Raw genomic sequence first — 72,089 nt, forward strand, 5'->3', positions numbered from 1 at the left:
AATTTAGATAGGGTACAGTGGGGTAATTGAGATGTGAGGTAACTTGGTACGAAACTATGTTTGAAATGTACCACCTTCGACTGAAAATTGTAATTCCCTAACAATTTTATTGCGAAAATTATGCCACCGCAGTGCTAAATGCAGATTAATGATGATTGATTGACTGATTCATTCATTGATTGATCGATCAATTGGGCCTAATTGCTGGTAATTTTACGACTGAAAAAGCCTAAGAGCTCTAATTGTTGAAGAAAGCTATTTTTAGCCATACAAGTGAGCGTCACTCCCAAGTTAAAAGGCTGAATCAGAGACAGGATTATCGTGATTGATTATTTTTCCACTTGCTATTACATCCTGTTCTGTACATGATGTCACGTGGGTTTGTCTGGCACGTGCGAACCGTACACTTCATACGCGGTTTGCCTCCATAACGCCTACTAGTGGTATTTTTAGACGTTGCGTGCATGTGCGTGTGACCGAGTCGGCTTTATGACAATGACTTCGACCTTAAACAGAATATGCAGTCACCAAGAATTCCGCGTAGCAATGCCCTTTGAGTCACGTTCTTTCACTTCCTCGCTGTTGAGTACCGTACTCTACAGTTCAGCGTGTTCATAACGTTCATGCACGCTTTTCAGCTAGATTGATATATTTCTTCTTTACGGTCAGGCCTGCATATAACAATATGTGAACTTCAATTTATCCACCCTTGTCGTTTTCTTTTTCGTTCCTTCCATTACATCATTCCACTATGCTTTATTCTTCTCTCATCGGACCACTTCGGAAAATCTCTCTTTCTCTAGTTTCCCCTTCTCGTATTTTAACCAGTACTTCTTTTCTCCTTTTTCTACCGCTTTTCCCACATCTGTGGGGGCGCTGGTGCGAAATATATAGGACATACGTATTTGTACCTATTTTACTGCAGGTTGCCCTTCATGACGCCAATCCTATATGGAGGGATGTAATCACTATTGCGTGTTTCTGTGCTGGTTGGTAGTGAAGTGTGTTGCGTGAATATGAAGAGGAAAGTGTTGGGATAAACACAAATTCCCAGTCCCCGGGCCACGAGAATTAATCAGATTCGATTAAAAATCCCCGACCCAGCCGGGAACCGAACCCGCTGACCATTCATCCAATCAGTCGGACCTCTTGTATCCAGTACGATGTTGATTTTTCTCCAAAACCTACATATCTGTATTGTCAATCTGTTATAAATTCTATCGATATGTCAAAAAGATAGCAATATCCTTTTTCTCATTGTTTATGTGACCTTTACTATGGATTGGTATATTTCCATACTACTCAATAATAATAATAATAATAATAATAATAATAATAATAATAATAATAATAATAATAATAATAATACCGGGCGAGTTGGCCGTGCGGCTATCCTGGAGATAGTGGTTTTGAATTCCACTGTTGGCAGCCCTGAAGTTGGTTTTCCGTGGTTTCCCATTTTCACACCAGGAAAATGCTGGGGCTGTACCTTAATTAAGACCACGGCCACTTCCTTGCAACTCCTAGGCCTTAGCAATCCCATGGTCGCCGTAAGACCTATCTGTGTCGGTGCGACGTAAAGCCACTAGCAAATAATATTAATAATAATAATAATAATAATAATAATAATAATAATAATCATACTTTAGATCGCAGTAACTACTATTATAGTTTTCGGAGACGCTGAGGTGCCAGAATTCTGTCTCGCAATGTACCGACGCAAGGCTGACGTATTTGAGTACCTTTAATTACCACCGGACTGAGCCAGCACCGAATCTACCAAGTTGGGGTCAGAAGGCCAGCGTTCTACCTTCCGAGCTTCTCAGCCCAGCGCTGCCATAGTTACGAACTCATGGTAGTCTATCGGTAGTTACCAGTTACGAACCGACAAGAAGTAAGAAACAGCGTATTTTGCTGAACGTTAATTATGAATACTAAATTCTAATTCTATAAAAGCTTCCGTCTTGGAGAAAGTTACCGTAAAATAAAACATATTCTGAGGTATTTTTAGCTTTAGCAGTAAAAATTACCGACAAGCACGCCACTTACTTGGATAAGCCCTCCCCTGAATAAATATCTCCTGTTGAGCAAGAAATCCATTGTTCACGTATTAAACACACCAAGAGAGCTGTTTTTTGATCATTTGATTAAAGTAATTGCCTTGGTGATCCAACAACGCAAAGACAAATGACATGGCTGTCAGTAGAACTCGCTACACACGAGCCCATTTGAACAAATTGAACGAGTGCGCAAATTCAAACAAGTAGGAAAGTCAGTAAGTATTTGCAATTTTGCTCCAATTGTCTTTAGCTTGGCTCTATGACGCTGTGTGCTCACCAGCCGCTAGATGGCACCATTGTCTACGTCTGTGATAGATGTCAGCGTTATCAGATCAGTACAGCTTGCGCTGTTGCGAAGTAACGATGGCCGCGCCACTGTCTGTTTGCACCAAGGAAGAAAAGCGTTCCATAATCCGTTTTTTTTTTTTTTTTTTTTTTTTTTTTGTGGTCTGAGAGTGTACCAGGAACGGAAATTCATAGAAGACTTTCAGCACAATACGGAGACAACGTTTTGCCCCAGCGAAGTGTGAAACGGTAGACCATATCCTTTGAAAAGCTGAGTGACTATGTTGAAAAATGATAACAATGAAACGTGTGAACTCTTTTTTGTAATTCATTATAAAATTGATTACAGATGCTTATTAACTTTCCCACGTACTTTGGCATTTGTGTCACACATTCGCTTGAGGATATGAGTGGCTCATTGGCTCATGCAAATTTTATAAAGATGTAAAACTTACTGTGTGACAAAAGCTTCAGCCAGGAGATAAAATACAAATTTGCGAAGTGCTTTATCTATTCCCCACCAACAGATGGACAAAGAAGAGCAACGCCATAAGCAGAATGGAAGTCTTCGAGATGTGAATCTTCCAAAATAATGCTCCGCATTTTGTGAACAGGTCATATCTCCAATACATTGGTACTGAAGCGCATGAAGAAGGATTGAGGTCTAGTTTGCACCCTACTGTAGGACACATGAGGACCGACAAGTATCACCACATAAAACCGATTATAGAAGGAAAAACTAATGGCCGGGACGGGCGGAGACACTCCTTTATGAGAAACGTATGAGACTGGTCAGGAATGTATTCAGAAACACTCCTGAAAACAACAGGAGAGTGAAACCCAAAGAAAAAGATAGATGTGAGGTTCCTAATATTACGAAAAATTGCAAACTTTGGTGTGAAAAGAGGTGGGAGTAAGGAGCCGAGTTGCTCGGCTAAGCGGAATGCTAAGAGCTGACATTAGAGTGTTTGCGTGGGATGATGGTAGAAAAACAAGCTTGAGTGGAGCTTTTAAAAGTAGGAAAGATCATAATATGAAGATCACGTTGGAATTCAAGAGGACAGATTGGAGAAAATATTCAGTTAGGAGTAAGGAATCGGAATAATGTATCAAGGGAAATATTCGATAAATGTCCACGCTCTTCGAAAACATTTAAAAAAGGCTAAAAAAACAATTGATAGGTGATTTACCACCTGGGCGACAGCCCTTGATGACTGAGAGGATTTAATTTAATTTCATGTGGCTATTTCTAGCCGAGTGCAGCCCTTGTAAGGATAGACCCCTCGATGAGGATGGGCGGCATCTGCCATGTGTAGGTAACTGTGTAGGTAAGTGCTATGTGTGTTATGTGAGTTGCAGGGATGTTGGACACAGCACAAACACCCAGCCCCCGGGTCAGTAGAATTAACCAATAAAGGTTAAAATCCCCGACCCTGCCGGGAATTGAACCCGGAACCCTTTGAACCAAAGGCCAGTACGCTGAACATTCAGCCAACGAGTCGGACATTGAGTTGATTCACCTGTATTAATAAGACGCGCGTCAATTAAGCAGGATGACTGGAGGTTGAAAATGTGTAAACGAAACAAAACTGAGCGGTCTCTTGTACAGAGAAACCATCGTCACATTTTCTACACCTCATCCCGCCAAAGGGTTTTTTATAACAACATATTTGTTGTCTTACTCTTAATTATTACACAATACACATACATTGGCGATAAACTCACGTATTCATATTATTTTGTGAATATCCGAATGTCATTTCCTGAGTTTAGAAACAAATGCGTCGAACATCCACGTTCCGTTTGGATTAGGTATGTATGATCGGAATTTTGTATATGAACAGTTTATCATCGCAATTCGTATTCATTCTTCTATTCAACCAGTAAGAACCATGTTTCAGGTGCCTTTTATACAATAAATTAATAAAGAAGGAAATTTAAAATTAATGCATGGCAAACTGCAATTTTTTTAAATCTCTATACGACCTCCCTTGGGGAATTCTTCCTCCCCAAAGTCCTCAAAGTTTGAGAGGCCCAGGGAATCTTACATTTTAACGCCCTTCGTGACCCTTTCCCTTCTTTTGCCGATGCCGTTATCCACGAAGTATCAACACTCTCTCGTTTTCTCATCCACTTAGTGTCCAGGATGGATTGTTCTGTAATTGTACATCACTTAATAATCACTACCACCTCCACATCGCGTTAATTCTCGTGCCTGCTCCTAAATGAAGCAACCATATCTACCCCATTTGTCTCGACAGCTTTTAAAACTTGTCGTGTGTACTTTAATTATAACTCGCAGTCGTGTCGAAAATGTCAACTTCCGTCCTATGATGATGATGATATATATCGCGTTTCATTACGTTCAGTTACGGTTTCGCTTATTTCCTTCCAATCCCAGGCATCTGACAAGGACGAACATTTTAAAAGAAGTCCTTTATATGGCTTGCTGAATGGAGAGGTCTACCTTTTAACTGCAGGTACAAACACTCGTCGAGTGGAAAAGAGAAGAACCTGCGGGCATACCTTATAATAGGACTGGCTCTGTCTTATTTCTTCGTCCATATCAATAATACAACCGAGCCAATTTTCTCTGCTATCTAAGTGCGGAGAAGATGATGTCCTGAAGCTCAATTTTATAATTACCTCCGTCTTAAAAGTCGATATAGTTTGTTCCATAATGCTTCCAGATCGAACATCACATTGCCTACGGTAATCTTACATTATTTTGAACGAAACTGGATGACGAACTTCGATTCTACTGGAATATAATGATAGGAAGAAGATTTAAAAGAAGTCCATTGTATTTATTTATAGAATAAGAATACTGTTACTGTGTAGAATGGTTACACAACATTCCAAATTTCAATAGACAGTTTTAGCCACATCGTGTCTTACCAAACAGTGTCTAGATCTGATTCAATCAAATTTGACAGTATCCGCCATTTTAATGTGAGGCCTTGGGAGAAGGAAGTTAGCCTGGGTCCAATCACGACTGAGAACACCGATTTAGGGCTCCGCTATCTCTCCACTGAAGCAATCTGTTATAGAAGATACAAGCGTGCAAGGCCAACCCTTTCTGACACCCACACTGTCGGCGGTCCGTGATGTCTTCGCAGGCCTCGTTGACGGCGCGAAAGGAACGCAAAGCTTTCTGATTCCAGATAATTCCAGGGTCTTCCTCTCTCGCGAAGCATCTGGAAGGGTCGGCCTTCCATATAAGTGAGGCCGGACGAGCTTCAGTTGTACAGTTTGTGCTCAGTTCTGCCAGTAATCAGGACAGTAGTGTGGAGTGAGTGCTGTTGTGTGTGAACTGGTGGCGAACAGCACTAATGAACGACGAGGTACAGCGAACGAAGACTGCCTTGAGTGCGAAGTTTGTACCACGTACAGACTCCAGAGAAATGCCGTAGGGTTCAAGTGACAGCTGCGTAAGTGTGTGTAGTGTAATCGTTGTAGCTTTTAAGTGTATAAGCGAATAACTTGTACGACAGAACAGAGACAGAGCTAAGTAGATTAACTGTGTAGTTGCGTAAACTGTTGGTTACTCAATCTTATACTAAACGCTACCAGTCGTATATTAATTTATTACATACTACCCGCACCCACTTTACAATATATTTGCAACATCCTCTGTCCAAACAAAAATATGTCCAAACCTAGAAGGCCTAGGAAGCTGAAAGTTGCCAAAAACGGAACCTATAACCGGTAAGACTGCAGAAATGCTTTGTTGGCGAAAATTTCCAATTGGGTACAGAGAAGGAGAGCTTCTAGACTTTCTGGATATCATTAAGAGTTCATACTTTGTATCCACTGACTACGCTTTAAGAAAAACTATCTGCACCCTTTGGAATCTAGGATTCAAAAGAGGAATAAGGTGAAATAAATTTTCTCAGAGACTAAAAGGTCTAGGAAACTACAGGCGTACAGATAGCCTCTTCCCAATTATTATGCAGGGATACTTGGTCTTCAGAAATTCACATGGGGATTCTAAATACCGAGGGTATAGAAGGAGGAAGCCCTTACCTTCCATTACTCCAAGGGCCTTCATTGATATGTCTTTGCTTTTCTTTGACTTCAAAACAGAGAGCTAGTATCAACAAGTACAGTAGTTGACTGAATAAATTATTTCTTTTCAGGTCTTTATCTAGTTATCTGGGGTCGGCACTTATGTGAATAAACCCAGTTTTAAGGCCAGTTGCCCTTCCTTATTCCAACGCTATGTGGAGGAATGTATTCATTATTGCTCGCTCTTATGTTGGTTGGTAGTGTCGTATGGTAAGCAAATTCAAGTCATCGTCCCGAGTTGGTGCTGCTCTTTTCAGACACACCCCAATGATGGTGAGCTGCACGTACCATTTTAAAAATTACCAGCCCTCCTGCCATTCTTAAACTTATGGCAGTACCGGGAATCGAATCCAGACCACCGATGACGACAGCTAATAGTACTGACTGTTACGCTACGGGAACGGGCAGTTTGGTGTGGAGTATGTAGATGAAGATTTGTATTTTTTTTTTTTTGCTATGGGCTTTACGTCGCACCGACACAGATAGGTCTTATGGCGACGATGGGATAGGAAAGGCCTAGGAGTTGGAAGGAAGCGGCCGTGGCCTTAATTAAGGTACAGCCCCAGCATTTGCCTGGTGTGAAAATGGGAAACCACGGAAAACCATTTTCAGGGCTGCCGATAGTGGGATTCGAACCTACTATCTCCCGGATGCAAGCTCACAGCCGCGCGCCTCTACACGCACGGCCAACTCGCCCGGTAAGATTTGTATTAAGACAATTACAGACACTCGCTACAGAAATTAACCAAACACAGCTAAGATCCCCAGATTGGTCCGAAATGGAAGCGGAGCCCTCTCAACCAAGATCCACGAGCCGAGCCCTAGGATGACATTAGTTATGTAGAAAATTATAGTATTCATTTCGCAGACACGTTCAAATATTCATCATCATCATCATCATCATCATCATCCTCATCATCACCATAATCGGTTCTCAGCCTATCAGTAGATTTTCGCATGTATTCTCCAAGCCGATCTGTTTTCTGCCACCATTTTAGTCTTCCAGTATATTCTATAAATTTTCACATTGTCCATCATCTGATACCTCTTTCTCCCTGCAACTTTTCCTGCCAATGCCTGTTTTAATAAACATTTCCTTCGTAAACCGTGACCTAACCAATTCTTCTTTATCTTTTGAATGGTTTCCAGTATGGTCGTCCTTTCTGCACGTACTGTTTCCAATACTACTGCATTCCTTAATTTGTCTTGCCAGTTAATCTTCCCTATTTCCCTCCATACCCACATTTCAAAAGATTCCAATCTCCTTTCTTTCTTCGTTCTCGAAGTCCAAGTCTTGGACCCATAAAGAGAAATGACTCATGCAAAGCACTTCACTAACCTCTTCTTAAGGTCCATATTCATTGGCTCACTCAACAGTACCCTTCGCTTCATGTATGCTTCCTTTGCCATTGCGATCCTGCTCTTCGCCTCATCACTTCTGATTGTGATTCCTAAATATCTGATTGCAGATATTATTAGAAACATCACAAGTAACAGGCTTTGTACCGGAAGTTCGTAGCTGAGTTAGCCTGTAGTGAAAATTAAGGATATTATTCTCTTCACCAACACATTAATATCTCATCTTCACGTTGCGAAAAACTGAGTAATAATTTACTTTACATTCTGTCAGATTATTTTATTATGAACTCCCTATTTAGAACGCCCATACTTTTTTTAAAAACTAAAATCCTTCTTTCTCCAAGCTTTTACACATCTAATCCCTCAGCGAAATTTTCATTATTTGAAAGAATGTCCAGTTTCATCAACGAATAACTGCTACTATCAAAATTATATTCTCTTCACTTCAAATTAGATTAGCGACAATTTAATCTGTTTTTTATTACGTACATTGTTCTGGAAATGTCGTCGCTTTTAAAAAAGAGTTCATTAATATATATTTAAGTTGAGGCATTGATAAAATGTATAAAGCTGCCTTGTCTTATTTTCTTTTTTCGTAGACACTGGCGTTGTATAAAGCTTTTAATTAATTTGCACAGCGGAAGGCTGGGCGACGAAGAAAGGGGAGTGGCTGTGTTAAAGCTGGAGCAGAGGATTATTGTAGACAGGACTTCCTCAGTGACATGTCGAGTTCTTCTTAAAGCGAGCTCTTTCAAAATATAGTGTATCGAGCTGTGTTCTTTGCACTACCTAAAAGAAATGGAATTGATATCTAGAAATTACGGCAAGAAGCACACTGTTTCGAGGAGTCCAGCGTAAGTTAGCTGCCATGTTTGGAGTAACGATGATAATTGTAGTCTAATAATCATTTGTAATTTCATATTGTATAACAAAGAATGCTGATTTAATTAGGATGAAAATTCTTTAGAAAGAATTAAATTAAATTTTCATTTGAAAGAATATGACAGATTTGGCGAGAGCGAATAAAATGGCCACTCACTTATTTCACAAATTAGCTGGCGGATCCAGAGTTTGCTTCGATCGTACCGGTGACCATCGCTGGACCGTGGCTCTTCATCTCTGCGTTCGGGAAACGAAGAGGGGCTCTTCACCTTTTCCGAACATCTCCTTCACCGAATCAAAGCTTCCTGGCCTGACAGACGGCTTTACCCTCTAGGAGGCCTGCTAGCCCCTTCAGCGATGGAATGAAAAATTCTGTATAGGTAGGTTCTTTTTCCGAGAGCGGAAGTTCGACGTATATTAAGGTTGGCCATGCATATTTTGTGGGAGCGTAAAATCATCTCCCGTAAACCCCCAGTCTATTCAGGGAATGAGAAATAAATTTGTCCCTAAACCTTCCCAAAGGCAGGTAGATTCTAAATATGTTTTCGACTTATAAAAACTCAAACAGACAAATCGACGAACAGACACAAAAGCAAAAGCAATATGTAGATGGTCATTATTACACCTGAAACGGAAAACTGGACGAAAATTTTGCCAAACTATTCGATGTACAGACACACGGTCGTTACGATTTTATTATGTAGATTATGTATTATGGCCGGTTCGGGAATGGAAGAGAACAAAAAGGAATACTATTGAACATTTAATGATGAGTGAAAATTTTTATATGACTGTTAGTAAATAAAAGTCTGAAGCACACTGTAGAGACTCTGTCAAAGTTTTCAAATTAAATTTGAAGATATATAATTATGTGCCATAATTTCTCATAAAAATTCCTTTTGTTTTACCATGGATATGTTTTTTGGTTGCGGGTCTATCTGGAATTGGCGTAAGCAATTTAGCGTCGGCAAAAAACAGACACTGTATCCACGCATATGGATGGGCGACGCCATTTTGGTGGACGGAAAGACAGAGATTGACGTTGCACGTAAAAAATAAAATGAAATGGCGCATGGCTTTTAATGCTAGGAGTGTCCGAGGACAAGTTCGGCTCGCTAGATGCAGGTATTTCGATTTTACTCCGGTAGGCGACCTGCACGTCTTGATGAAGATGAAATGATGATGGAGACGACACATACACCTAGCCCCCGTGTCAGTGAAATTAACCAATTATGGTTAAAATTCCCTACCCGCCGGGAATCGACCCCTGTGACCAAAGGCCAGCATACTAACCATTTAGCCATGGAGTCGGACAGACCTATGGGAATAGGCTACAAACAAACAATTAACGGGGAAATATTAATTAAAATTGTGAACACTACGGATGGAGGAGAACATTATTATTTTCGTTTCATTGGAGCTCTTTATTTCCGTTGTGGGTGGAGTGAAAGGATCGATGCATTGACTGTACCGTCCGCATGTCGTAAGAGGCTACTATGAGGGGAACAACCAAAGAATCTGTACTTGCTCTCTCGTCTTCTAAGCTCCCAAGCATATCCACGGTTCTACGTTTAGTTTTGTTTTTTGTAGCGGGGGAATTTACATAACTTATATCTTCTTTTAAGAGAACATGTATTACATGGGTAAATTTCAAGAACTCTATCATCACAAACAAATTTCATGCACACGTAACAAATCAAGCATGCGTGTGGCAAAGAAAACCCGCCAGAAGTAACAGAAATGATAATTCAATATCTGAAAATCTGCAACCTGTTTCTAGTCATTTGACCGGATCAGGAATAGAATGAATGAAGCCCCTTTCTAGCGCGAGGACGGGAATTGTGTCGGCTACGGAAGCCTGTCTCACTTCCCTGGGGCAATGATTATTAACTGATAGATGAAATGAAATGATATTGGAGAGAGTTGCTGGAATGAAAAATGGCATGGAAAACCGGAGTATCCGGAGAAAAACGTGTCCCGCCTCCGCTTTGTCCAGCACAAATCTCACATCGAGTAACCGGGATTTGAAACACGGAACCCAGCGATGAGAGGCAGGCGCGCTGCCGCCTGAGCCACGGAGGCTCTTAATTCAATATCTGAAAGAGTGAAATATATTTCAGTTGCTACAGACGATTCTAAAGTAGGAAATTAGAATAATTAGCCTAGATAAGTTTTAAAAGTCTTTAGATTTAGAATGGGCATATTATTATTATCATTATTATTATTATTATTATTATTATTATTATTATTATTATTATTATTATTATTATTATTCACCGGAATGCTGAGTTAGGACGAGCGGGATCTGCTGATGTATCACACGGTCATTTCGTAGTAACAAGGATACAGTTTATTTTTTAGAATGTGCATGAATTAGTACAGTATATTACTGTCTGAATCAAAGGAAATTCAATCTGTTCTTCGTTGTGAGGCGTTGATTTTGTGTTCTTGTTGTTATGCAAAACAAGTTGGGTAGTTTATGTTATGTGTGCATAATATCTATTGTTATTTTGTAACGATGGCTGCTCGCAGTAGGAGGCACAGAATTACGTCCTCCCGGTAATGTGTTCACTGCTGTACTATATATTTTTACATAAATATGTCTTATGGCATTTGTGTAACGTGAAGCGACAAGATGTGTGAGGGAAGTGTAACCATAGCAACCGTGCAGGTGTTGATGTAAGGTATTGTTACCTAGCAACCGTGCAGGCTGTCTTATGGCTGGTCGCCATCTGAAATTAGCAACCCTTGATGGATGGCCATGACCGGCAGACATATTTATGATCATTTGATTTTCGCAAAGGGAAAAGTGGTTTATTTTTAGCACGCGTACCGTACTGTCAGAAGAGGAAGACCAAGAAAATAATTTCCGACAGACATCGAAAATGGACGACTGTACACAACTGTAAAGAAATTAGCACTGGAGAGAACGCCTCCATCGTTAGGGTGACAACGCTGCGCACCAGCCATGTAAGGTTGAGGAGATAAAGAAACAGGTGAAGAGACACGTGATAGGTGAGATTTGTACTGCGAGGCTCATGTCTTACTGTTGGTGAGCGTTAGTTTAGTGCCGCTGTGTTTAGTGAGCGAATTTTGTTGACAAATGTATATCTTATGACTGCGGATCATCCCAAAATTTGTGTAACACGACAAAATGTGCGACGGAAGTGACGCCACATTAGTCGTCACCGTAGGCCTTGGTCACCAAAGATGCTGCGGCTGTGGATTTGTATAAATAGTGTGTGTTTAAATAGAATGCGTACCGTCAGTGACGTCACATTAGTCGTTACCGTAGGCCTTGGTCGTCAAAGATGCTGCGGCTGTGGATTTGTATAAATAGTGTGTGTTTAAATAGAATGCGTACCGTCAGTGACGTCACATTAGTCGTTACCGTAGGCCTTGGTCAGCAAAGATGCTCTGTGAAATGAAGCAAATAAATCGTCCGTTGCCAATATTTAAGTTTCATTTATTGAACGCCAAATTCATTAGCATTAGCTTTTCTCAAAGGGAAAACTTTAGATTACCTCTTGGGGTAAACGGTAGTGAGTACAATATGTCGGAAAAGTAAAGTAAATGAATTTTCATTAATGCGAAGCATTCATTTGAATCAGACTTTAGTGTACCAAGTTTCATGAGCATCCACCGATCTGTTTTACTGGTGATTTTGTAAGAGACAGACAAAAATTCAACAGAATCCTTCATAGGCCATTATTTGTCGTCTGCGGAGTTTGTAGTTGCTATTATGCTTAGGAATAATCTCTTTACTCAATATCAGAATTAAGCTCCGTTGCAAACCCAAGGCAATATTATATGCGAAAATAATTTTTTGACCACAACAAACCTTCGCGAGTGCAGCGGACACAATCTGTCACATGTTAAAGTCACCGTGCGTCACATATAACACGGCAGGTCCTGTCCGCTTGTCAGGACAATGCGGTTCATAACTGAAACAACATTAGCAGTTAAAATAACATCTTGTTTGAATTATCACGGACTTCTAAAGCTACAAATTTACGTCTGTTGCAGGTCTGATGCACTTCAAAAAAATGAATAGAGAATATTTTGAACGGCAGGAACTTCTTGCAGTGACAGGTCAGCAGTCAGTGATTACTGTTTCATGTTCTAGTTTTTCAATATATAAAGAGAGCGATACAAAACTACAGCGACAACGCTTTATAATTAGTTGTGTGGGACGGCTAATTGATAATATTACAGGCGGGGAATGATGTTCAGAAATGCATGGTTTGGGTACTGTAGCGCGTCAAAATTTGACGACTCTTTGAATATGATCGTGGGAGTGCGTTTTATGTTGTGAGAAGAAACCGCCACAAACTCACCTGGAGCATTGTCTGTCTCATGGTCATGGTCAAATACGTTTCTGTTTGGAATACTATGAACTGTGTGGTGTTCGAGACTCCCGTTTCAAGAATGTAAACGGTGACTAAAATATTGAGCACAAACCCGCACGTCTTCCGATATTAAAAGCTAAGCCTAGTCTTCATCGTGATTGTGTCCCTCTGCTGCTCTTACTGTCAAAGGCCAAGTTCTTTAGTTTAATCCTCCTCCATTCGCCTCACATCACCTCCTTGACTGAATGGCCAATGTCTTAGTCTTCAGGCCTCGAGCCCCTCGGTACCATTCTCGGCTGGGTCGTGGGATTTAATTCCCTTGAGTTAGGGACTGGGTGTACTGCCCCCAAAATCCCTGCAACACACACAGCACACAGCACAAAAACACTATCCTCCATCACAATAACACTTAGCTTCCCATCCCATCACGCCAGAGGCCGTAATAATAATAATAATAATAATAATAATAATAATAATAATAATAATAATAATAATAATAATAATAATAATAATAATAATCTCCTAACACTTTTCCCACACCAGTGTGGTCGCGAGTACGAACTGTGTAGCAAATGTGGATCTGGCCCTGTATTACGGCCGGATGCCCTTCCTGACGCAACTCTATACAGAGGAATGTATTCACTATTCCGTGTTTCCCTGGTAGTTGGTAGTGTGATGCGTTGTATGAATATGAAGAGAATAAATTTGGGACAAACACAAATCCCCAGCCCCTGAGCCAGAAGAATTAATTGCGACTAAAATCCCCGACCCGGACGGAAATTGAAACCAGCACCCTCTGAACCGAAGGCCTCAACACTGACCATTCAGGCAAGGAGAAGGATAATAATAATAATGATAATAATAATAATAATAATAATAATAATAATAATAATAATAATATACACGGCAGAAAACACATTAGATGAATTAATGCTTAATTTATGGAGCTGGGAGCTGAACAGCTGGAATCCTCTGTCTTGCTTATAACATTGTCAGGAGGATCAAAGACATCACATTCAACAAGAGAACGTGATGTGTCAATGAGATGAGATGATTTGATGTGGCGAATGCCAGCCGAACGATACATGCCACCTACTATACAGTGCACACAGTGAAATTTACTGGAACTGGGCTGACAGTATGGGAGTGTGTTTTTCTGGAAGGGCTTAGTCCTCTTGTAATACCACAGAGTATGCTAAAGCCGTTAATAAGGATATACGGCTGAATGGCCCAGACGGTTGGAGCGCCAGCTTTGCAGGTTAGATCCTGGCTCAGCCCGGTGGTATTTGAAAGTGCTGAAATACGTCAGCCTCGTGTCGGTATATTTATTGGCACGTAAAATGACACCTGTGGGACAAAATACCGGCACGTGGACGTTTCCGAAAACTGTAAAAACGGTAGTTAACTGGACGTAAAAACATTATTATTATTATTATTATTATTATTATTATTATTATTATTATTATTATTATTATTATTATTATTATTATTATTATTATTATTATTATTATTGTAATTAAGGATATAAAGGGGGAGGAGGACCGTCACCTTTAAAGACTAAAAAACTCACTTAATGACATTTTCTTTCTCAGCAGCGGAAAGGGTGACTACAATAAAATTTAGCGAACAAAATACACAATTCATTCACAACATGACCGTATATATGAATTTCACACAGTGTATTTCATTATAGGAAAACAGGTATTCAAATTGGCGGCTGTATAATGTACACACATTTGCCATTTTCCTTACAACATTTATGAATATCAATACTTTTCAATGACTTTTTAAATCGTCTTACTACTGTTTACAACCTCTAGAAGGATAATTGAATTGCTTGAAGTATTAATATTCTTTTCCTCGAGTTGTTTTTAACCACAAGAATTCTGATCATATTTCCTCTACTTTTAAAATTAAAAAATTTAAAAGACAGAGTCTCAATTCTACTCCGGCTTGCTTTGTTGTTCTCTAATCGCTGCAAGAGAGTACAAAATTTTAACTGAGTATCTTGAAAACTCCGGGAGTTATCAGGGGAAAGGATTTGAAAAACACGTTTTATAGAAAACGGGCGACAAACTTATTCAAGTGTTGGAAATCTTTTGGAATTTAAATGGCTAATCTGAGTGACGGCCCTCCACTCTTTAGGTCATAACGTGTGTCGTTTTATAGGTATCGAGAAACTTCTAGAACTGATACAAAGAGAATATTTCTTAGGTAATGAAAATGTAAACTGAAAAAACAATTTTTGGATACCCAAAGGTATTGGTCCCTCCATAAGAACGTTTTAAGACCATTTTGATCGTGATCAATAATATTATTGGTTTTTACGTCTTGCTAAATACTTTTACGGTTTTCGGAGATGCCGAGGTGCCGAAATTTAGGCCACAGGAGTTGGTTTACGTGGCAGTAAATTTTCGGACACGAGGCTGACGTATTTGGGCATCTTTATATACCACCGGCTGGGATGTTCGCTGTTTGTTTCAGTGTTAATGTCATTGCATAGAGCAGGGTACGTTCGTAGTTTGTGGGCAAATAGGTTGCACAGTATGTTCATTCTATTTCAAACGAGAGAATTTTGAAAATAGCCTTCCGTGACGGCGAGTTACTGTGCGCTTGAGTGTATTCCGTTGAAATAAAAATATTGATACTCATCAAACATCTTCAGTGATTTCATCAGAAATTACTAAACGATCCGACAGAGTTTGGAAGTGCCGTATAAAGAACCGTAGCCAGTCAATTCTCGACAGATGACAGGCATGATTTGTTCTTAAATCAACACCTGACCTGCACGGAACTTTAACCTCGAACCCAGGACACACAAAAACACTGGAAATTAAATCAATGTATTATCCTATTAAAATGAATATGAAGAGAATTGATTTTATTTTAAATACATCTTGTTGATTTTGCAGTTGTGAAATTATAATAATATAATATTATTCTTTCTACGTCCCACTATACTTTTACGGTTTTCAGAGACGCCGATTTGCCGAAATTTTGTCCCCGCAGGAGTTATTTTAGTACCAGTAAATCTACCAACACGAGGCTGACATATTTGAGCACCTTCAGATACCACCGGACTGAGCCATGGAACCTGCCATGTTGGAGTCAGAAGGCTAGCACCTCAACCGTCTGAGCCACTCAGCCCAGCTACATAAGTAACGGAAGGAAATTAAATAAAATCTAAAAATATAACTATAGAGTAACAACAATTAACAATAAAAATAAAAAAAGAATGAAAAGAGCGAAGAAAATTAAAGATTGAAAATAAACCGAAAAGAAGAACTTATAGCTAGGCAAAATAAGATAAATACAGATACCACATATAGGTAGCGGTACAGTACAGTAAAAATATTCTTTTAGGTCCCACTAACTACTTCTGATGGTTTTCGAAGATGGCGAGGTGCCTGAATTTTTCCCGCAGGAGTTCTTTTACGTGCCAGTAAATCTACCAACACGAGGCTGACATATTTGAGCACCTTCAGATACTATCGGACTGAGCCAGTATGGAACCTGCCACGTTGGAGTCAGAAGACCAGCGCCTGAGCCGTCTGAGTCACTCAGCTCGTCAGTAAAATTCCATTACATACAACAGAAGGGACAGCAATGAGAAGGAAAAAAATATATGAGGAAAGGATCTAGGTTAAGTTATGGAAGAATCGATTAAAGGAAACATACGAAGAAAAAAACGTCCAACTTCCTGTCAGAATATGAAGAGTTAAGGAGGGTTGAAATACGAATAAATGAATTTCTTTGAACAAGAGAGAGGCAGGAATACGGAATATGAAAGGGTGGATTTATCCTGGTTTTGCGAGTTCAGACATGTAGGGAAAAGAAGGATGTAGGTTCAGGGCAACGAAATAAACCGTTAATAGCGGTGTATAAGAATCTAAGGTCGGCTACTTTTCTGTGAAGGTTTAACGTACCTGGTATCTGATTGATGCTCAAGTTTCGACAATCAGATACTCTGGCTCTAGCAATGGCACAGAAGAATGACTGCATGCGGTCAATGTGATTAAGATTAGTTTGTGTTGAGGTAGATGAAATAGGAGACACGAATTCAATAACTGGTAGGTTGCAAGATGCGTAGTAGGCTCTGAGGGGTTGGTTATTCGTGTTGTCAGAAAATCTATACAGTAAACCGAGAAGTGATATTGCTCGTGAGGTTATCTTTTTCATATGGGGGACAAATAACAATTTACTGTCGAACAACACTCCTGAATCCCTTTGTTCTGTTAGAATTGGGAACGGGTTACCGAGGAGGGAATGTTTACTAGGAATAGAGGATTTACGAAGTGTGATCGAGATAGAGGTACACTTGGCCGGACTAGACTTAGACGCCCTGGTTGAACAAAAACATGATTATTCATGAGACAGTTTCCCCTGAGAATTTTTGTGTAAAATTTCAAGAAATTATGCCCACCTATTTGGACGTGACGTATTATCGGAAGACTGACATACTTCATTTTTATATAGGTACAGAGATTTGTACAGTGGACTATATTTCAAGGCTCTGGAGTGGTAGCACTGCATATACGTGTCCACTCTGCACTGATCAATGCCCTCCCCCTTCCATGAGAAAACTGCGGAACATAGTGTTTTAAAAACAAGTTTGTTAGAATGACGAAACAATAATTCATAGCTCTGTTTCAAACAGATGATCATGTCCACACACATGTTGGAACATTTAACAATTTCAGAGTACATTCATCATTGCATGTTTGTTGTTCATATCACAGTTCGGTATAAATGTTCGCCAGGATCGCAGACGTGACCATACGCGCACGGCCTAATTGTCCCGCAGAGGGCGCGCTAGCCAGTAAGTAGTAATAAATCCCCTCTTGAATATAATCCAATACAGGAGGAGAGGGGTAGACAGGATTGCCAATACCTCTTGCTGGCAACAAAATACCTGCGGCGTATAGCGATCAATTTTACAGTCGTTTGTCACGGAATTAGCAGTGGTCCAAAAAGATTTATAACGCGTATATGCGTGCTGATTGTGAAGCCACATCATAACAGAGCACCGAAAGGTTTCTGACTTATTGTTTGTTCGTTCATTCCTGCGGTCACCACCTATCGCTGTGGGCTTTTTGGAAGGGGTATCAAAATTCAATAGACAACAGGGAAACCACCGACAGTGGCATGCGATATTCAATGAGTGTAAACTGTAGTTCAAACGTGCTGGATGTGGTTCTTCACGTGGGCGCAATGCTCCAAGTAACAAAGTACGAAATATTTCGCAATACAAATGAGTTGTTCTTAAACGCTTTCCGTAAACGAAGTTCTACTCAACTAACATATCTGTTAGTCCAGCAAGAAGTAAAAGCATCTTCCACGGAAAATAGTTCACAGTATTCTAGACTGAAATACACTGACTGTCAGAGCAAATGCAACACCAAGGAGGAGTGGTTCGAAAGGGATGAAAGTTGGGGAAAAACATAGACGGCACGGACGAATAATTGATGTTTATTTCAAACCGATATGCAGGTTACACAATGCGCACGGCATCGACTCAGTAGGATGTAGGACCACCGCGAGCGGCGATGCACGCAGAAACACGTCGAGGTACAGAGTCAATAAGAGTGCGGATGGTGTCCTGAGGGATGGTTCTCCATTCTCTGTCAACCATTTGCCACAGTTGGTCGTCCGTACGAGGCTGGGGCAGAGTTTGCAAACGGCGTCCAATGAGATCCCACACGTGTTCGATTGGTGAGAGATCCGGAGAGTACGCTGGCCACGGAAGCATCTGTACACCTCGTAGAGCCAGTTGGGAGATGCGAGCAGTGTGTGGGCGGGCATTATCCTGCTGAAACAGAGCATTGGGCAGCCCCTGAAGGTACGGGAGTGCCACCGGCCGCAGCACATGCTGCACGTAGCGGTGGGCATTTAACGTGCCTTGAATACGCACTAGAGGTGACGTGGAATCATACGCAATAGCGCCCCAAACCATGATGCCGCGTTGTCTAGCGGTAGGGCGCTCCACAGTTACTGCCGGATTTGACCTTTCTCCACGCCGACGCCACACTCGTCTGCGGTGACCATCATTGACAGAACAGAAGCGTGACTCATCGGAGAACACGACGTTCCGCCATTCCCTCATCCAAGTCGCTCTAGCCCGGCACCATGCCAGGCGTGCACGTCTATGCTGTGGAGTCAATGGTAGTCTTCTGAGCGGACACCGGGAGTGCAGGCCTCCTTCAATCAATCGACGGGAAATTGTTCTGGTCGATATTGGAACAGCCAGGGTGTCTTGCACATGCTGAAGAATGGCGGTTGACGTGGCGTGCGGGGCTGCCACCGCTTGGCGGCGGATGCGCCGATCCTCGCGTGCTGACGTCACTCGGGCTGCGCCTGGATCCCTCGCACGTGCCACATGTCCCTGCGCCAACCATCTTCGCCACAGGCGCTGCACCGTGGACACATCCCTATGGGTATCGGCTGCGATTTGACGAAGCGACCAACCTGCCCTTCTCAGCCCGATCACCATACCCCTCGTAAAGTCGTCTGTCTGCTGGAAATGCCTCCGTTGACGGCGGCCTGGCATTCGTAGCTATACACGTGTCCTGTGGCACACGCCAACACGTTCTACAATGACTGTCGGCTGAGAAATCACGGTACGAAGTGGGCCATTCGCCAACGCCGTGTTCCATTTATCGTTCGCTACGTGCGCAGCACAGCGGCGCATTTCACATCATGAGCATACCTTAGTGACGTCAGTCTACCCTGCAATTGGCATAAAGTTCTGACCACTCCTTCTTGGTGTTGCATTTGCTCTGTCAGTCAGTGTATAAACAATGTAGCAGTGTGTATACGACAAAACAGCCAACCAGTATTTGGAGCCTTACTGAGTCCCCAAATTACTTCTAAACTGGTAGAAGAATGCCTCAGTGCATTTTCGAAACTTGGAAATAAAATTACTTTGAATCTGCTGTGGTCCCGGTTCAGAGACATCCGAGGGAAATTAAAAAAAAATGTGTCAAATGCCCTTTTGGGAATATCAGACGATCATGAATATGTCTTATACGTCTCCCAAGCATGGCCATTCATCATTGGTTGCTTATTTCAGATGACCGCCAGCCATTATACATAGCCTGCACCGTTGCTAGGTAACAATGCTTTACATCACAGCCTGCACGGTTGCTAGGTAACAATGCTGTACATCACAGGCTGCACGGTTGTTAGGGTATAATACCGTCACATATTTTGTTACATGACAAACTTGTCCGACGAGGATCGTAATCATATTCTACAAGGACGAGAATCAGCTCTTGTAACGCCTGAGTGTTTAATTAGGGAAGTTATCATAAGCTGGTTCAGGTACGAACACATCGAAAGGAAGAATACAACCACCAGTATAAACCATGGCGAACTATTTATTACAAAACCATGCAAGAAATTAACTGAAACACTACTTCTTAACTGCAGTAGATTTCACCTTAGATTCATAATAGCACTCTGCACAGGACACCCACCTGTGAAGAAACACTTAAATAAAATGAAAATTTTACATAATAACCTGGAATATCATAGATAATACCCATCATATAAAACAGCTATAATATATTTCGGAATATAATTATAGAACTAAAGTAATTATACACAGACTGAATACTGGGACTGTATACTTTAGTTCACAATAGGACTGACATTAATTCCAAATAAGCAAAAATATAGTTTTTCTATAGCCCTAGTATGCCTAAGCCAACCAGCGGCCTGCAGATTTCAAGGTATTGTGTGCTCAGCGCGACGGATCCTCTCGTCTGCTATTTTTGGCTTTCTCAATGATCGTTCTCACGTTGGCTGAGTGTAGCTGTTGCTTGCCCGCAGATCCAGGTAAAAATCTATGACCTGGCCTGGAATAGAACCCGGGACCACCGAATACGAGGCAGTCACGCTACTTCTGGATGGCGACTAATTCCAATCAGGGTAGCACAGTGAGCCTGTAAGCTGCAGTGCTTCCGGAGGAATGATGCAGGGCCCTTGTTGCATTAACAATAAAGAAGATAAACAGTATGTCGTTGTCATCACCATCATCATTATCATCATTCGTAAAGGATTGGAAAGATGTCATGAAGTTCCTTTACGTAAAACGGTTCATTGTAATCATCGATATTGCCGTATAGCTTCCGCTGTTATGTCATTGACAACTATTTCCTTGATGGAACTCTTGACTCGGTCGTCCAATCAGCGTTTTATCTTCAATAAAACTTCTGCTACTGTCTGCATAAACAGCACCGCCGGTACATCACATGTGCCCACTAGGGTAAGTGCTGCTTGCACATGAGTTGTCTTAAATATATCCTGTGCTTTACTATCTCAAGGAAATTGGAAATCAAAGCTTTTGTCCTTCCACGAGATTTTTCATCAACATACGGGAGCACCACATTTCAAATGTAGTCAGATGGTAGAAATACTGAACTTCAGAGCCCAAGTTTGTTTCTTCGATTGGTGTTCTCAAACCACGTTCAGATTTAGCAACACCACCACACAAAACCCAAATGAATTCTCCCGCGAAGTGATCTGATTGGCTAAGTTCACAGCTCATAAGATGACAATGGCGCAAGATATCGAATTATTTTTAAAATTATTTATCAGTATGACATTCCCTCTGACATTCATACTCTCGATTCACATTTTTTCCGAGTACTCTCTAATAGGTATTGCCAGTTCATTCCAAACATTACCACCTTGAAACATTCAATGGTCCTTATTTCGGTTATTACTGAAGAAAAACACGTCACTTTAGTTTCCGAGGGGAGGTTCCAAACCATTGCTGGTTGAATTTAGCATACCATTTCTAAACTGACTTTTCCTCAGGAAAAAACACAAAGCTAAACCAAGAACCATAAAATTTATTCAACGTAGGAAGTTGTAATAATAATAATAATAATAATAATAATAATAATAATAATAATAATAATAATAATAATAATAATAATAATAATAATAATAATGTCCATAGGAGTTCATTTACTTGCCAGTAAACCTTCCGATACGATGCTGACGTATTTGAGCACCTTCAGACACCAGCGGAATGAGCAAGGTTCGAACCAGTTAAGTTGGGCTCAGAAGGCCACCGATCTACTGTGTGATCTACTCATGCCGGCTGGGAAGATTTTAAATTACCGCACGGTATATTACATGTTGACACAATTGTAGGGTTAATTTGCTCAATTACACCGAGCGAGAAGCCTCCGTGGCTCAAGCGGCAGCGCGTCTGCCTCTCACTGCTCGGTTCCGTGGTTCAAATCCCGGTCATTCCATGTGTGATTTGTACTGAACAAAGCGGAGGCGGGACAGGTTTTTCTGCGGGTACTCCGATTTTCTCTGTCATCTTTCATTCCAACAACACTCTCCATTATCATTTCATTTCATCTGTCAGTCATTAATCATTGCCCAAGAGGAGTGCGACAGGCCCCGGCAGCCGGCACAATTACTATATTCGCCGCAAGGTGGGGCTTCATTCTTTCCATCCCTGACCCAGTCAATGACTGGAGAACAGGTAGTATGTTTTCATTTATACTGAGCGATTTTCCCGTATGGTTAGGCTCGCCCAGCTGTGAGCTTGAATTCGGGAGATAGCGAGTTCGAACCCCACTATCGGCAGCCCTGAAGATGGTTTCCATGGTTTCCCATTTTAAAGCCCGGCTGTACCTTAATTAAGGCCACGGCCCCTACCTTCTCACTCCTAGCATCTTCCTATCCCATTGTCTCCATAAGAGTTGTCTGTGTCGGAGCGACGTAAAGCAGACAGTCAAAAAATGCTCAATTATTAATAACATTGCAATGAGCCGGCACTGCTGGCGTTATCATGAGCACAGCGCCCACTTCAGAATACCGGGCGACAAGCGCTCTTATGTCGTCATAGGACACTGAATTGAGGCTGCGTGTTTTAGAGCATCCACTCTCTCCTCACTATGTACCAGCACGAGAACTACTGTCCTTCCTCTTGATGCGCCTGGTTTGGTACCAAACTACGGATATGCATGATCACAATCTTGTAATCGACGTGTCTAACACAGATGGCACGGAATTAAGGTAGTCTGTATTACCGTATTATTTACAACAATGTAGGATGCTGTGTATTAAATCCTTCCAGAACGGCTTCACCCCATAATTCTCAATGAAGATGACACAGAACTGCGTGGAGAATTTGCGTGAAATTTCATTAACAGTAGCGCTAGGAAACACATATTGCAACACACCCCACCGCAGGATCAAGACTTAGCACTCTAAGCCGGGTTCACTTTCCTTCCAGACAACCATCATCACTCGTGCGGGGATGAATTTAACACAAACACATGCAGCACCAAGATTATCTGCTTCTCGTCACTCCAAGGTATACAGAGCGTTAATTACGACCCAGCGAGATGAAATCACAACAGCAGTGCCTCCGAGCGTATTTACAGTGACGCTCTTTTGTTTCGCGTCAGCCATATTGACAAGCGACGTTATGGATGGGTGAGTTCATAAATCAAGCGTGTTGTCAAGCCAGCCTAGTTTATGACCAAGTACAATACTATTTGTTAGACCAAACAGAATGACCCCTCTGATATTAATTTTTGGCACGCTGCTGGCGATATCCAGTCAGCGAATTACCAATAAAATCTGAATGGATTAAAGATACCCATATTATAGCTGCACAATGTTTTGCATACCATCTACTGAGTGAAACTGAAACATAGTGATTTGCCGGCTATTCCCTTTCGCCTACCATGAAATATGCCAGTTAGAGTTCAATCTCGACATTTAACGCAGGCAGGACTGGAGCACGCTGCAATAGTTACCGCCCACTCAGTGCTCTGTGACGTCACCTGCAATGCTCGGTATACATGTAACAGGGCAGGTAAGAGTGAAATAATAAACACTGACGAAATCTACCAGCAAAGCGGTTGTTTATATGGGGCATTTCATATCAAATCGAGCAGCAAAACAGAAACTGAATCATCATAATTGTTCCGGGGATTCTGTGGAACGCAGAGGTGAAAGAAGGTGCGGCCATGAATGGGTGGATATAGAAGACAGAAGATTGATTTGAAAATTTAAAATTAGAACTACATTTCTCCCTTATATCGTTTTGGTTTCTTTTCATAGGTTAAACTAGCTAGCTAGTAAGCTTGGGTAACAATTGTAGAAAATCAGAACAATCAACTAATCACCAATTAACAACTTTGTAACCGTCCAGGCTTCTCCAGCCCTACTAATTTAATATAATATCATTTTACGCGATATCATTTGATATCAAGTTTTCCCGCCATCGGCAATTATTTGTAATAGCATATTTATTCAACGTCAATCATTTGTAATCATATTGTATATATGATAACATCGTTTTATTATTTAAATTATTATATTATGTAGGATAAGAATTCATTATGTTGTAAATACGGTCAATATGTTGAGACATAGTTGTTTTCATTTCATCTCATATTTGTGTATACGGAGGGTTATTCTTGAAGCTTGGGATTTTGCGTGAGTCATGGGTTTATTTTATGACCAAGGCTAGTAAACAGCGACCCGTGCGCGAGGCTTGCAAGCTGGTCAGCTATATCATCGCCACGCCTTCTGGACTTGTCGAGGAAGAAGAGTAGGGGAGTTGATGCTTCGATCTATCGAATCAGATACTTCGTTGTATATGAGTTTTGAGATTGAACTGTTACCAAGAGTGGGGGTGAGCCCGGATATATACTGATTCTCAACACGAGAACGGGACAACCTTACAACCTTACAACCTAACTATGTGAACTCCATCACTACTACTACTACTACTGTGAACATCTACTTTGAACGACGTGATTTGATTTTTTGAAACAGTGTGTGGTCGCTCCGCGACATAAGTATTTTTGTACAACGTGTTATCGCTTCGACACAGTACTCAGCTGCGGTAATGTTATCGGATCTACGTGAAACGAAACAAGCTTACGTCTTGTATTATTTTCAGTAAATATTCTGGACGAAGAACTATGTTTAGTTAAAGTCCATGGAATTTTGGTACAAGTCTGTACCGTATAAATAGTATAGCTCAGTTGGATTGAGATTTCTACTAATATGGAAAAATTCATATCTCTGAATTTTCTCCTCATACGATCAACGCTGATCAGTTTTTACAAGTATAGGGCCAATGTCTAATTTAAAGACTAGGCAAGTAGGGAGTGTTAGTCCAGATAGCCCGGACCACATCAGAGAAGGAAGGAAGGATGTCCATGGAACAAAGTCTACATCGAGAAGGAGAGAACGAGTAACCACGGAAACCAGATGACTTCAACGGAAGCTGCAATTGGTGAGCTTCAATTAGATAAAGCAAGCAATAGTAAATTCAGTAAATTCTAAATCCCTCCACGCTTTAAGGAAACTTTTCCGATTCATCTCATTTTTTTTTTGTATAATAGATTCATTTGTATTTTATATTGCGTTAATTTTCTTTCTTAAGCGATACTTAATGGTTAATTATTTAAAATACCCCTGTGATTTCAGTGTAAGTCTCTATGCTAGTAAATATAAATGTTGCTTTACAGTTTTATTTAAAACTGTAACCATGGCGCCCAAACAATACATAGAGAAATGGGGAACCATGGAATGTTGATTGTTTCTATTTGCGTGGTAATTTGCGGGCAAGCCACAAATAGTTTATTTGATATTCATGTGTCTCAAGGTAATAACTTTCATCTCCTCAAGTATTTTTGGACGAGAGGGAACAGTTACAACCTTGAGCTTGAAGCTCCTTAATTACAAATTTACATGAGTGCTGCGGCTCCTTTCAACCAACAGTCAAGGAGACGGATCTCCCAATTTTTACTTCAGAAGGAAGAGCATCTTTCCAGGCCTCTCAACGGCACAACCTACATTAAACAGTAGTAACTGTCCTATACATTCAGCAATCTGATACCTTTACCATGAAAAGAATAAACTAGAGTTTTTTTTTTTGCTAGGGGCTTTACGTCGCACCGACACAGATAGGTCTAATGGCGACGATGGGATAGGAAAGGTCTAGGAGTTGGAAGGAAGCGGCCGTGGCCTTAATTAAGGTACAGCCCCAGCATTTGCCTGGTGTGAAAATGGGAAACCACGGAAAACCATCTTCAGGGCTGCCGATAGTGGGATTCGAACCTACTATCTCCCGGATGTAAGCTCACAGCCGCGCGCCTCTACGCACACGGCCAACTCGCCCGGTAAACTAGAGTTTAACAGGGGTAACAAGTACCCATTCTACATGACTTTTGGTAAAAACAAAAGGTTAAAGCTACTGGCCGAAACGAAAATGGTAATGAGGCGAACACTTGCACTTCACTTCAAGATCAAGTTGAAAGGGAATGCAAGAGGGTACCTCACTCTCTATTTCCTGATTTCAGTTAAGTTCTTTCGACTTGTTTGAAATTTACATTTAAAGTTTGAAATTTACATTTTAGGAAACAAAGTTACATTACTAAGGATTTGAAACCTTCCCCTCGAGCTAGCTTTGAACAGGATTGGTCATTACCTTGAGCTGGCGGACCTCCCGAAGATGGACGAAGGATCCTTTCCCCCTACCTCCGTTATGAACACACACTTAGACTGGAGCTATCACAAAGACAACCTGGTCCGAAAATGCCAGCTTTTATAGCCGAGTGGAAAGTTCCAGAAACTTCTGGGCCAAGGTCCTGAGAAACCCCCAATTTTCGTTGGATAATCAAATAAACAACATTTTTATCATTGGTGAATACACAAATGTACAACATTTCTTATTGGCCAACGCCCTAAGTTGGCGGAAATATGTAGGAGTGTTGATAACTTCTGAACATCAAAAACAAACACTAAGCATTCCAGTTTAGGAAACCTTAACATACAAAATGTATCTTGAATTTGAATAGTTCATTTTCACCCCAGAGGGCACAACCTAAGTTGATAGTAGAGACATCTGTCGCAAATGTCCAAACTTCTTGTACTAGTAGTTTGAATGTCTATGTTGCAGATGGCTTTATTCAATGCGCTAGTTTTAAAATCACGGGGTAGGTGTACCTCCGATACAATCATCATCATCATCATCATCATCTAACAGTCTCCAGTTGCCCAAGTGTGGTGTAAGAGCGCTCTAAATCTCAGTTTGTGCAAGTACATTTCTTCTTCTTCTTGGACTTGGCAACATTCTACACCTCTTCTTTTCAGGTCCTTCTGTATTTGGGAAGTCCGGCTCCGTGGCTAAATGGTTAGCGTGCTGGCCTTTGGTCACAGGGGTCCCGGGTTCGATTCCCGGCAGGGTCGGGAATTTTAACCATCACTGGTTTATTTCGCTGGCACGGGGGCTGGGTGTATGTGTCGTCTTCATCATCATTTCATCCTCATCATGACGCGCAGGTCTCCTACGGGAGTCAAATCATAAGACCTGCACCTGGCGAGCCGAACATGCCCTCGGACACTCCCGGCACTAAAAGCCATACGCCATTTCATTTCATTTGTATTTGGGAAATCCATTATTTGCTCGGTCGGTTTCTGGGTATTCCAGATCTTTCCCAAACCATTCCTTTCTATATATAAGTGTTTATTAAACACATTGTGAACAAATAATATAATTACATAAAGTTCCTATCATCTGCAGAGTACGATAGTGCATTAGTCCTTGCTGCACAGAATAGTATGTGATATTGTTCACATTGCTGTGCACAGAAAGTGTAAAAGCACAGAGGATGACTAGTGATCTCTTCTTTGGCCTGGTGAAGACTTCCCGCATCGCAAAATTTAGGCTACCTTCATTCGGTTGAATTAAGGACAGGATTACGTAGAAGTACTGATCAATGCTCGCAGCTTTCTTGTCGCTGTCTCTGACGTGAGATTCATATGAGGTTGTATTTTCTAGGTCGTTGATCTGTAGTAGCTCACAAGTCGGTGGCAGCCATTCGATACATAAGCCGTGTCAACGTTGTACGAGCGACCAAAGGTCCGTTTCAAGTATGTTGCTTTAACTGCGTAACGTAGAGTAATATCTTACTGATTGCATAGCAGAACATTGGTGCTAAAGGCATAAAGCTGTCCCTAATGAGAGTTTCTCAATTTTCCTTACATCTTAGATTGATTTAACCGCAGCTGTGCAAATTTGTTCTATATGCTTGCTGAAGGGTTTCCCTGTTACTTAAGGTTGGTCCCAAGTACTTATAGGAGTTTACCAGTTCCAGTTCATTGCCCCAACAGAGGATATCTGTTTTTGATATATCCCCTCCACGCCTAAACTCGTTTAGAACTCTGTTTGGATCCACTCTCTTTGTGTGTAGAAACCATGTCAACCTTGATATGGCTGTAGGTTCACAACAGCAGCGTTGCCAACCTCCGAAAATTGAAATACCTTGAAAGAAATTCAAAATGAACCTTATGTATCGTGAAGTCGTAAAGTACTGATATTCACCCAAATACATTAAAATTCAATAGAATGCCTGCAGTAATAGCCAGTAGCAATACTATCAAATAGGAATACTTAAGTGAAACGTATTACTAGAAGTAAGAAAATGCTGGATCATGACGCAGCCACTTCCTATACTGTTTATGCTCTCCCACGACTGCCAGTACTTTTGTTTCCTTCTGGGTGTTTTAATAGAAAGTTTTAATTTTTCGTGTGGAATCAGATGTTCACGATGACTAGTGAACTCTTCTTTGGCCACAGATCCTGTAGTGGAAGCCGTGAGTCGCGGTTATGGTGAAGACGTACCGAATTGCATAATTAGGCTACTTTCATTCGCTTCAATTAAGGACAGGCTTAAGTAGAAGTGCTGATCAATTCTCGCTGCTTTCTTGCCCCTGTCTCTGATGTGAGATTTATATGGGGCTGTATTTCAAAAATTCAAAATAAAGGAAAATAATATATCGTCGTTGCCGGGACGAAACCTCCTATGTGTTAATATTTTTGGAGGTATACTGACCCGCAGCACGTACATTATGAAGAGCGAGAATGCCTTGACAACTGTCACACGATGTTGCACCTTAGATGACAGAACCTTACCGGCCAAAGTTCTAAGCTAAAATATTTCACACAGGAGGTTTCGTCCCGGCAACGACGATATACTAAACACATGTTAAGCTAACCAAACAGAACCTGAAGCACTGCACTGTCATAATATTGTTCATAAGTTTGAGGAAATCACGTTATCCATGAGATTTACAACAAGACGCTGGACTCTTACCACACTTCACACTGGTCAAGAAACGATTGACGGAGTTCGGTGTGGGCTGATTCAAGAGTGCGACCTACGACTACGAGATCCGCAGTTGATAGAGTCTGAAGAAGGGTAATACCGGCTGCAGAGTGAGGCACGCTATTCAAGCGCTTCATTTGTTGATCTGAAACCAGCTCAAAGATAAACCACAACATTCAAAGCTTGTGAGTCCGCTGGAGAAATGGAGGCCATGCCATACACGTCCAGGAAATGAGATTATGTTCAAACAGGAGGAGAAACAATTTTGCACACAAAATCCAAACATTTATAATAATAAAGTATATTCATTTAAAAATTCTACAGACATTCGAACCGTACACCGTACGTAGAGGGTTGAAAACCGTAAACGTACGATTCAAATCCTACGTTTGGCAACGCTACACAGTGGGGTTGTTTCACTCCAATCTCTTGACGGATCACTTCATTTCGTATCATCACTCCTCTTTTCCTGGAGCACTGATATAAAAGCTTCATTTCAGGTTATTGGCAGGCTTGATACAGAATTCCCTTGGTAGGGATACCGTGGATATATTCTACCGCCCCATCTATACGTAGTCCTAGCCGCAAGCTAGAGGAACTAATCAGAAGTGATGGAAATATTCGATCCGGTCGGAAATCGAACTCGGGCCCTCTGAAATGAAAGCATTACGCCGACTATTCAGCCGGACTGCTACACTTGTACGTTGTCTGGAACATTGATGGAAACTACATTGAAATCACTCGTGTAAGCTAGGCGTACTCTACATTAAATCCAATACATTATTATTATTATTATTATTATTATTATTATTATTATTATTATTATTATTATTATTATTATTATTATTATTATTATTGTTATTATTATTATTAGTTTCACTTAATTTAATTTCAAACAATAGGCTACAACTCAGGGGAAATACGCACATGGAAAGCTTTTAACCGGATAGTTTGCGAAGCCATATATTGCGCTTGTGTTAACGTTGAAGGTTGTTAAATATTTTCTTTACTCATTACACTCAAGTAATTAAGTTAAAAGTGCGGTGGAACATTATAATTTGTATACATACTTAGATAATTAACGTCAACAAACATGAGTAAATTAAATTCTTGGCATGTATTTATACATCACTCATGACACGGAAGTGACGAATGTCGGGAATTCGTTATGGCTATGGATGTGACAGTTATAACGAGTATGACTGAGATGCAGGTAGTAGTAGCAGTGTTCTGTTAGAAACAACGTTAAGATCGCGAGTGAGATACGCGCATTCTGAACTCTGGTCCTGTATTGAGTATCTCTGACGGTAAAGCCCTGGGATTCTGAGCCTAACTTAACAGGTTCAGTTCGGTGATATTTGAAGGTGCTCAATTACGTCAGCCTCGTGTCAGTAGATTTATTGGCACATTAAAGAACACCTGCATGATAAAATTCCGGCACCCTAGCGTCTCCGAAAACCATAAAAGTAATTAGTGGGACATACAATAACATTGATAAACTCTGGTGTCCCATCATCAAGACGAAGAGTTTCATCAATATTCAAACATAGACCAGAAATAAAATTCCAGTGTAAAATTTGAGGGGAGTAAAAGAAACCGATTTATTGTGCTGTGCCGTAGGTATGGCTACTTGTTTTCTGGGCGTAATTACATGAAACTGCTTGCTTAGTCGATTGCATGGCCGCCGTGCTCACAGGTTCTGTACCTGAACAACACCTTACTGAATTAGCTGTGGGGTTTTCTCTGTTGAACACGTCACTTGGAGATGTGAGCAGTAGAAAGGCCGGCAGGGCTCGTATGCGACTGAGTGGTCTCCACACATCCGGCTTTCTGGCGTACACCGTTCAGCCCCACCCATAGAGAAATTTTACCGGCTTTCTTGATCCCCTCGATTAGACTGAACACGTTTCCTCAATTTCGATTCGGGCCATTATAACACTATGTTACACTAATTTTCCAATAAAATTTGTTTACTAGTTCTGAACATGCACAGTGATATTTCCGATTAAAGATCACTATCTGTATAAGAAGAAAGAGCATTCAACAAATTAATGCAGTTTACTGCAAACCGAATTATAAGACGTATCACGCAAAACGAGCATCACATGGTTTAAGAATGTATTTATCCAGTACAAGTACGATATACGCGGTTACTGCAGGAGATACTTCGCCCCTGCTATATAGCTTAACAGCAGTACATTGCAAGGTAGTTTTTACAGTGACAAATGACAGTGCGGGAGAACAAAAAAATACATAAAAGTACAACTACAACATAATGCATGTAAATTACACGTAACATCCATCCATGAACTGGGAATTCAATGCTATGCGCAACAGGACAGCACGATAACCTACAATTGTTGATGGGAGGGGTTTGAGTAAGGGTATTGTTGGTTGGTTCCAAGAACACCGCCGCTTGCCTTGGCGAGAATTCTCAAAAATACGCGGTACATACTTTTGCTCAGGAATTGTATGTTTGCAGTTGCTTCTTTGATATTCGCCGAATGAGTCCTACATTTCCTGAGTCTAAAACACCATTTTATTGTTCACTATTTGCGTCAACCTTGAAATAATGAAGAACTAGCTCAGCTACAACGCTAGTGTGATCACCGTAGTTAAATAACAGACCAAATAATCAGACAAGATGTTAGCTCAACGTGTATCGCATTGTCTGGATCTACAACTGAAGCCTACGTATAGCTATACTAAAGAGAAAATACGTTCTATTCCCACGTTGACCTATTCCGTAATTCGCCATTTTAAGCAGACTAGTTTCACTATGCGAAATACTTTAGTTTACTACTTTGGCCGGCAAGTTTCTGTCTTCTAATGTTCAATATTGTACGACAATTATCGAGATATTCTCGCTCTTCATAATACAGGGTGACTCAAAAGTCCGTTAACATTTGACGAAACTGTACTTCACGGAATATTGGAGGTAGAGGGGTACATTGGCACTCCTGATGGGCATGACACGCAGTTTCATTGACACCAACATAAAGTAACTAAAGCTTCAGTAACAGTGCCTTTTCCAGTAACGTCAAGATGTCGGGTTTGCAGGCGCATTCCACGCCCTCTCCCACCCATAAGACATATTGTACCGACTACGGGTCTCATGCGCCATCAGTGACGTGTTGCTGTCTAGCGCCATCTGTTGGCCTGTTTGTGTACTTGTTGTTGGTGTCAATAAAATCCCATCTCATGTCAAGCATGTGTGCCCATTTGTACCTGACGTGTTGTCATCCAGCGTCATCTGTTGGCCATATTGTGTACTTTATTTTGGTGTCAAAACCCGGCGAGTTAGCCGTGCGGTTAGGGGCGCGTAGCTCCAAGCTTGCATCCGGGAGATAGTGGGTTCGAATCCCATTGTTGGCAGTCCTGAAGATGGTTTTCCGTTGTTTCCATTTTCACACCAGGAAAATGCTGGGACTGTACCTTAATTAAGGCCACGGTCGCTTGTTTGCCACTCCTGATTTTCCTATCCCATCGTTGCCATTAGACCTATCTGTGTCGGTGTGACGTAAAGCCAATTGTAAAAAAAAAAAGAAATTAAAAAATGTTAACGAAATCTTGAGTCACTCTGTATATGAGCTGCGGGTTAATATTTCTCCGAAAATATTATCACATAGCGTTTTTCGTAGGCGCAACGAAGATATCTTTGTAGGGACATTATTCACAGTGTTAAATCCGAATCCGCAGTATATCAACCTGCGTCATATCGGGCTTCTATAATTTCGTTCCTAGGTCAGAGGTATACCTTCAGCTGGTAGACTGGGAATACTGGACACCTGACGATTCAGTCAAAATATTTAAATGGTAAAGTTAATTAATGCAGCGCACATCTATTACTCTGTTTATATGCACACAATTAAAATCACGCTGCTATCAGGGCAGTACACTCGTGTGAACTGCATGTGGAGGAAGCTGACAAAAGCCCAGGAGGTGGGTCAGGTGGGTCAGGTGGCTCAGCACTACTCTGCGCCGCACATGAATACAGAGGGCCACATTACTGGAGTCATGAATCATACAAACTAACATTACCCTCATGCAGCGCACGGAATACGTGAGCTCCTCATCATATTCATAGAGCAGGTGTCTCAGTTTATACACTGCCACGCAACACTTCTTGAAACACACAGCGAAATCGTTTAAAATCAACTGTAAAATATGCAGTGGAACCATGATAATCTGAACCTCAGAAATCTAATTTTTCGGATAATCCGAACAGTGAAATATTTGAATGGCACTTACAATATAAAGAAATTATTTAATCGCAGTACTGTCTTTAAAAATTATTAATCAAGATATTTAAATGGTAAATTAAGTAATGCAGTGCGCAGTTAGTTCTCTATATATATAATTAAAAACACAAAATTTAGCAAAGTAGATTCTATAAACAGCACAGTAATTTGTTAATCGATTATAGTGTACCGTAACTCAAAAATGCAAAATTAAATACAAAAGGAAAAAGAAATCTGAATCGCTTTGCAAAGATAAATACTTCGAATGTCTCTCGGTCATGGCCATCCATCAACAGCTGCTAATTTAAGATGACCGCCAGCTATAAGACATAGGCTGCACGGTTGCTAGGCAACAGCACTTTACTGTACATCACAGTCAGCACGGTTCCTAGGTTACACTTCCGTAACGTTAACTTCCGTAACGAAAATTTTCAGATGACACCCCGCCCCCCAGCCATAAGATACATTTATGTCAAAATACAAAAAATACATAATAAATGTGAGGAAAAATCTGTAAGCCGTGTATACGACACGACCGCAAGGTTTAGGCTGAACAATGTATACGCGGTGACTGCACTAGACAAGCGAGACGTGTCACAACATGGCGACGTGGGTGGCTTCATGTCAGCGTCGGACGTACTATGATCATCTTGCTTAGTGTATATCTCTTGAATGGATGTTGGTATCTCTATAATATTTTCACCGTCAGATTTGGCCTTCGACATTTGAGCGATGTGTATTAAACAGGAATAGAGACACAGGCCATGTCGCTCACTCTTAACCACAAGATTCAAATTTCACGCGGAATTAGTTAACACAGTATTGTCACCAGTAATATGTAAGCACCGCACCTCTTGTGGAGTGTACGTCTATTCAGCTGTGAAATGATACGTGAAACAAATCAAACAAACGACACTTCAGCTAGCAACAGTGAGTCAAATAGCACTGAGCACGCCTTGGGTCTGCTCATTGCAAGGACCGTGTCATCACGCGTCTAGAGGGAGAAGAGCAAATGCACGTGTTTAAAACGTGTGAGACATCGAGTCGAAGACAGTTGCGACGTAACAACATTAGAAAATATGTTTTGTTGTTTACAGTCGCAGAGCAGTAGGCCGTTATAGTGACGTCCGTTTTCGTTGCGCGATGTATCAGCCCGCACACTCCTTCGCGTGAAGACCTTGTCACATCAAAACCGTAAACGATTTTGTTTTGTATTCTTGACTGAACATGATATGCACTGATTAAAATAATTTTCTCTGAATGTTTATCTTTCACATTTGTCTGGAACAACAAGAATTTTCAATAATATTATTTCGACACATAAAATGATCCCTGTTTGATGATGGGATATTATGCCAGCGTCGCTGCGATCTTAGTGGTCGACGTGGCACTGTTTATTAAATCATGCATGTTTCAATCACAAATACATAGTTAGTTCGGATCACTAGGCATTTACTGTACAAACAATGCATGACTCAGTAATGTGACTCCATAACTGTGGGGAAGTAATCTCACTCTCGAAGAATTTTGATACCTATTATTTGCAGATGGAAGGAAAGAAAATTTGAAGCCGAGGTGGAAGGAAATAAGATTGGTTAGCGGAGAAAGGTAGCGTCATATACAGCAATACTGATTCTTCGTCTGAATTTATAAGATAAAAATAATAAGGTAAATCCCACGTACATGGCATTTGTAAATCTGGATATGGCATTTGATAACGTTGATCCAACCAAATTACTTCAGATTCTGAAGATAATAGAAATCATATATTGAGAAAGAAGGGTAATCTACAATCAGCACAAAAACTCGCTTTCAGCGATAAAATTGAGGGCTATGAAAAAGAAACAAGTATCCGGAAATGTGTGAGGGAAGGTTGCATTTTTGCCACCTTCTTCTGTATGTTCAGACAGAACAAACCATAATAAAGGAATCATAGTTCTAGGAAAGGCAGTTAATTTACAGATAATATTTGTTGCCCAACTTGCGGTGAGGATAGGAATTGTGCCGGCTGGCGAGGACTGTCGCACTCCTCTAGGGCAATGATTAATAACTGACAGATGAAATGAAATGATACTGAAGAGTGTTGCTGGAATGAAATATGACAGGAAAAAGCGGAGTACCCAGAAGAAAACCCGTCCCGCCTCCGCTTTGTCCAGCAAAAATATCACATGAAGTGACGGGGATTTGAACCACGGTATCCAGCGGTGAGAGGCCGGCGCTTCCTCTTAGTCTACAGAATATCTGCAAAAATTCCTGAATGGTGTTAACATGTAGACGGGACATGAAAGGAAGGAAAATCCAAACTGGAGAAAACGGAATGCTGTCGTATTAAGTCAGGTGATGCAAAAAATGTTAGGTAAGGAAATTAAGTCTTAAAGGGGGATGCGTACTAGTAATAGAACTATTAGTGATGGCACAAGCAAGGGAAATATAAAATACAGACTGTAACAACCAAGGAATGACATTATTAAGAAAATAAATTTTCTCACAACAAATATGCATATTAGAAATGTATTTTTTAAATATTTTAATGTGGAATGGGATTGTATTCCAGAGAAAATGGGTAGCAAGTAATATGGAATACCGTGTTACAGAAGAATGCTAAAGTTAAGATGGATAGATCTGATCAGAAACGAAGAGAAACTGTTCGGGTTGGTTACAGGAGAACAATTAGGCGAAATCTGACCAGATTTTTTTTGGAATTTACTGAACGTCGCAAAGACACAGATAGGTCTTATGGCGACGATGGAGCAGGAAATGGTTAGGAGCGGGAAGGAATCAATCGTGGCCTTTATTAAGATACAGCCCCAGCATTTGCCTGGAGTGAAAGGGAAAACCACGGAAAACAGGGTTGTCGACACAGTGTTCGAATCCACTATCTCCCGAATGCAAGCTAACAGGTACACGACACAAACCGCGTAGCCACTCTCTCGGTCGATAAATGAACACGTAGGCTTGTATACATTCTTGTTCAGAAGAGGAGGTTTATAATCATATAGGAGTTATCGTAAATAATTGCCAGAACATCTCATGATGTGAGTTGTGACGAACAGAAGTTGTAACTTTCTGAATTACGTTCCCAATATCAAGTCCCGAACTTTCGTTATCTCTGCTCTGACATCAGTGCTGAAGAGGAAACGACACAGCGAGGGGAAAGTTGCGCGGATATCAGGTCCTGTACGTGAAACCATCAATAGGACATTAGATAAGGTAGCAAAGTGAAAATCGATTAGACAATGGCTACAGTACATCGGGTGCATGTAGGTGGAGAACTTGGCGATAATAAAGGAAAAGAGAAACCGCAGTTCGGATGATAATATTACTACTACTACTACTACTACTACTACTACTACTACTAATAATAATAATAATAATAATAATAATAATAATAATAATAATAATAATAATGTCCGCCTCTGTGGTGTAGTGGTTAGCGAGATTAGCTGCCACCCTCGGAGGCCCGGGTTCGATTCCCGGCTCTGCCACGAAATTTGAAAAGTGGTATGAGGGCTGGAACGGGGTCCACTCAGCCTCGGGATGTCAACTGAGTAGAGGTGGGTTCGATTCCCACCTCAGCCATCCTGGAAGTGGTTTTCCGTGGTTTCTCACTTCTCCTCCAGGCGAATGCCGGGATGGTACCTAACTTAAGGCCACGGCCGCTTCCTTCCCTCTTCCTTGCCTATCCCTTCCAGTCATCCCATCCCTCCACAAGGCCCCTGTTCAGCATAGCAGGTGAGGCCGCCTGGGCGAGGTACTGGTCATTCTCCCCAGTTGTATCCCCGACCAAGTGTCTGAAACTCCAGGACACTGCCCTTGAGGCGGTAGAGGTGGGATCCCTCGCTGAGTCCGAGGGAGAAGCCGAACCTGGAGGGTAAACAGATGATGATGATGATGATGATGATGATGATGATGATAATAATAATAATACAAATCAAAATAATAAAACAGTTTCTTTAGTCTGTTGAAACTAATTCAGTGTAACATATTTTAGAAATACCTGAAAGATGTACCATTATGTTTCCCCTAAATTTATGTTTTACTGAATTACAGAGCGAAGTGGCAGGGCATGTTAACGCGCTAGGTCTATTGAGCCAAACTCTGCATTCTGGAGATGTATGGGTTCGAACCGCATCGTCGGCTGTCCTGATGATGATGCTTGTTGTTTCAAGGGGCCTAACATCGAGGTCATCGGCCCGTAATGGTATGAGATGAAATGAGATGTAATAATAGTTAATATTTAAAATGTAACCACCGACTACAATTTAAAAGTGGATGAAAGAAATGATCATGAATTTAAAATAAGCAATGGATATAATTCGCAATGCCTTATTTTATTATAAAATGATAAAAAATATATTAACTTATAATAAAACATTTCATAAAAATTAAAAGTTATAAACATTAAAATACGCAGACAGGTTAAAACAGAACTAATAGAATAAAATACTAGTTCGCAAAATAATAGAAATTAAAAAGGGATAGAAAATTACATTTTAAACACGACAAATATGATCACTATCCCTCATAAAGCGTATGACGATGTCTCATGACAGCTCGTCATCTCGTAGAATGAGGGGGATGGTACTCGTAAGTTTTAGATTACGGCGCAGATCAGCCAGGTCCACGTACTCGGTAAAGATACGTACTACTGGAAGATGGCCGCCACAATTACATACCAGGGGGATTCTCCGTTCAGTAAGTGGGAGTGCGTTGCTATACCATGACCAATCCGAAGACGACACAATACCAGTGATTCCTTCCGAGAAACTCGAAGAGAAGTGTTCCATACCTTCGTAGTTCCTTTAATCGTTCTCAGATCATTTGTGAGAGGGATGACCTGCCACTCCATTTTGCAAGAGACATCACAAAACAGCTGTCCTGAGAATGGTTTTCTGTGGTTTCCCATTTCCACTTCCAGGCGTGCAGTTAACGTCATGACTGTGCAGCCGGATATACGGGTACTGAAGATCAAGGCTGAGGCACCCATTCATAAACCACGCCTTTCGCTGGTGTTCGGTAATATGAACAGCATCGCCAGTAATCGGCGGATGACCGTCTTGGAGTGAAGAATGACACTATACGATGTGGCAATAAGTGGGAGGTCCCTATGAGAACGATACATTCCAGCGTTTGTGTTTCCTTACACTGAAATTTGGCTGAGGTACGGTGGAGGGTGTTTTCGTGGAAGGGTCTTGGTCCTCTCGTAATATTACGAAGTATCTTGAGTATCTTGAATGTTGAAGTATATAAGGACATTTCGACCAGCTACGAGGTACAGTATCTACGGTAGGAGACTAGCGTGGAGACGGTCCCAGCTTTTTTCAGCATAATAAAGCTCCCTGCCACAAAGCACGGTTTCTCGTGAGTTCTTTCGCGGACCTTAACATAAACGGACTAGCCATCCCAGAACCCCGATCCAAATCCTTTCGAACACCTCAGGGATAAAATAGAAAGACGATTTTACTCAGCCCCAACGATCCATATCACTAACTATGCTTACTAAAGCGCTATTAATGTCCACTACTGGGAAGTATACCGAGGAGCGCTTAAGTAACAGTTTTTTTTTTGCTAGTTGTTTTACGTCGCACCGACACAGATAGGTCTTACGACGACGATGGGACAGGAAAGGGCTAGGAGTGGGAAGGAAGCGGCCGTGGCCTTAATTAAGGTACAGCCCCAGCATTTGCCTGGTGTGAAAATGGGAAACCACGGAAAACCATTTTCAGGGCTGCCGAGAGTGGGGTTCGAACCTACTATCTCCCGAATACTGGATACTGGCCGCACTTAAGCGACTGCAGCTATCGAGCTCGGTTAGTAACAGTTTCGTGTAGGTGTGGACATTTTGATAAGAGAGTGTTTATAAGAGATTAATACTATAATTTTGAAATGCGTCTTACTGATAATCCCCACCTCAAGTAATTAAAAACGGCACGGGCATTTTTATAATGCAGGCCTTTTTAGTATGGTTATTAATGTTGGCTGTTGTTTGCACAGCTTTGTATTATAAAGGGAATCTCGAATTAAACGACTATTGTCAGCAAGTGCTGATAGTGCGTTACCAACGGGATAACATTATTAAACAGCATTAATGGAAGAGTTCATAATTAAAAGGACTGAATTATATGCAAAATGCCATGGTCCATTCAATATTTTACGTGTGCAGTGCTTTTGAAAGAGATATCATAGGAGATAAATAATGAATAGACGAAACTTAATTAATAATGGGCTAACGCCTGGACAGGGAACAGTCCGGAGCGTTGTAGCACAATTCATATTACTAGACTATTCAGAAGCCATGGTGACACTCGTATTTTAACAATTTAAGAACTGGTTCTGAAATATAGATGTATATACAGGATTTTTGAAACCGTGATTCCTTCATCAGTGTTACCGTGTTTTAGCGGTAGGTAGAGGTGAAAGAAGGTGCGGGCGTGAACGGGTCTCAAACTACGGAATCAAAGTTAATGTAAAATTTAACAAGGTTATATTTTCTTTTTAAAATAAAGAAATAACAAACATGGCAGGTACAGAGTAGCAAGTCAAAAGGGTAGTTACAATATTTACAGAATTTGGGCTCAGCGCCCTTGCTTCACCATTAGTGGGCAATCAGCCCAACCTTACTTCAAAATAAGTTTTACCAGAGGGGCAGAAAACCCCATTCATGTTCAGGAACATTTGCTCCAAATTACACTGAAAAGCCTCCACGAGGCATACAACACTCAATTTTCAAAAAAAGAGAGCCCCTCGCTCTCAACTCTAAGCCTCTCAAAGGCCACACCAAACTCCACCTTCAAGTTGTCCTCACTGGACATAGACACAGGGGTAAAATACCCAACCTACTGAGGTCTATTAAATGAAAAGGGGTAATTACATGACCTCCAAAATAACAATTTGAGAGGAGGCGATCTGCACTCCTAATACACTTTGTTTTTAAAACCTAATTTGGCTCTAGGCCACTGATGCAAGGGCTAATCCCATACTACGGAGGTGACTTTAGAAAAGAAACAAATTTACATAATGTTAAGGAAGAATAGGTTGAGAAAATAAGTTCACCTCAAAACAATATGAGTGGGAGCTCGAGAGGGTTAAGCACTCTCTATCCCAATACGTAGTTTAAAGATAGAATAGATACCAGTTTCTTTACATTTTTAAGGAAGGTTACATAATGGAAAAACTTCGGACCCGCCCCGAGAGTTAAACTGCTGAGCAAGCAAGAAAAGAAGTAATTAATCGGCCATTACCTGGTTGTTGACTGTCGCCGGAGAAAGAGGCGCTACCCGCCCCCTGCTATGTACTTTACACACTGAAAGATGGAACAGAAGTGGCGCAGAGACCCTAAAATCAGCAGTTTATATACTCTCGCGGAAGGTTCTAGGCGTTAGGGGAATGAGAACACCCGCCCGCAATCACTTTATTGGAGAATAAAGAGAAACCCCTACACAAGATGAAGAAGAAACACATTATTGGTGGAAAATTAAGTTAAGAAATTCGGGATTGGTTGAATACAAAACAAGGAGAAAGAGAGGGGTATACAGCCAACTTAAACAATAACAGAAGGAAATTTAACAAGAAACAAACTTTTGAAATAAAAATTTCTCCAAAGAACAGTTCTTTTTCTTCGCACTAGGGTGCACTATTGTAGTTCTTCAGTAGTGTCCTCTAGAAGAGAAAGTTCACACTTCTTACTTCAAGCAAAACAAAAACACATCAAAAATGACACAGTTCTAAAACTCCGAAATTTACAGGTAGTGACATCTTCTGAGAAACTTGAAAATTAATACCGTCAATAAAGTTCAGACTTCCTCCAGCAGAGGAGTTTCAACAGGCGCAACTTTTAAATTAGCGGCGTGGAGGTGTACCGCCCGGTACAGACCTCCCCCCCCAAAAGTTCCTCCAGGGGTGACACATGAAATCTGTTTGAAAACTAAGTCCAAGTTTTGATGTAGATGTGGAGATTAATTGCCGAAAAATTTATAAGATTTTCTTAATGTGGTTTGATTCAGTTTCAAAATTTTTGTTGTTGCAGGTGAAGTAAAGTCTTTATGGTTGTAGAAGTGGAATTCAGAAAATAAACTTTTAATACTTGAAAGTGAAGAAAAATTTTGCAATGTCCACCAAATATTGCTGTTGAATTCCCAAGTGTAGTCATTGCTTATAGTAACTGTTCATGTAGTTGATGTTGATTAAGTTGGATGGCCAGACCGGCCGTTGCAGCTTGCGACCAAAGGAGGCCGCTCGGACCCCTCAAGTACCCTGAGATACCGCTCGCCCCCACTATGAGGGGAGCAGTGGTGTTGAAACACGCCGCGCCCGCGGTGAACATATACAGGCTGCGGGCAAGTAGCAGGTCGTGCGCCGCACATCAGCCTTGGCCGGGAGGAGAGCTCCGGCTCGCCGTGCACATGTCGTCCTCGCTGGGGTCGAGGGGGCCCTTCCTCTAGCCCAGTCGCGGCACGGCGCCACGCGGCTGCGGGGGCACTGAAACATTAAAGCTAGGCGGCAGAATATTGTTGGACCATCATCATTTTTTGAGGGCACAGGCTTGGTGGTGAGGTTGAGGGGCCAGCGGCGTGCAGATATCCATGGCATTTAATATAAGCCAGCCACAGTGTATATAGCAGGAGACGGGAGCGTGGTAATGGCCGTGGTAAGGACAGAATGGCAGTTTAACGGTGCGGGGAGGGTTTACAACAATACTTACATATGAAACTAAATTTTATAGGAGGGGCAGAAAGCCTTAAAAGTGAAACTCAAAAAAAAATATAACCTTCGTATTCCTTTCAAATTATATGAAGCAAGTTAACACAAAATTTACACTGGTTTCACCTGTGACAGGTGAACCCTAAATATCCTCTCGGTGGCTGGATTACTTAATAACAACGTAACCGGCGTAAGAAAATCGAGAATGATACAAGGCCCATGAAATCTGGGGGCAAGCTTGCCCGCGGGAACAAAATTCTTGACCATAACTTGGTCACCTACCTTCAAAGGGGTGGGTCTCCGTCCACGATCATACCTTTCCCTAACCTTTTCATGAGAGACTTTAAGATTGGCTTTAGCCTTCTTCCAAAGATCTTTGATGTTGTCCGGATCTATTGTCTCGGGTAGAATGTCACTCAGAGACCAGAGGTTAGAGAGCGGCGTGATGGGAACAAACTTGAACATCAAAGAGGCTGGAGTAAATTTATGTGATTCATGAACCGCCGAATTCAAAGCAAAAGCTATCCAATGCAGGGACGTATCCCACCTGGAATGATCTTCATGATGATAGGCAATAAGCGCGGACCTGAGATTACGGTTAACCCGTTCAGCCAGAGATGGTTGAGGGTAATAAGCAGAAGTAGTTACATGAGAGATGGACAAGTCGAAACAGAATTTACGAAAAAGATTAGATGTGAACGCCTTAGCATTATCAGACACAATATATTGGCACGGACCAAAAGAGGCAAAAATAGAATTTAAGCAAGTAATGGTAGACTGAGCGGCAGCCAGCTTAGTCGGAAATAACCAGGAAAATCTAGTAAAGCCATCTACGCATACAAAGATAAACTTGTTAGCATTTCCCTTAGACTGGGGGAAGGGTCCTACATAATCAATATACAGGCGTTCCATGGGGCGCGACGCTTGATGAGAAGACAAAAGGCCTACCTTGGTGGACATGGTTGGTTTACTGAGCAAACAGGGTTTGCAAGCCTTCACTAGTTCACGGATTTCATCGTCCATACCTTTCCAGATGAACATTTCACGAATCTTCTCACGGGTTTTAAAGATTCCCAGATGCCCTCCTAATGGGGTCTCATGATAATACTTGAAGATCATAGGTACAAGAACAGCTGGAACGACAACTTTCATCATCTTATCATGCCTCGAGGGGCAACATAGAACACCATTCCTCAGAACATAAGGGACGACATGTTCCCCAGAAGAAAGGGTTTTCATTATCGGAGCCAGCGTCGGATCTTCACGTTGGTATTTCTCGATATCCCTAAAGAGCATGGGAGCATCAGTTAAGATGGCATTAACATCAGATAGTATGGACTCGGAAGGTGATGAACTGCCGACCGGTTCATGGGTCTCGACGTCGTTAGAAAACATACGGCTGAGTCCATCAGCAACAACATTTTCGGTACCTCTGATATGCCTGACATCGAATTGGAAGGCAGAAATACGGATGGCCCAACGGGCTAGACGACCAGTACGACGCGGCCTACCTAAGACCCAGCTTAAGGCTTGATTATCTGTCTCCAGGTCGAATTTGACATGTTCCAGATAGAGACGGAACTTCTCTAAGGCAAATAAGACTGCCAACCCTTCGAGCTCATAGATAGAATACTTGGCTTCTTGAGCCGATAGAGTCCTAGATGCATAGGCGATGGGTCGCCTCTCTAGTTCAGTCTCTTGAAGAAGGACTGCAGCTACTGCTGACGACGACGCGTCGGTTTGGACGATGAATTTCTTCGAGAAATCAGGCATAGCAAGTACAGGGGCATTACAGAGAGCTAATTTAAGATCTTCAAAAGCGGCTTGTTGAGAAGGTCCCCACTCAAATTTGATGCCTTTCCTACGAAGAAGGTTTAAAGGCGCCGCTCTATTAGCGAAGTTAGGAATAAACTTCCTGAAGAAATTCACCATACCAATGAACCTGGCGATACCTTTAATGTCCTTGGGAGGTTTAAAATCACGGATGGCCTGTGTTCTAGAATGATCGACTGCTACACCATCAGGTGACACAATATGCCCTAGGAATGACATAGAGGGCTTAGCAAAGGCAACCTTGGACAACTTGACAGTTAACCCAGCCTTACGAAGGCGATCGAGGACTTCTCGCAGATGATCTAGATGTTCTTCAAAAGTCTCTGAAAATACGACGACATCATCCAAGTAGTGATATAAGTACTCAAATTTGATGTCGGAGAAGACCCTATCTAGTAGCCTAGTGAGTACAGCTGCTCCCGTGGGGAGCCCGAAAGGCACGCGGTTGTATTCGTATAAGTTCCAGTCCGTGGCAAACGCTGTAAGGTGTTTAGACTCTTCGGCAAGGGGAATTTGATTATAGGCCTGATTCAAGTCCGAGATAGTAAAGAACTTGGCCTTACGAAACCATGAAAAACAAGAATGAAGGTCAGGAAGGGGCACAGATTGTAACACCACCTTCCGATTGAGAGCCCTATAATCAATGACAGGCCTGAAGCCTCCTTGGGGTTTCGGGACTAGAAAAATAGGCGACGAGTACGCCGACTTAGAGGGCCTAATAATACCATCCTTCAACATCTGATCGATAATTTCTTTCAGAGCCTTCATTTTAGGTGGAGATAGCCTATAAGGTGGAAAAAGGACAGGAATCGAATCCGTGACCTCAATTTTGTATTCAATAAGGTCAGTAACACCAAGAGTATCAGAGAACACCTCTGGAAATGACTGACATAATTTACGAATACTATCAGCCTGCTCCTCAGGTAGATGTCTAAGGTCTAACAACATCTCATCCTGGGTAGGCGAAATAGATGAACATGACACAGAATTACAATTTAACAAGGGAATTTTACATTTGGACGCAAATTTGAATGTGCACGACTTACTCTGAAGATCGAGCACAAGACCAGTGTGAGAAATGAAGTCCGCTCCCAGTATGATGGGGCAAGACAAGTGCTTAGCCACAAACAGTTTGGTTTTCCATGTAAATTTAAAAATACGAATTTTAACCAGTAAGGAACCTAGAATTTCTAATGGGGATGAATTAGCCGAAACATATTGAACAGGAGAGGAGACATAGTCAGGTAGTTTACAAACAAATTTCAATTTAGAATACCAGTCAGCCGAAATAATCGAACAAACACTGCCTGAATCTAAGAGAGCTGTTATAGGCTCGTTATTTAACTCAATCTTAAGAAAAGGAATAGGTGCGGGGGAATCCGCCGCAATCCTAAGACACTCTTTGGGGCATTCCAAAGATGAATTTGAAAATTGCTCGTTCCCTGAATTTACAACCTGTTTACCAGGGGCTGAGTCTCGGGAAGATGGATTAGTCGACTCAGCCGAAGCCACTAGTCACTTTTTATTATTGGCATAGGTGGAATTTGCACCAGAAGTTGAGCAGGAGGGGGTGCTATTCGAATTTGGGCAATTCTTAGCGATATGTGAGAAAGCCCCACATTTAAAACAGCCTTGTGATGAACCAGCCCCATTCCTTGTCCCACTCGACTTGATCAGTGGACACTTATTGCGCAGGTGGTCAGGCGACCCACAAGCATAGCATTTACGAGTGGTGACTGATCGGCGAGGTGGAGGCCGAGTATTACTAAAGGAAGGCGGGGGTTCTTTCGCTACACGCAAAGAATCGGCGTATCTAACTCCTTCTGCTGAGACGGCCAATGCTTCAAGTTCAGAGAACGTTTGCGGGCACGCCGCGAAACACAAATATGACCTATAGGGTGGTGAGATACCTTCCACAATGGCTTGTACAATCTGATCCTCAGGGAAATGAAGAGCAAACACCCTAGTATAAAACTTAATGTCCTGTATGAAATCAGCCAAGTTTTCATCCAAGCGTTGTACACGGTAATAGTACTTCTGAATCAGAGATGACCTCGCGCGGGCGGGAATAAAATTTGCAAGCAAGTGTGCATGAAAATCTTCAATAGATGACTGTTCAGCTATGGCTCTTACTATTTTGTCAGAGAGAATACCAATTGCATAGGGATAGATAATTTGCAAAATTTGACATGGAGAAAGAGAAAACACAAGGGCATGATCCTGAAATTCAACTAGAAATCTTAAAAATGAAATTACGTCACTGGTGGTATTAACGGAAAACTTAGAGATACCTCTGAGCAACATTGCCAATGGTTTAGGCAAGCTGCTAAACCCGGGTGACATAGTCGGTAAAGGTTTCAATGGCAAGGAAGTTAATTCAGAACGTACATTATTTAATGAGTTACGGCGTTCAGACTCGTCCAATGGGGCAGAGGTTTTTTGAGCAGCAATGGCTTTCCTATTTGCTTCTTCCTTAGGAGGCTCTTCCTCACTACCTACATTCACGGTGGTGGGTAGATCGCTTTTGGGAGGGACCTCCCCCGTTAACAATTGAGTGACCTTGCTAGACAATTCGAAATATTTTCAAGCAGCGTACTAGCTTCCTTCTTCTGAACGTCATTCAGCTTTAGAGACAACAGATCGTTAACTCTATTTGAGAAATGATATAGCCTGGCTTGCACACGCTTAATTTGATTAGGAGAAGGATCATTTTCATCAAAAAAACTAACTACGGAGGCTAGCCCAGTAATATTCTCGACGATCGTGGAAAGAGAGTCGTCAACGTCTTTCTCTCCCAAGGTGGGGATGGAAATGGGCAAATCAAGGGACTCTCTAAGCTTATTTGTGTCTACTGCAACCGTGCCTCCAGATTGCACATTTCTAATAGTTAATTCGTAGATTAACTCCTCCTTGCGCAAATAGTTAAGATGGAGAACATCGCGAGGGCCGGGCATGATGACAGAACAATTTAGAAAAAATCAAAAAATTCCAGCAACTGAGAAAATTGTTAGAGTTCGGAACGAAACAATGTTTAGCCGTCAAAAGGGGCTAAATTGAGACCCATTCAACCACGCTCTGCTACCACTTGTTACCGTGTTTTAGCGGTAGGTAGAGGTGAAAGAAGGTGCGGGCGTGAACGGGTCTCAAACTACGGAATCAAAGTTAATGTAAAATTTAACAAGGTTATATTTTCTTTTTAAAATAAAGAAATAACAAACATGGCAGGTACAGAGTAGCAAGTCAAAAGGGTAGTTACAATATTTACAGAATTTGGGCTCAGCGCCCTTGCTTCACCATTAGTGGGCAATCAGCCCAACCTTACTTCAAAATAAGTTTTACCAGAGGGGCAGAAAACCCCATTCATGTTCAGGAACATTTGCTCCAAATTACACTGAAAAGCCTCCACGAGGCATACAACACTCAATTTTCAAAAAAAGAGAGCCCCTCGCTCTCAACTCTAAGCCTCTCAAAGGCCACACCAAACTCCACCTTCAAGTTGTCCTCACTGGACATAGACACAGGGGTAAAATACCCAACCTACTGAGGTCTATTAAATGAAAAGGGGTAATTACATGACCTCCAAAATAACAATTTGAGAGGAGGCGATCTGCACTCCTAATACACTTTGTTTTTAAAACCTAATTTGGCTCTAGGCCACTGATGCAAGGGCTAATCCCATACTACGGAGGTGACTTTAGAAAAGAAACAAATTTACATAATGTTAAGGAAGAATAGGTTGAGAAAATAAGTTCACCTCAAAACAATATGAGTGGGAGCTCGAGAGGGTTAAGCACTCTCTATCCCAATACGTAGTTTAAAGATAGAATAGATACCAGTTTCTTTACATTTTTAAGGAAGGTTACATAATGGAAAAACTTCGGACCCGCCCCGAGAGTTAAACTGCTGAGCAAGCAAGAAAAGAAGTAATTAATCGGCCATTACCTGGTTGTTGACTGTCGCCGGAGAAAGAGGCGCTACCCGCCCCCTGCTATGTACTTTACACACTGAAAGATGGAACAGAAGTGGCGCAGAGACCCTAAAATCAGCAGTTTATATACTCTCGCGGAAGGTTCTAGGCGTTAGGGGAATGAGAACACCCGCCCGCAATCACTTTATTGGAGAATAAAGAGAAACCCCTACACAAGATGAAGAAGAAACACATTATTGGTGGAAAATTAAGTTAAGAAATTCGGGATTGGTTGAATACAAAACAAGGAGAAAGAGAGGGGTATACAGCCAACTTAAACAATAACAGAAGGAAATTTAACAAGAAACAAACTTTTGAAATAAAAATTTCTCCAAAGAACAGTTCTTTTTCTTCGCACTAGGGTGCACTATTGTAGTTCTTCAGTAGTGTCCTCTAGAAGAGAAAGTTCACACTTCTTACTTCAAGCAAAACAAAAACACATCAAAAATGACACAGTTCTAAAACTCCGAAATTTACAGGTAGTGACATCTTCTGAGAAACTTGAAAATTAATACCGTCAATAAAGTTCAGACTTCCTCCAGCAGAGGAGTTTCAACAGGCGCAACTTTTAAATTAGCGGCGTGGAGGTGTACCGCCCGGTACAATCAGCAATTGCGCATATTTCTTCCTTCTAAATTCCGATGTTTGAAAAAATCCTTCCTCATTTTGGTAGAGATATAACACGCGACTGTTAATACAGTTCGTTGAACACAAGCAAATGCCTATATCAATACTATTTTTCCTTTGAGTTTCTATTACGGAAACAATGTTAGACATTGTTTTAGACATCAATTCGTAGACTGGTTTAATGCAGCACTCCATGCCACCCTATCTTGTGCTAATTCTATGTAACTACTGCATCTTTCATCTGCTCTAATCTGATGTCATATCCATTCGTTGGTCTACATGTACCTTTCATACTGCCTATACTTCCCTCAAAAACGAATTGAACAAGTCCTGGGTGTCTTAAGATGTGTTCTATCATTCAATCTCTTCTTCTTGTCAAATTTAGCCAAATCTATCTCCTCTCACAAACTCGAATCTCTTCATTTGTGATTGGATCTATTCATCTCACCTTCAGCATTATTCTGTAACACCACATTTCAAAAGCTAATATTCTCTTTCTTTCTGAGATAGTTATCGTCCATGTTTCACTTCCGTACTGTACCACGCTCAAGACGAATGTTTTCGAAAACAAATTTCTAATTCCTATATCAGTGCTCGAAGTGAGCGCATTTTTTCTTTTAAGAAAGGCCTTCTTTGCTTGTGCTAATCTGTATTTTATGTCCTCCATACTTGTGCCATCTTTAGTTTATTACTACCCAAGTAACAATAATTTCCTAATCTAATATTAAGTGCATCACCTGACTTCGTTCGGCTGAACTCCATTACTTTTGTTTGGAAGTTATTTATTTTCATCTTGTACTCTTCTCCCAAGACTCTGTCCATACCATTCAGTCATTTCTCCCTATCTTTCGCAGTCTCAGATAAAATATGCGCTTAACAAGGCTATAAACCGAACTAAACTAAACCACATGGCTCTACAGCCTTGATGGGTCTTTGTCGACTAAGCGACCGGTGTTCAGCCCGAAGATCTACAGATTACCAGGCAACGCGTAGTCAGAACGACGAATCCTCTCTGCCGTTACATTTTTGTTTTCTAGACTGGGGCCACTACCTCACTATTCTTCTTATTCTTCTTTTCTACAGCTTTTTCCCACATATGCGGGGTCGTGGGTGCAAACTGTGTCGCACATGTAGATTTGGCCCTGTTTTACGGCCGGATGCCCTTCCTGACGCCAACCCTACATCGAGGGATGTAATGACTATTGCGTGTTTCTGTGGTGGTTGGTAGTGTAGTGTGTTGTATAAATATGAAGAGGAAAGTGTTGGGACAAACACAAACAGCCAGTCCCCGGGCAAGGAGAATTAATCAGAGACGATTAAAATCACCGACTTGGCCGGGAATTGAACCCGGGACCCCTCTGAACCAAAGGCCTCAACACTGACCATTCAGCCAATGAGTCGGACCCACTATCTCACTATTTTTTATTGTTCTTATGTAAGGTGTGTGGACCTCGAACGAGGCCTGATCCAGAGCCTCTCGGTAAGAAGCAACCATGCTCCCCGCACACCGCACGGCCGGCGAAAGTGAAAACATAATTTTGATATGTCTCTTTACGAGCTATTTTAGGTGAACATTTTAGCCTATTCCTGCTGTATATTGAGTCACAAGTAGATTTTTCTGTTCTACTGGGTTGAACTACCATTTTACTTAAACATATCCACCTGGATAGAGGAACCGATACGAAATCGGGAGGTTGCTGCTTCGTGTACCACTGATGTACGGTTGTTCTGTACCGAACACGAACCAATAAGTTGAATATTTATTTCGAGAATAATAATACTATTCGTCTCTACGTTCCATTTACTACTTTTACGGTTTCTTTGGAGACGCCGAGGTGCCAGAATTTTGTCCCGCAGGAGTTATTTTACGTGTTAGGAAATCTGTCAACACATCAGACCTGTAGCGACGATTGAGAATTAGAAGTGAGGGGGAGTGAAAAAAATTGTATAGACGACAAAATGTACCCTAGGGTTTGGGGAAATAGCTGGTGGGGTGGAAGGGACGGGAAATTGATAAAAAAAGATACAAAAGGGTACGTTTTAATGGTTTTTGAGCGAATTTCATCAGACAGGTAAAGGTTGACAGTTTACCATCTTAAGTGCGGCAATAAGAGTTTTTCTAAGAATTTGATTCAACACTATATAATAAAACTTTCACCAAAGGAACAGTATTACACATTTATTACAATTAAAGCGAAGTACGGTGTGATTATAAAATTAAAAATTATTTGTTATTTGACTACGCACTAAGAAACTAACTGACCATAAAGAGACTGCCAGACTGACCCTTCGTCACAGCACATGCTAAGTCTCCACTAGTTGCTATGGCGCTATACAAATCGCTTAGCCGCAATGAACGACATGTTGTGCGTATTTCCGCTAATAGATTTCTTAATAATATAAAAAAGGAAATAATTACCAGATAAGACAGCAGGGCTTGTAGTAATCTTTTTTATTTTTGATATTTTGCTTAACGTCGCACCGACACAGATAGGTCGTATGGCGACGATGGGATAGGACAGGTCTAGGAAGTAGAAGGTAGCGCCCGTGGCCTTAATTAATGTACTGTGCAGAGATGAGAAGAATGCAAGCATGAGGAATGTGGCCTGCAAGCACGAACTTCTCGCTCTGCCCAGACAGATCGGCTCTTATCTGCTCTTATCTAATACACGATAACATTGGCTCACACTGTAGTTTGCTGGATTACAACTAACAAGAGCGAAGAGCTGCCAGTAGAAGATAATATGAAGTCGCCTGGGTAGTAGCGGAGTTGCTATGGTAACCATTGCGTCACTGGCTCTGCTGGTGAATGCCTAGCATGTGAATCCTTCTGATCTCCCAACAATACATCCCCGGCATTTGCCTGGTGTGAAAATGGGAAACCACGGAAAACCATCTTCAGGGCTGCCGACAGTGGGGCTCGAACCCACTATCTCCCGATTACTGGATACTGGCTGCACTTAAGCGACTGCAGCTATCGAGCTCGGTATAATCTTTTTTAATAACTCCTAAAATTCCTAGTTTCAACGGGCTAAACTGGAATAAAAATGCATTGTTTTCTCCGCGAATTGGGGGGAGGGAGACTGACCCCTTCTCTCCCCTTCTAATCACCGCTACTGCACCAGACTGAATCTGGATCGAACCCGGTAGATTGTGCTCAAAAGGCTAGCACTCTTCCGTCTGAACCAAACAGCCCCTGGTGGATGAAATAAAATAGTGGTGCTTTTCGACTCTGAGGGTAAAATCAACAGGATGAAAAAGCCCCTCGTAGTAGAAACAATTCTATGCCCTTATCGTTACGTCGATACCTTTATCGGTCTAACGTTTCCTGACACTGAAAGGTTCAGAAATTTGCCCTGAAAAAGAGTCAACACATTTCCAATGAACTTGCGGTTATTAAACCCCAATCTGCAGAATTTAAGAACGTAAGCTACCAGGCTTCCAGTTTTAAACGACTATCCATATTGTCATCACCACCACCTGCAGTTTGAGATTCATTTCTGATGAATTATGGAAGCCATTTTATTGAAACGGTTATGTAGGCTATTTAAAGGTGACTGGTATATTCATAGCAGCTGTTCTACACTCGACACCATTTTCAGTTTAATTTTCCTTTACGTCTCACCGCCACATATAGGTTTTATGGCGACGATGGGATATGAAAGGGCTAGGGGTGTGAAGGAGGTGGCCGTGGCCTTAATTAAGGTACAACCCCAGCAATTCCTTAGTGTGAAAGAGGAAAAATACGGAAGACCATCTTCATGGCTGCCGACAGTGGGGTTCGAACACAATATCTTCCGAATGCAAGTACAGAGCTGCGCGACCCTAACCGTACGGTCAACTAGCTTGGTAAAATCATTTTATGATATTTTCGGTTGATGTAGCGCTCTTTGGAGTTATTTTTGGTGAAATACAGTGACTGATAATTACAACAAATAGCTATACCTGTCTGTTTGATTTCTACTCCATTTCATATTTTTCCGATCTTCGTTTTGATGTAATGAGAGTTCCAACATGCAGCGTATGAGCTATTTGCTTTTATGTACTTTGTGACAGTGAGGGGAGTTTCAATAACAGCTCTATTTCTGGTACCGAGCTCGATAGCTGCAGTCGCTTAAGTGCGGCCAGTATCCAGCATTCGGGAGATAGTACGTTCGAACCTCACTGTCGGCAGCCCTGAAGATGGTTTTCCGTGGTTTCCCATTTTCACACCAGGCAAATGCTGAGGCTGTACCTTAATTAAGGCCACGGCCGCTTCCTTCCCACTCCCAGCCCTTCCCTGTCCCATCGTCGCCATAAGACCTATCTGTGTCGGTGCGACGTGAAGCAACTAGCAAAATAATAATAATAATAATAATAATAATAATAAAATAAAAAAAATCTATTTCTGGTAGTGACTCAAAGAGAATCTGCAGTGAATTTTTAAAATCTCTCATTTTTGGCGATCAGCCGTAGTTGATCAGTGCATTTATTGATGGGTTTCATTATTTACAGGCCGGCCCCCGTGGTGTAGGGGTAGCGTGCCTGCCTCTTACCTGGAGGCCCCGGGTTCGATTCCCGGCCAGGTCAGGGATTTTTACCTGGACCTGAGGGCTGGTTCGAGGTCCACTCAGCCTACGTGATTAGAATTGAGGAGCTATCTGACGGTGAGATAGCGGCCCCGGTCTAGAAAGACAAAAATAACGGCCGAGAGGATTCGTCGTGCTGACCACATGACACCTCATAACCTGCAGGCCTTCGGGCTGAGCAGCGGTCGCATGGTAGGCCAAGGCCCTTCAAGGGCTGTGGTGCCATGGGGTTTGGTTTGGTTCATTATTTACAGAGTTTATATTTTCCATCATCCGACCATAATCACCATCATGGCAGGTGTGCCTTAAGATCTTCCTATTGAACGTTTGGACGAGGCTTTGGGTACGAACTAGCTTCGATTGCTGCGTCATGTGAAGCAAATGAAGGTAAATAATGGGCTGGGCAATGGCGAAGACCAAGGTGACGACCATTAGACTGGATTTTTAATTATTTCAAGGTAAGACGAGTACAAGTAGACGAAGTTAGGATTAGTGAATTTTGTTCAGTTCACTCACAGTAGCATGAAGAGAGAATTATGTCTATACAGTGTGCCACTTTCTTATTCATTCAGTTTCATATTGTGAAAAGAGCAGTATGTTTTGGACATTCAAATGAATGTTACAATAATTGTTTTTTAAGAAATGTATTTCTGGTAGATTTCTTTATAATACCATACAAAAATAATAATTTTAACAACATATAGAAATAAATACTGGAGAATATAACAAAACATGACGTTTTCCTACGTCACATTGTTATTCATACAGATGTCAGTTCTTAAACTAAACATATGAATTAAATGAACCATAGAACCAATCCTAGTATTTTGTGGAGTAACCCTTGGCTTTAATGACACCTACGCTGCATGGAATTTACTAGCCTCGTACACGTTTCATGGCTGATACTGTACCATTCTCGTTTGAACTCATCTTTGGATGAAACTTTTCTACTGTGAACCCTAGACTTCAAAAACACCCATAAATGTTCGGTAGGTTTTAAGTCAGCAGACTGGGGAGGTGTTTTTAATTGTTTTGGAATGTTCCAAATTAACCACTCCTTGTTCAGAGCAGTGGTATGTTAGGGGTCGTTTTCCTGTTGGAACATGTAGGTCAGTAGCATCCCCAATTGTTCAGCATTTTGCTTAACATCATCATCATCATCATCATCATCATCATCCGTTTACCCTCCAGGCTGGGTTTTTCCCTCGGACTTAGCGAGGGATCCCACCTCTACCGCCTCAAGGGCAGTGTCCTGGAGCTTCAGACTCTTGGTCGGGGGATACAACTGGGGAGTATGACCAGTACCTCGCCCAGACGGCCTCACCTGCTATGCTGAACAGGGGCCTTGTGGAGGGATGGGAAGATTGGAAGGGATAGGCAAGGAAGAGGGAAGGAAGCGGCCGTGGCCTTAAGTTAGGTACCATCCCGGCATTTGCCTGGAGGAGAAGCGGGAAACCACGGAAAACCACTTCCAGGATGGCTAAGGTGGGAATCGAACCCACCTCTACTCAGTTGACCTCCCGAGGCTGAGTGGACCCCGTTCCAGCCCTCGTACCACTTTTCAAATTTCGTGGCAGAGCCGGGAATCGAACCCGGGCCTCCGGGGGTGGCAGCTAATCACGCTAACCACTACACCACAGAGGCGGATATAGTAATAAATACTGGAGAATATAACAAAACATGACGTTTTCTTACGTCATAATGTTATTCATACAGATGTCAGTTCTTCAACTAAACATATGAATGAAATGAACCATAGAACCAATCCTAATATTTTGTGGAGTAACCCTTGGCTTTAATGACAGCTTGACACCTACGCTGCATGGAATTTACTAGCCTCGTACACGTTTCATGGCTGATACTGTACCATTCTCGTTTTAACTCATCTTTGGATGAAACCTTTCTACTGTGAACCCTAGACTTCAAAAACACCCATAAATGTTCAGTAGGTTTTAAGTCAGCAGACTGGGGAGGTGTTTTTAATTGTTTTGGAATGTTCCAAATTAACCACTCCTTGTTCAGAGCAGTGGTATGTTTGGGGTCGTTTTCCTGTTGGAACATGTAGGTCGGTAGCATTCCAAATTTTTCAGCATTTTGTTTAGCATTGTTCTTCAAAATATTATTGTACACTACTTTGTCAATAGTGCCTTCAATAAATTGAATGTTCTCTACACCTTGTGCCGACATACACCCCCACATCTTAACCGATCCACCTCCGTGTTTCACTGTGGGAATTGTATTGGCTACATCTTTGCCCGTATTGGTCTTTCTCCACACCTTACGGGCATCATCGGAACCACACAGGTCGATTTTAGTTTCATCGAACCAGAGACATGGTTCCAAAACTCCTAGCCCTTGTTTACGTGTTCTTTCGCAAGGAATAGTCTTGCAACATGGTTACTCGCATAGGGCCTCTTTATTCGTACACGACCATGGTGAGGGTGTCGATGTAAAACTCGCAGGACCGTCTGAGTACATATTTTCTTCCCAGCAGCAGCTTCCAGAACTGCCCGCAGCTCTGGAGTACTTACGAGAGGGTTGCATTTCACTTGCCTCACAATAAGTCTTTCTGCTTGTAGCCTTAGTTTCTTTCGTATGGGTTTTCTTGGCACATTCTTCACCGACCCCTCGTACTTAAACTTATTCACGACATATTGAACAGTGGCATGACTTTTCTTCACCATGACTCCTATTTTTCTTGCGGTGTACCCTATAAGTCCTAGATTGACAACTGTCTGTTTCAGCTCATATCCAAGCTCTTTATTCTTACCCATTTCTACCAGCACTCTCACAGGTCGAAGACGAACACAACTAGCAACACCTCTTCTCGCACGACACCTACTTACAATATGTATGCCCCGTTCAATGTGGTCGGGTGACGCCATCTATACTAGTGTATGAATAACAAAGTGACTTGAAGTTTTGGAGTGTATGCCGTTTTTATTTGTGTACACACAAATTATTTGCACTCACAAAAAATGTGTGCATTGAGTGTATACGTCTTTTTTTTTACATTTACGACACACAACTATAAATAAGCAATAATTTCCATAAATATACAGGCACATAGAACTCTTTATAACGAAATGGGCTGTGTATGAATAGAAAGTGACATACTGTATATACGTGGCATCATATTTGTCACCTGAGTCTTCCACTCCATCTATGGGAGTGAAATTTTGGCGGACTCACAATATGATAATCGCAAGTAGGAAATAAGAGACATAGCAGTAGCGAGAATGATACCTGATGAAAACAGATGGGAACATTGGCAGAAGGAAACACTAAATGAAGAGACAGGGTGTATTCTGCCCGAAGGAGGGTCCGGACCTCCGCAGAGATGTGCCTGAGCCGGAGTTTACGTACGGTAGCATGTCCAGTTACTTTCCGCTCCTCCATTCCCTTATACCCCCACGAGCGGCGCGTGGCAACCCATCCATATTTTGACCACGCCCAATGTTACTTAACTTCGGAGATATCACGGGATCTGGTGTGTCAACACGGCTACGGCCGTTGGCAAATGAAAAGAGAGAGAGGGGGGAGACAGGGGGGGGGGCTAAGTTTGGAATGCATTCCCTGAAGTAGCCTGTGAGAGTGGAGCTTTCGTCATCATGCATAATGGCTTTTTGGAGAAGCAAAACTTTAGAAATCCGGCTGGACTTTCTTCTAATTTTCTTTACGGCGCACCGACACACAGGTCTTATGGCGACGATGGGATAGGAAAGGGCTAGGAGTAGGAAGAAAGCGGCCGTGGCTTTAATTTCGCCTGCTGTGAAATTGGGAAACAAAACGGAAAACCATTTTCACAGATGCCGACAGTGGGGGTTCAACCCATTATCTCGCGAATGCGAGTTGACAAGAACGTGACCGAAACCATCACGAAGTCAACCGCTCGGTGGCTCCAGTTTACCCTCGATAGGACTCTGTATTGAGGGATCTTCGTTTTGGGAATTTTTCAAGCACTAATGATTAAGCCTAGTTTTACGAGCAGGTGACCTTCCTGGTGTCAACTCCACGTGGAGGAATATATTCACTACTGCGTGTTCTATGCTAGTTGGTAGTGTGATGGGTTTTGTGTAAATCTAGATGTGAGTTAATAAGAAAAATACCGAGCTGCCGAGCCACAGGAATGAATGGAACCTGACTAAAATACCCCGTGTGTCCGAGCATCGAACCCGGAACGCTGTGAATTGAAAACTACGACGATGATCTGTCATGATCTGTCAAAGAACCGGTAATAATTCTTTATTGGACAATACTACCAAGGAATGCAAAGTACGAAATTGAAATGTATTTGCAGGAGCTTCATTTTTGATAGCTCGTAAGATATACACTCCTCTTCACAGTTTACTTGAAATAAAATCCAAGTGAGCATTCCAGCTCATCTTTGGATCTAGATGTACATTTAATCATTTCACCGATTAATTATTCTTTAATTATTTCAATTAATTACATTCCACTGTCCGAGTCTTCTTATTTACCAAGTGCTTCTTTGAAGAGAAACATTCAACTGTCAGGTTCAATGTTTCCTTTATTAGCACATTGTGTTCTTCGGATATGTTCGTCTCATTTAAGAATGGATTATGATATAAATTGAGTCATTTGTACAGAAAAATCAGTAAAAGACCCAAGACAGAACCTTGTGGGCTCCATGCTGAATTTGAAATTCCGTCGATCGAAACCTTTTTATTTATTTATTTATTTATTTATTTATTTAATTAATTATTTATTTAATTATTAGATACAGCCTATGGAGGGCCATTTTACACTAATAATACTTTTAAATACGTATAAAAGATAACAAAGGTATAAACAACAATAGTAAGTAACAACAATAAATTAACAATGTTAACAGTAACAATGTAACAACAATGACAACGGTAACTGGCAAGTGTCGGTTACTGAAATTAGGAAGAAGAAAGGTCGAGGGTTGGAGGGACGGAAGAAAGTGAAAATCTGGGGAGGACTTAGAGGAATCTTCTAATTTTTTGTTTGAAGGATGCGAAAAGTGTGAATATGTCAATATCGGGCAGTGAGTTACTAAGAGTAGGGAGACGGTGGAAGATAGAGCGTTGTTCAGTTCATATGCCTGCATTCGATTACTCATGCAATAACCTATTATATTTTGCTGTCAAACCGTAACACCACAGTAACTGTTTTGAATTAAATCTGAATATAAGTAAAAATCAAATTCTTGCTAAGATCACACAGTGGGACTTAAGCAAATTTCTAATTTTCAAAAAGAGAGTTATATTACTTCAGTAGTTGATTTAACTTCAAGTCTCGTACTCCTCTGGACTTCCTATTTTAACTAACCCCGTTCCCTTACCGCAGTTACGCAGTTTTAATGTGAATTGCGGTTAGTGGATGCATCAACGTCAGTGTTCAAAATTGGTCCCATGCACTTCGCCGCGAGTTCCTGTGAGTGAATGTTATTCTCTTTCACCTGGAGTCACACAATTATTACAACGTAGTCTAATTTCATGTCCACTCATGTACTCCCATAATTCCACCCGGCGGGCACTCTTGCTGTATCAATCTTCATCTCTGGTTCATTACCCGCTCACACTAACTTCCCGACCGGATGGGACGTTGTTAAATGTCCTGTGCGTTTGTTGTGACAGCGATACCTGTCAGCGGTGGACAGCCGGCCACACAGAGAATTTCTACCACTGCACTTAATTTATGGCCCACTGTTCTACACTGGGAGGAATATTCACAACCCTAAAGCGTTATTTGACTTTTAAAAAACACAGACAGAGTACCTCGCTTTCGTGCGAAAATTTCATTCGTTTCCATCGATAGAAATGTTTAATTTAATGATGATGGTGATGGTAATAAAGTACGGTAGGGACAAGGTGAAATCCGGTGTCCGTTCAAAGCCTACTACTGTCGAATAACTCTAAGGGTCTGCTCATGGCTTAACGTCTCCATCCAACGGACGAATCAACAACAGCGTCATATGCCATCACTCCATATCAACATTGCGTAGAGGTCTGGAATTGAACACAGGCTTCTGGGACCCAATCCACTGGTTAGAAATTGTGTATCTCCGCCTCTCCTACCTTACCAGCGAACATTCTGATGGAGGTTTTTCCATCAATGGGACTCGAATCAGCTAACAACGGCGTCAGAGGTATACTCGACGCCTTAACGATCATGGCCACACTGCTTTTGAAACCTAACGATTCATAAAACTAATATACATATATGGAATTAACATACCATACTTTTACTGGAAGTTCGAAGAGGGAAAGGAAAATATTCTCTCCCTATCCGCACCTTAAGGATTCCAGGATTTCATCACTAGGAAATAAAATATGCCCACCGTGAGCAGATAGGCAGTGCAGTGGAGTTGAACAGCAGTAGAGCTGGCTGTAGTGGGAGTAGTCATGTGTCGTCTGTTCAGTGGTCATTGTTGGCGGTGCTGTGTGTAGTGAGTGTCTTCGTATTGTTGAAGAGGAGGGAGTGCTGGATACTACTGTTGTCATTGTCGAGTAGTTCACTGTGTGGAGATGCCACGTTGACAGAGATAATTGAGTTGACTCTGTGAGTTACCGGAATCATCTGGATTCGAACCAAGGAACAACCGTACTTTGTAATAAAACCCCATGTCATGCTAATCATGTGTGTCAATTATTACCTCTCTACCTCCAATATTCCGTGAAGTATTGCCTCGTCAAATGTTAACGGGATTTTGGGTCACTCTGTTAATATACTGCTGGATTATCTAGCGGAGGGATGCAATTTTTTTAAGGTTTTTTTAACCACCTTTATGAACCTAAATCCTGTATACAGCGGATTTTTTTTTCGATCTGTTGGGTTTTCGCTGAGGACAGTCTTTACTGTATCTGTATTTGTAACTTTCAACCCTTCTTTAATTTACGAAAACGAAGTTTTTATGCACCTTGTGTGTGTTAATAGGATTATCGTTAATTAGATCGGTAAAACAGACAGTGACATATTCGCAAGAATATCAAAATGTTTGCTATAAATGGGATCTCTTTTCCAGCATTTACAAATACATCCAGCACAAGACTTTACCTCCATTAGTCGGTCTTGTTGAATTAGAAAGCAATGACACTACTATTATCGAGTTTAATTTGGGGGGTGGTGGCTCGCGAGGAGGTACATTTAAGTGAATACTTAACACAACAAATGAGTTAGTAACCGCGGTGCGAGTGCAGGCCATTTCTGCTGCATAATAACAGAGGCCAGAGGAAGACCATTAATTATGACTACGCACGCTGGTCTGCGGTCCGTGTCTTACCTACCATACTATTACGCATTGCGTACTATTAATAGGGCACCCTGTTTGTCCTCACGCACTGAGGATTATAGATGTACAACAGCGCCAAGTTGCTGCGCTGGCAAGTGGAAGGGGTAGGTGGTGTTCCAGCAGAGGCTGGCCATTATCTATCTCACTCCCGCTCTCATATACATAATTTAGTGTCGTCCTTGTCTGGCGTCGTATTTCACCGCGCTCCTACTGCCGCAGGCTGTACGCTCGACAACAATGAGGGGTAGGGGGTGGAGAGTGTGTCCTCTCACTGCCGCATAGTACACACACACACACACACACACGCTCGCTTGTCGCTTTATGGGACGCAGTCAACGGCACACGCGCTTCAGGGGAACAGCTTAATATTTAAGAAGGAATCGTTTAATCCACACTTCTACACAGTGTGAGTGCAAAGTAGAACGATGAGACTTTAAAAGAAAGATTCAAGTTAACGGGAATTGTAACTCCTTGGTTGAATGGTCAGCGTAATGGCGTTTGGTTCACAGAGCTCTGGGTTCGATTCCTAACCGAGACAGGGATTATAGCCGCATTTAGTTAATTACTCTAACTCGGGGACTGGTTGTTTTTCACGGTCTATATACACATCTTCAGTTACATGTAACATACCACACACTACCACCCCAGAAACACACAAGAGTAACTTCATCCTTACACACAGGATTAGCTTCAGGAAGTCCATAACTAATTGTACAGAAGACCACGAAAAAGAAGAAGAAGAAGAATATTAAAGAGTGAGTCTAATCATTGTCACCTTAGTCCCTCTGCTTCTCATACCATCGATGGCAGAGTCAATGATCTTATTTTTTCTAGTGATTTAACGAAGCACTAGAACATCGATAGTTCTCGGCGACGATGGGAAGGGAAAGGGCTAGGAATGGGAAGGTAGCGGACATGGCCTTAATTAAAGCACAGGCCCAGCATTTAAAATGCTGTGAAAATGTGAAACCACGGAAAAAATCTTCAGGGTTGCTGACAGAGTGTTTCAAACCCACCGTCTCCATAACGAAACCTTAAAACTGCGCGACACTAACCGCACAGCCAATTCGCTTGGTGCTCTCATTCTCCTTTTGACCGACTGTACACCGCTGTAGCATCATAACTTGCAGTATAGTTTTTCAGATTTATTTCCTTGTGTTTTGTCAATTTTTTCTCAAGTTTCTATGTGCATTATTATTTCATATTTCTGAGGTATGACGATATGTTGAACTAGATACTTGGAAATCAATTTTGACATAGTGGTTTAATAAGAGTTGTACTCACAATTCTTTTTTGACATAAAATTTTCTGAACAACATTCACATTGAGGAATTACTCCAAACTTGTATTATGCACTACAAGTATGTACCATTTGTTCAATATCAGAATAAAATTCTCAATATGTGATATACAAAAATACCTTCATTTCTCACTAACAATTCCACTAGAAATAAATCGACCTCACCACAATGATAAGCGACATCAATATAGCAATATTCAAACAAATTTCCTCGAAAAATGACGGTGACTAAATTATACGGGCCGCTTGGTTATGAGCTCGCGTTCGGGAGAAGGTGCGTTCGAAACCCACTAAGGACAGCACTGAAGATCACTTTATTCCCAGTTCTTAGTGAACGCGACCTTCAACCGCTACAAAAAACAATTCAGTAGAGAGAGAAAATAGTCGAAAAATTTGTGAGTTAACAAAATATTGTGATTGATCGTAGGTCGTAAGGCAGAGCTCGTGCAGTTGTACGTTTGGAATTCGAACTGAACGGCGACGACAACCGCGACTTTCATTTTCTAATCGATTACCAGAATATCGAACAGCGCCATCTCGGTGAGAATTCCCAACTGAGTCTGGGACGTAACTCGAGGCTTAAGGGATTTTGGCAACGTTTCAAGGGAGGCTTCACCTCTTATTATATATTGCTATCCTTAGAGACTTTATGCTTTCCAACAATTTCTGTACCGCCTGAATCTACGAGGATCTTCATATCCGTTTCCAGCCCACTATACAGTCATTACTGGAGCCTACAGAGGTAGGTATTGAAATATATCGGCCTGTGACGAACACCAAAGAGGAAGGAAAAGGTATGGAAAAATTTTCTCTGGCTTTTTTTAAGTTGCTTTACGACGCACTGACACAGATAGGTCTTATGGCGATGAGAGAGGAGGGTGCTAGGAATGGGAAAGAACCATCCGTGGCTTTAATAAAGATACAGCCCACCATTTGCCTGGTGTAAAAATGGGAAACATCGGAAAACCATCTTCAGGGCTGCTGCCATTAGGGTTCGAACCCACTACCTGCCGAATACTGTAGCGACTGCAGCTATCGAACTCGATGCTCTGTAGTCAACAGCTCACATAAAACCGTTTGTAATGAGAAGAGTCAAATAAATAGACTACATTTCATGTATACGATTACAGGATGTTCGAAAAATCATCTTCGTGGACCTTGTTTCCTTACAATTTCCTTTACGTCACCCCAACACAGACATGGCGAAGATGGGAGAAACAAGGGCTAGGAGTAGGAAAGATGCGACCGCGGCCTTAATTAAGGTACAGGCTCAGCATTTGCCTGATTTGAAAATGCGAAACCACTGGAAAACTTGATGGCTGCCGACAGCGGGATTGGAACCTCCTATCTCCCGAATTCAAGCTGACAGATACGTGGCCCAAGCCGGGCAGCAAATTGTTCAGTTCGTAGAATTTTCTAGTTTGCTAGTTTCTAGTCCATGTCGGACTGGATGCCTACCTGTCGGTAACTATATGCGGAGGTATGTAATCACTACTGTGTATTTCTGTGCTGGTGGGTAATGTGGTGTGTGTTCGTACACGAAAACTTTTGTATTAGGAGTAACATAATCACCCGGTCCCCGAGTCAGAGGAATTAATCATACGCAACTAAAATTCCCGCCCTGGCCGCAAATACAACCCGGGCCCTTCTGAACTGAAAATCATCACTAGAGCCCAGACATTTTGGGCAGTAATAGGTTAGAATGCAAAGTACTTAAGCGGGTAACAAATATAGTCTATCTGCGCAACGATTATGCTATGAGTTTTGCATAAACATTAGGGATACAGCCCAACAGAACCCGTAGAATTTATGTTACTCTTGCAACATAACGGAAGAACGGGCTAGTCGATACTTCCTTATAACCAAATTAGTTTGCATTCTAACATTTTACTGCCTAAACATCCGGGGTCCAGTAATTACGTTGACCATTCATTCATGGAGCCGTCCGGGTGTTCGAAAAACTGTCGATCTGTTTTCATCAATGATGCTTTTTTCTTTGCTAGCGGTTTTAATCACACCAACTCCTCGAAATTTTTTCGCGACGCAAGGCTGGCAAAAGTGATTAGGAGACTTGTCCGCACACAAAATTGTCGCTTCGGGGACAACAAATATATCGATGAATTGCGAAAGCAAATTCACATGCAGAAACCCATCTGAGTGGCAAATCCAGCGCATCAATGCGGTCTCATTATGGGGATAATCCTCCTAAGTGAGAGGAGAGACTTCGGTATCTGTATCACCCTTACCTCTCCAATCCCGATAGCTACCGCACTGAAAACAACAACTGCATTGTCACCTTTGCATTAGTTACGTAACAAAGGGAAGCGGATTCTGTCTCAAAGAGCTTGAGACTCGATATAACCACAGCCTGACAACGTGAGTATAGTGCTAGTGACGTGTGTGAAAACATGTGCTACCTCACTGATCACTGCACTAGATAAAATTAAACTGCACTGCATAGTACTACTTCGGAAAGAATCCTAATAATGTACTATATAGGCCTAACACCATGTGTTACTCATTTCGCGGAGACACCAATATCAGTCACCACAGAGTCACGAGAAAGTGTACGGCACGACTTGATTTGTGTGGGGGCTATTCTAGCTCATTGACAGTGCCACATCATCTTCAGTTACGTACGTAAGATCAAATGATCATAAATACTGTATGTCTCCCAGTGATGGCCATCAATCAACGGCTGCTAATTTCAGATGACCACCGCCGTCAGACATAGTCTGCACGGTTGCAATGGTTACACTTCTGAAAAGTTCCTTTTGGGGATCATTGTAAGTATCAAGGTGTTAATATAAGGAAAGATCTTCATTGGGGTAATCACATAAATGGGATTGTAAATAAAGGGTACCGGTCTCTGCACATGGTTATGAGGGTGTTTAGGGGTTGTAGTAAGGATGTAAAGGAGAGTGCATATAAGTCTCTGGTAAGACCCCAAATAGAGTATGGTTCCAGTGTATGGGACCTTCACCAGGATTACCTGATTCAACAACTGGAAAAAATCCAAAGAAAAGCAGCTCGATTTGTTCTGAGTGAATTCCGACAAAAGAGTAGCGTTACAAAAATGTTGCAATGTTTGGGTTGGGAAGAATTGAGAGAAAGAAGAAGAGCTGCTCGACTAAGTGGTATGTTCCGAGCTGTCAGCGGAGAGATGGCGTGGAATGATATTAGTAGACGAATAAGTTTGAATGGCGTTTATAAAAGTAGGAAAGATCACAATATGAAGATAAAGTTGGAATTCAAGAGGACAAACTGGGGCAAATATTCATTTATAGGAAGGGGAGTTAGGGATTGGAATAACTTACCAAGGGAGATGTTCAATAAATTTCCAATTTCTTTGAAATCATTTAGGAAAAGGCTAGGAAAACAACAGATAGGGAATCTGCCACCTGGGCGATTGCCCTAAATGCAGATCAGTATTGATTGAGCTCTCACATTTTGTCGCGTGACAAATTTTGGGTTGATCCCCACCCATGAGACATATTTATGTTAATATGACATGACCTATACACGTTCTGTTGGTTCACGGATTTTAAATCCCCTTGTTTTACGCCCGCTGACATAATATCCCCTTTTCCGGAGTTAATAGTACTTTCGTCCACAAATATATAATATCTTCAAGCATTTGTGTCCACATTTGTAAAGATCACTTAATCTGCGTGCAGAGGACTTAAGGTACTCAATTACTTCAACTTTTTGTCTATGAATGTTTTATTTAATAATGATTCAATATTTTAGTTACATCGCGGATTAGTTTAGTGTTTCGGAAACAGGTAATAACAAAAATTCGTTTTCAGCGGTCACCTCTCCATGAAATGAAATGACGTATGGCTTTTAGTGCCGGGAGATCCCAGGGCGGATTCGGCTCGCCAGGTGCAGGTCTTTTGATTTGACTCCCGTAGGCAACCTGCGCGTCGTGATGTGGATGAAATAATGATGAAGACAACACATATACCCAGCCCCCGAGCTAAGGAAATGAACCAATGATAGTTAAAATTCCCGACCCTGCCGGGAATCGATCAAGGGATCAAGGGACAGCACGCTAACCATTTAGCCATGGAGACGGACACCTCTCCATTAAAGTCAGTAAAATATGCGTCTCGAATATCTATTTCACTTCTCTCTCTACAGGCAACATGATTTCGAACCTTTTGCTCAACTTAACCCAAGTTTAAAATACAGGCATTTCTTTTAGAGCATGACGACGTACCAATTAGAACTTACGGCATACAGTTAATAGGCCTGATGAAAATTGTATTACAAATCATGGACATTGAAAAATATGGACATCGTGTAAAATTGAACATTTTGGTCGTGGATGTAATCACAAAGAAAATATGTGTACTGGTGGTCAGTATTTTTATGTACATAATTCCAAATGGACTGTTTCCTTTAAACCTGGAAATTTGTAACTGTTAAGTTCTTCAGTGTGTCAAAAGTAATATTGAACAAATACATTTAAAACTACCTGAAAAAGAAAACATATTGGGGTCAGAAGGCCAGCGCTCTGCCGTCCGAGCTACTCAGCCCGGCGCAGCTGTTCTTGAGAAAAGTGAACCTGCTATGAACTTATACAATACCATGCGCTCAATCTTCGTTTGAGTGACTGTACATTTCCTGACTCGAAATGATATGTGTTTCAGTGAGAGCCAACCCTTACTCCCTCTTCCTCAGGCTCTCGTTCCCATTTGATCATAGGCGTACAGAATAGGAATATGAAGGTACGGTACCCAGAGACATTAATAGAGTCCACATTTTTAGGCAGTAGTAAGTTTGAGTGCAAACTTACTGAAGAGGGTAACAAGTGTAGTCTACCCTACAAAACGATTAAGTTACGAGTCTTGCATAAACAATAGGAGTACGCACACCATAACCCCTAAATTGTATGTTACTCTTGCTACATAACGGAAGACGACGCTTTCTAATAACCAAATTAGTTTACATTCTAACCTATTACCGCCTAAAATCCGTAGTCTGGATATGAGAAATATTATATTTTTGTGAATAGTTTTTCAATGCAGAGATTGCACGACGGCAACACCGCCGTTAACGACAATACATTCATTATAAATTGTCCACAGGACTGCCTTGACTGTAATAATGAAACCAAGGGAATCTAGATGCTTAAGATGTAGAAGAAAAAGCGTGGAGAAGTCTTACAGCACTTACCAGAGGGTAGGGACAGTTGAATGGAGCGGAGTCTCAATCAATCACTGCCAAGTCAGCGCCTAAAACAAAAGAAAAGGAAAAAGTAATTATGTTAACCACAGCAAGCGGCTGGACTATAGTAACACGTAACATCACACAACGTCTACATCTTACAAAAATACATTATTCCGCATCTATATATCTAGTAGCACTTATTGTAATCAATGGAAACCTCAAGTGATTAATAATTTAAAGGATGTGAGAAGATGTAGAAGAAAATAGGAAGTGCTACAGCTCAAATTTCACTGCAAAGGCGTTGTTATATGTGAAGAGAATTCTTTGGCGAACAGGTAGATCGATTGGAAACAAAGTCGTGCGGATAGTGATTGTTTTAAGAGGACGTACAGGGTGTCTCTTATAAACCCAGACCGAGCGCATGGTGTTTGTACTCTGCGCTACAGCAGATGCCTTAGCCCAGCTTACGTCGCGCGCGGCCGCCCTGCTTTAAGCGTGTATACAATCTATATATATAAAGTAACTTGTCCTGACAGACTGACTGACTGACAGATTCATCATCGCCGAGCCAAAACTACTGGACATAAAGAAATGAAATTTTGGGAATACATTCATATTAAGATGTAGGTGCTCGCTAAGAGAGGATTTTTGGATATTCTGTCGCTAAGGGGGTGAAAAGGGGGTTGAAATTTTAAAATGAGTGTATCTATATCTCAAAACTTTAAAAGTTTACAGATGTAAAAATTGGTATTTAGAATCTTCATTAAAAATAAGGAAACACGTATTTTTTTGTTTTCAGAAAATCCAAATAGGAGGGGTGAAAAACGGTGAAAAATGGGTTGAATGCCTTTAATCAGGATACCGGTATTTATATCTCAGAAAGTGAAGATATTACAGACCTAAGAATTGGTACTTTTGATCTCTTTTAAAAATAAAGAAACACGTATTTTTTGTTTTTTGAAAATCCAATTAATGGGAGGGTGAAAAGGGGGTGAATTTTTATAATGAGTGCATCTATATCTCAAAACGTTTAAAGTTTACAGATGTAAATATTAGTATTTAGAATCTTCATTAAAAATAAAGAAACACGTATTGTTTTGTTTTCGGAAAATCCCAATAGGAGGGGTGAAAAGGGGTGAAAAATGGGTTGAATGCCTTTAATGAGGATACGTATATCTCAGAAACTGAAGATATTACAGACCTAAAAATGGGTACTTTTTATCTCTTTTAAAAATAAAGAAACACGTATATTTTTGTTTTTGGAAAATCCAGTTAATGGGAGGGTGAAAAGGGGGTGAATTTAAAAAAAGAGTGCATCTATATCTCAAAACTTTTAAAATTTAGAGATTTAAAAATTGGTATTTAGGATCTTCATTAAAAATAAAGAAACACGTATTTTTTATTTTCGGAAAATCCCAATAGGAACGGTGGAAAAGGGTGAAAAAGCGGTTGAATGCCTTTAATGGGGCTACTTATATTTCAGAACCTGAAGATATTACAGACCTGAAAATTGGTATTTGGGATCTGCTTTAAAAATAAAGAAACAGGTATTTTTTCGTTTTTGGAAAATCCAAATAATGAGGGGTGAAAAGGGGGGTGAATTTTAAAAATGAGTGTGTCTACATCTTAAAACGTTAAAAGTTTACAGATGCAAAAATTTGTATTTAGAATCTCCTTTAAAAATACAAGAATACGTATTTTTTGCTTTCTTTAAATCCCAATAGGAGTGGTGTAAAAGGGTGAATAACGGGTTGAATGCCTTTAGTGAGGATACATATATCTCAGAAACTGAAGATATCACAGAACTGAAAATTTGTATATGGGAGCTCCTTTAAAAATAAAGAAACCCGTATTTTTTTTTGTTTTTGGAAAACACAATTAATGGCGGTTAAACAGGAGTGACAACTGGGGTGAATTTTTTGAATGACTATATCTACAGAATATCTGAGGAACGTAAAATATTACAGACGTAAAAAGTGGGTATTAGGAATCTCCTGTAAATGTAAAGAAAGATAGGTGATTTGTTTTTGGAAACTTCACTTAGGGGAACTAAAAAGGGGTGAAATTTTAAAAAGAGAATTTCTACAGTATAGCTCAAAAACTTAACATATTACAGAAGTGAAAAATAGTATTTTTTATCTCTATTAAAAATAAAGAAACGTGTATTTTTAGCTTTCGGAAATAGCACTTGGGTGGGAAAGGGGGTGTGTGTGTGTGTTAAAAGTGACTGAAAATGGTGTTGAATTCTTTTAATTAGGCTACTGATATCCCAAAAAAGAAGATATTACAGACGTGAAATTAGACGTTTGGAAACATGTATTCTCTGAAAATCCAATGAGGGGGCGGGGGTGAAAGAATTGAAAAATTAATGACTTAATTGTATGAGAATATATACATCTAATAAAAACTAAAGTTGTTACGGACATGAAAATTGGTATTTGAATCTCCATAATCAAAGAAAAACGCATTTGGGTGGATGGGGAACCATCTTGGTGGGCGGGAGTGAAAAGGAGTTGAATTCCCTTCATGAAGACACATAAATCAAAAACTGAAGAAGTTTCTTTTTTTTTTGCTAGGGGCTTTACGTCGCACCGACACAGATAGGTCTTATGGCGACGATGGGATAGGAAAGGACAAGGAGTTGGAAGGAAGCGGCCGTGGCCTTAATTAAGGTACAGCCCCAGCATTTGTCTGCTGTGAAAATGGGAAACCACGGACAACCATTTTCAGGGCTGCCGATAGTGGGATTCGAACCTACTATCTCCCGGATGCAAGCTCACAGACGCGCGCCTCTACACGCACGTCCAACTCGCCCGGTACTGAAGAAGTTAGAGTCGTGATAATTGCTATTTAGAAGATCCTTTACTTTTAAAGAAACAAGTATTTTTTGCCGGAAAATTTACTTACGGTTAGTGGGGGGGGGGGGGTGAAAGAAAATGAAAAAAGTGAATTATTTTTATGGGGATACTTATATCTAGAGCCTCCGTGGCTCAGGCGGCAGCGCGTCGGCCTCTCACCGCTGGATACCGTGGTTCAAATCCCGGTGACTACATGTGAGATTTGTGCTGGACAAAGCGGAGGCGGGACAGGTTTTTCTCCGGGTACTCCGGTTTTCTCTGTCATATTTCGTTCCAGCAACACTCTCCATTATCATTTCATAGCATTTATCACTCATTAATATATCACTTTGGGAGTGGCGACCCCATCTACATATAAGGAGCCTCCGTTGCTCAGGCGGCAGCGCGCCGCTCTCACAGCTGGGTTCCATGGTTCAAATCCCGGTCACTGCATGTGACATTCATGCTGGACAAAACGTAGGCGGGACAGGTGTTTCTCCGGATACTCCGGTTTTCCCTGTCATCATTCATTCCAGCAACACTGTCCAAATTTCATTTTATTTGTCATTAATCGATCATTGCCCCAGAGGTGTGCTTCGTCAGCCGGCACAATTCCTATTGTCGCCGCTAGATGGGGCTCTATTCATTCCATTCCTGACCCTGTCGAATGACTGGAAACAGGCTATATAGTTTCGATGTACTTATTCTGATCATAAACCGATTATTTTTAATCTTTCCTGGGTTCGTTTTCAACAGCCATCTTTTCCTTCGGTGAACGTTCTTAGGTTACAGTAGATTCTCCTGGCATATAAATAAAAATTTGAACACATTTGAAATAAACGATAGGAATGAGATGGACCGTCAAATTGTTCACCTCTATAATAAGGTCAATAATGCACGGAAGTATGTCATTGGTATCGCCAGAAATCCCGCACACTTGCCTACGCGCGACGATGGTGCTGGTCACATTGTAACAATGACAATGGAAGCAGATGTAATTTACCGCCAAGTAGCGGTCTTGCATCTTGCTGTGGGGTCCAGAACATATTTTAATAATAATAATAATAATAATGTTCTGGACCGTTGTCAAATGTGCGGACCACCCTGGAAACGGGTCCTGGACGGGTAATGACCAAGAATGCAGTCCGGCCGCGGGTTCAGTACCGCCAAGGCACCCAAGAAGACACCACGCCGGATCTCCTGAAGGATTTGATCCATATTAAAAACGCTTATAGGAAAAGATGGCAAATATTTAGGGACCCAACTGGCCGGGTGGAATATCTGGACCTAGCCCGAGAAGTACGAAATCGATTGCTGGAAAGAAAGATTGAAAAATGGGAGGAAACATACCGCAGTCTATTAGAAAACGAGTTAGATCACGAATTTTGGCGGATTCTCGCAGAAAACGAGTCAGATCGCGAATTTCGGCGGATTATATATCTAAAACAGTAAGCATTCAATTGTTAATTTCAGTATAATACCGTAGCGAAGCACGGGTATCTTGCTAGTCTTATATGAAATCTTACCTTATAATAGTTGCTGGAAGTGTCCTCCTTCATACTGAGGGACTTCATAAACACCATTAGGATATTCTGCACACCAACAGCAAGAGTTATCACTGTTCACACAACCATTAAGATGGATTCAGGCCTCAGCCGAAAAGAACACAAGCTGTGGGTCGATTAAACGATCATTCAATGATGCAAGATACCACTCAAAATATCTCAGTCGTGTGGTCGCATCAGCAAGTTTTAAACAATGGGTCGGTGTAAACCTGTACGGTTTGATGTGTAACAGCTTCGTAGCTCTGTGTGCAAAAGAAACCGAAACCCCTAGTTGTTGTGCTTATTTTGTGAATGATTTATTGGCTAACCGTTCAAGATCCGCACCAATATCATCTAAGTTTTCCTCTGTTAAAACTGTTCGTATGCGCGCAAGTTTTTCTACGAGCACTGAGCCAGTAGTTTCAATATTTATAATTGCGTGAATCCGTGCTCGTGAAGATAATTGAAAATTGCTGAACAAATGCATCATCTACCCGTCGAGCACACTCGTAATTAAAACATTTTACATACGATCATACGGAGGTGTAATGATAACTGTCTCACCATGTTAACAGCTGACATTCAGACTGGCGACTGATGCTTGCCAGGTCGAACACGTGCACGTTCCTTGCAAGGTCAAGGACTATGCACGCGCCTCCCGTACAGCTGCTTAGGTCTCGGAGAGTAGAAAACGCTGATGGACGGTCTGGGTTTATAAAAAGGGACTCCGAATAAAGGCAGTAGTCGAGGGAATACGCGGGTATACTCCACTCGTCAGTATGTCTTCTTATTTCTTGAGTATATCTTCCGCTTTGGTTTCTGTTTTCTTCAATATCGCCATCCTGTCAGTGATTC

Source organism: Anabrus simplex, chromosome 11, assembly GCF_040414725.1.
Source record: "Anabrus simplex isolate iqAnaSimp1 chromosome 11, ASM4041472v1, whole genome shotgun sequence".
In the NCBI taxonomy this organism is placed as follows: Eukaryota; Metazoa; Arthropoda; class Insecta; order Orthoptera; family Tettigoniidae; genus Anabrus; species Anabrus simplex.